The sequence below is a fragment of the Larimichthys crocea genome, unplaced genomic scaffold, assembly GCF_000972845.2.
Source record: "Larimichthys crocea isolate SSNF unplaced genomic scaffold, L_crocea_2.0 scaffold537, whole genome shotgun sequence".
Taxonomy (NCBI): Eukaryota; Metazoa; Chordata; class Actinopteri; family Sciaenidae; genus Larimichthys; species Larimichthys crocea.
Genome location: NW_020857021.1, coordinates 66,350 through 138,279, shown reverse-complemented (window position 1 = coordinate 138,279; position 71,930 = coordinate 66,350). Strand labels below are relative to the sequence as shown.

At 41.2% G+C, this 71,930-nt stretch overlaps 3 protein-coding genes across 4 annotated transcripts in view; 1 reads left to right on the top strand and 2 right to left on the bottom strand.

The window, feature by feature from the left end:
* Positions 1 to 5,301, top strand: part of pum3 (pumilio RNA-binding family member 3) — an 8,194-nt gene extending 2,893 nt beyond the window's left edge. The window contains exons 7-18 of the mRNA XM_010750768.3: positions 283 to 349; positions 548 to 722; positions 862 to 965; positions 1,198 to 1,276; positions 1,457 to 1,555; positions 1,951 to 2,004; positions 2,185 to 2,265; positions 2,779 to 2,921; positions 3,049 to 3,271; positions 3,375 to 3,462; positions 3,857 to 3,947; positions 4,228 to 5,301. Coding sequence (XP_010749070.3) covers positions 283 to 349; positions 548 to 722; positions 862 to 965; positions 1,198 to 1,276; positions 1,457 to 1,555; positions 1,951 to 2,004; positions 2,185 to 2,265; positions 2,779 to 2,921; positions 3,049 to 3,271; positions 3,375 to 3,462; positions 3,857 to 3,947; positions 4,228 to 4,357 — 1,334 coding nt within the window. The 3' untranslated portion in view covers positions 4,358 to 5,301. The remainder of the gene's footprint in view (positions 1 to 282; positions 350 to 547; positions 723 to 861; positions 966 to 1,197; positions 1,277 to 1,456; positions 1,556 to 1,950; positions 2,005 to 2,184; positions 2,266 to 2,778; positions 2,922 to 3,048; positions 3,272 to 3,374; positions 3,463 to 3,856; positions 3,948 to 4,227) is intronic.
* A 108-nt stretch (positions 5,302 to 5,409) lies between these two features.
* kcnv2a (potassium channel, subfamily V, member 2a) lies at positions 5,410 to 10,941 on the bottom strand. The gene is made up of 9 exons (XM_019256921.2): positions 10,860 to 10,941; positions 10,119 to 10,256; positions 9,668 to 9,846; positions 9,394 to 9,565; positions 8,639 to 8,830; positions 7,488 to 7,742; positions 7,288 to 7,404; positions 7,039 to 7,164; positions 5,410 to 6,119 (listed from the first exon to the last, which is right to left on the bottom strand). The coding sequence occupies exons 1-9, from the start codon at positions 10,863 to 10,865 to the stop codon at positions 5,841 to 5,843; spliced, it is 1,464 nt and encodes a 487-aa protein (XP_019112466.2). The 5' UTR covers positions 10,866 to 10,941; the 3' UTR covers positions 5,410 to 5,840.
* A 2,631-nt stretch (positions 10,942 to 13,572) lies between these two features.
* Positions 13,573 to 69,519, bottom strand: vldlr (very low density lipoprotein receptor). Of its 2 annotated transcripts, XM_027276735.1 has the most exons (20): positions 69,011 to 69,519; positions 57,458 to 57,577; positions 50,422 to 50,544; positions 43,099 to 43,221; positions 40,110 to 40,318; positions 36,638 to 36,800; positions 36,301 to 36,423; positions 35,276 to 35,398; positions 33,087 to 33,206; positions 31,808 to 31,933; positions 30,219 to 30,390; positions 29,848 to 30,072; positions 29,606 to 29,724; positions 28,277 to 28,416; positions 25,931 to 26,072; positions 25,078 to 25,227; positions 19,592 to 19,651; positions 16,176 to 16,253; positions 15,921 to 16,090; positions 13,573 to 14,859 (listed from the first exon to the last, which is right to left on the bottom strand). In XM_027276735.1, exons 1-20 carry the CDS (start codon positions 69,216 to 69,218, stop codon positions 14,824 to 14,826), a joined length of 2,730 nt encoding a protein of 909 aa, XP_027132536.1. In that variant the 5' UTR covers positions 69,219 to 69,519; the 3' UTR covers positions 13,573 to 14,823. The 2 variants fall into 2 exon arrangements, with proteins under 2 accessions (XP_027132536.1, XP_027132537.1); XM_027276736.1 differs by lacking the exon at positions 19,592 to 19,651 and having other exon boundaries at positions 69,011 to 69,517.
* Positions 69,520 to 71,930: the final 2,411 nt, after the last annotated feature.

Below are 71,930 nucleotides of genomic sequence, written 5' to 3'. Positions count from 1 at the left end.
TTGCTGTCTTACTTTCAGCTGATCTAGAAGTGAAAGGACAGGATGAGTCTGAAAAGTAAACCTTAGAGCTGCAATGATTAGCCAATGAATCCGTCAGTGGACGGCTATTAAATTAAATGAATCAGTTGTTTGTGAACAGGAAGCTCGTCAGTGAGGTGAACCGTTCACATCCAGGTCACGTCATCGGCTGACTCTGTAGTCCACTTCCTGTTTTTTTGTTTTTTTTTTGTACAGAAGCTAATTACCAAACATAAACTGTCTGCGCTTTGTTGTCTCTCACAGATGACGTGATTGGTTTATGTAAGTCGCAGTACGGCAGACACGTGGTGAAAAAGCTGCTGATGTACGGGTGAGTCCGCTCTGATTGGTTTCTTCTTCTCCTCTCTTTTAGCAGATGTCCAATCAGCAACTCACAATCTGCATGTTCAGCTCTCTTTATTTTTATTAGGTATGTTTTATTAGATTAGATCAGGCTCTCAGGACTTGTTGATCTTTAGTTTGGTCCAGTCGTTTCAACAGTGTGTGTGTGGACATATTTCCTCCACAGGAACAAGGAGCTGGTGGCGGCTGTGATGCAAACATTTAAAGGTCACGTGAAGTCGATGCTTCGCCACGCCGCCGCCTCGTCCATCATCGAGTACGCCTACAACGACAAAGCCGTGCTCGCACAGAGGCTCATGCTCACTGAGGAGCTGTACGGGAACACCTTCACCATCTGCAAGGTACACACACACACACACACACACACACCCCCCTACATGCATCGAACACTTCTTAACATTATTAGACCATGATATTTGTCCATGTCATGGTGCGACTCTCTCCTAATGTTAAATATGATGTGTGTGTGTGTGTGTTCAGTCATCAGTGTGTAACACCATTGAGAAAGTTGCAGAGGGGAACCCGGACAAGCTGAACAACATCCTCGACGAGATGAAGCAGATTCTCACACCCATGGCCCAGAAGTAAGACGAGAAGACAAAAAAACTTGATTATTCTTATCTCATACTGTTCTACTATTTTTTGATAGTAATAACTTAACAAACATAACTTATGAATAAATGTAAGAAGCTTTATTTTATCTACTTTTTTCCCCTTCATCTTCCAGTTTCCCTTCTAACTAAATATTTGAATGAATATTAATTTTTCCATTCACATTTAACCCATGCTGTTGCTGCTGCTGCTGTTGTGTTTCAGAGAACAAGTGATCAAACACTCTTTGGTCCACAAAGTCTTTCTGGACTTCTTCCAGTTTGCGCCCGACAAACAGAGAACGGTGAGCAGCTCTTTGACCTCACACAATGCTCTGTAACTACAACATATTTTTATCACAGCACATTTCACCAGTGATGATCTTAAAGTTCAATGTGCTGTGAAATGAAACAAAAGAAAGCAAAAACCTCAGCAGAAATATCGGAGTTTTTGACTGTAACACGCTCCCTCTCTTTGTGAGCAGGAGATGATCGAGTCCATCAGAGAGTCGGTCGTCTACATGGCTCACACACACGACGGAGCACGAGTGGCAATGCACTGTCTGTGGCACGGGTCAGCCAAGGTGTGGATGCAGACACACACACCACAGCACAGACACAGGACACCGCTGTAGCCAGACACACAGTCTACCAATCATCTACCAACAATCTATTGTCAGGCACATTCAAGCAATATGAAACATACAAACATACAATTATTTGGAATATAGAATGATCCAAAGGTACAAGTCAAGGATAGACACACTGTACTAACATGGAAAGTGTAAAATGAAGACACACTCTAGGTACTACAGAGCCAAAGTGGTATGGCAGGTATGAAGTGTGGATAGTGCTGTCAGCAGTTTATTCGAGCCAGAAAGTTCTTGAATATACATGTCTCTGTATTACCTCAAAACATTTCGCCTTTCAAAAGCATGAAATGAAATAAATGTCTGGTGTCTTTGTTTTCGTGTTTCAGGACAGAAAAGTCATCATCAAAACTATGAAGACGTACATGGTGAAGTTTGCCACGGTGAGTTCTCAGTGCTGCTCCATCATTCAGTCATAGAACCAGGCTGTGTGGATGTTTTTGGGTTTGTGTTAGTGTTCAGATCAGAGGAAATGTGTGTAGAAATATCTGAGCTCCAGACTTCATTAGTTGACTTGTTTTCAGACCATTTGAACTTGTGTGACTGACTGAATGTGTCCACAGGGGGAGTTCGGTTACCTGGTTCTTCTGGCCATGTTCGACTGTGTGGACGACACCAAGCTGGTCAAACAGGCCGTGCTCTCAGTAAGTCTGACGTCATGTCGTCTGAAGATGCTTTTGATTGATTTGATTAAAGTGTTTATTTCGAATTTGCAAACCAAAATGAAAAAAAAAGAAAAGTAAGGCAAAACATTTAAACATAAGTCATAGAAATACATATTCTATATTCATATAAACTCCCACCCCAAGCCTCCTTGCATCTTGTTTGGATATACCTGATACTTTATAGATAAATAAAATATATTCCTGACTTTGTGTTACAAAAAATCTACAAATACACACACATGCATGAAGAGAAACAATTAAAAAAAACAAAACTAAAAAAAACAAAACAAAGAGACAATAACCTCATAACACTTAGTGTTACCCAACTCCTCAATGCTCAATGAGACTCAGTGAAAATCCTGAGTATTTAAACAGTAACTGCAGTTTTCCCAAAAATCAAACATGAGGATGATGAGTGGGTTATGATCATCAATTTGATGGTGTGAGAAAAGTGTCTAAGACTCTTGTCTATCCTGCGTCTCACCTGTTCAGGAGATCCTGACATCTCTGGAGGAAGTCATCGGCAATAAATACGGTAAAAAGGTTTTGTTGTACCTGCTAAGCCCCAGAGACCCTGCTCACCTGCTGCCGGAGATCATCAAGGTGCTGGAGCAAGGAGACGGAAACGCACACAGGTAACAGCTGTCTGTGTGTGCATGTGTTTGTCTTGATCTTCCGCAAAAATCCTGTTGTAGCTAAAAAGAATGAACGAGGCTCAGAATGAACCGCGGTGACGTCGCTCCTGTTTCTCCCTCTCATCAGTAAAAAGGACATGGCGCTTCGGAGGAAGGAGCTGCTAGAAGTCGTCTCCCCACCACTGCTGGAGTATCTCCGTGACAACGCCGCCACCATGGTGACAGACAAGGCGACCAGCGTCACAGTCAGTGACATCTTGGCATCAGCGTGCGGGGACCTGCAGCCCGCCATGACGGCTGTGGCTCAGCTGGCCAATCAGGAGTTGTTACCAGGAGGGATCAGTGGACAGGTACGGCGTGAAAGTGAACAAGATTATGAATGTGATTTGAGGTCAGTTTCTTCTGAAGTGGTTGACTGTTGGGCGTCTCGTTTGAACTTTTTTTCTGCTGCAGCTTCACATGGCCGAGCATCCAGCAGGACACCTGGTGCTGAAATGGCTCATAGAGCAGGACATGACACTAGCAGAGGCTGGCAAAGAAGGTAAACAAACACACAGGACTTAGTGTGTTTTACGCTACAATGTGCTAGCTGATGTTGTGGTGATTTTGTGTTCACTGAGGTGTTTTACATGTTTGAGCTCATTTATTTCAGATGACAACAACTTTAAATTACTGCTGTCCCTTTTCTAAAATCATTCCATCAGTTTTCCGGAGAGATGCGTGACCGTGTAAAATGATTCAATGACCACACAAGGGCGCCGACTGCTGTGTTGATGTGGCCCAACTTCCATCAAATTGCATTGAAACCATTGAAGTTTTTAAGACAAAGACAACAAAGTTTAAAAAATCTGAATAACTTCAGTTTTTTCTTTGTCCTCCTCTCTCTCCCTCTTTGTCCTTCTCCCCGTTCATGTCGGCTTCACTTGCCCCCTCAGAGCGGTTCGGCAGGATACTGGTGGACACAGTGGGAACAGACAACCTGAAGAGCTGGATCAAAGTCAACAGAGGAGCCATGGTGCTCTGCAGGTCAGTGTACACACACACACACACACACACACAATATTAAAACATAGAGCTCCAGTCAGGCTTTGAGGTAGAGGTTACCTTTTTTCAATAATTCAACACCAACATTACTGTCACACAGTAAACAATAACAGATGGAACAGAAACTTGCTGTCATCATCACCAGATCAGTGTAGGCTGCTGACTATGAGCTGATATAAATTAATTAATTTAACCTGCCAGGCTCAAAAAATCCAAATAAATATTTAGTTCTCTGTACAAATCTGTCTGTTGTTGTGTGCAGCCTCCTGAACAGCTGTGACAAGTCTGTGGCTGCTGAGGTGAAGACAGCGCTGGAGTCCATCAAGTCAGAGCTCAGCAGCATGAGCAACAACAAAGGAGCTGAAATCCTGCTGGAGAATCTGAACAAGTAGAGACGTTTTTTTTTTTGTTTTTTTTATTTCAAACAAACCGGTGATGTCAAACGCATCACTTACTGTGCAGCAGTCCAGCCTTTCTCCACAAAACGCCTACAAGACTGCGAGTATGTGAAGCTGCAGATGGGAACATTTTCAGGAAGTGGATACAGCCTGTAACCTTCAGTCCCTGATGGAAAAATGGATGCAAGTTTGTGTGGAAGTGTTGACAGTTCTATGTGTTAAAAATAAAATTAGTGTTTGGAGGACAAAGTGATGCTACGTGAAAACAAGGTTAAAGCACACAGACGCTTCTGGTGGGCTTTTACAAAACATGAATCCTTAAATTAATAACTTCAATAAACCATCAATAAATGCTCAGCTGGTAAAATAAGAACTGCGCTCTTTGAGCTGCTGAAAGCGAAACATCTGCAGGAAGTGTGAGACCACGGCTTCATGCAGAATAAAAACTGCTGAATAAAATTTAACAGGATGATTGTCAGAGAAGAAAACTGATTAAGTTATTAAGACAACACGTAAACATGCAAATGTTGAGCTTTTTGCATCTACTGCAAATGAAAATAGAGCAGATCATAAACGAGAGACTTCTTACTAACATATAACACAAGAACATTTGAGAACAAAGGCCTGCAGTTGAGGTAAATGAGGAAAAAACTGTTTGAGGATTTATGGGATACAAACAAAGGCGCTTTACAGGGTCTGCTTGCCCAAATCACAGAACACATCGCCGTCCTCTTTATGATTTCAATCCATGCAGATGGTTTTCAGATTTCTGTGTGAGTCCCTGTTGGTCAAAACAGAGACAGAAATCTTCAAATCAGTGACTTGTTCCAGTCAGTCCTGAGTAACTGTTCCATCCTGCTTCAGATTTTTTTTGTAATATTTTGTACCTTGTGAGAGAGAATTGTATCAGCTAAGAAGAATAAAGATTATTATGAGGACTTTATTGTAACTCGTACTTTTTAAATGGCTTCAGCAGTTTCTCAGTAATCTGTTCACTGAGAACTAACAACATACTGTGTTTGACAGTGAGGGCTCTGATGACTGGAAAATAAGAGCTGCACAGCTTTATGATGACGTGATAAAGAGACATAGGTTTATTATTAGAGAGAGAGCGATGCGTGGGGCAGATAAACATCATCCAGATGTCGACTCTTTAACTTATGATTTCCATCGGGCCTGGATTACTTGTGAGCTTTAGAGACTAATGGATCAAGTGTGGATGGAGGTACAGACCACTTTAGCAGAGATGTATGTAGATTCACATACCTTTGTCCCAATGCATGCTGGGATAGGTTTAACAGGAATAAACATGTATAGAGGATGGACAGACAGATGTCCCTTAAGGAAGAATACGTTTTTGACCTTGGATCGGAAGTCCAGGCAGTTTGACCAGCGTGACTCCTATCCTATCTATCCTCATCCCAGCATCTAATGGGCTGTCACAGAGTGTGTCAGGTTTGAAAATCTACAACATGGCTCACATCAGGCGGGCAGTCCTCAGCTGAACGACGTCCTCGCAGCATTCGGCCAACCTCTTTGCGGCCCTCTTGGCGAAGTGCACCTTCCCACGGGCCTTGGCGACGGCGGTGTACTCGTGGGACTTGAGCGTGGTGTAATAGTCAGAGAACTTGTTGTAGAGGATGGAGATGGGCATGCCGTTGAGGATGACGCCAAAGGAGATGCAGGCAAAGGCGAAGAGACGGCCCAGGTTGGTCTCAGGGAACATGTCGCCATAACCCACTGTGGAAATGCTCACCTGAAGGACAAAAACCAGAAAATAGCAAATATGAAGAATTAACAATCAGACATAGACTCGTGGTACTCAAACATGGACGTAGGGAAGGAATTTACTTTGGGAGTTTTTTTCCTCAGTGCTTTTCAAACAAATTTAAAAACAGAAAGTTATAATATATCACATTTTATGTCATTTCTGGCTGACATTTTTTCAGCAAAATTCATTCAGTGTATTTATAATCTGTAATTAACTCTCTGTATTGTACTATTCTTCGCTGGTGGTGGAGTCCACCATTCTTCTGCTGGATTCAAATTTCCTATATATGTAAGAGAGATTCACAGGAGACACAGCTGTAATAGAGAAACATAGGGTGAAGCAGTCACAGGAAACACAATGTAATCTGTATTTTTAACAGTGTAGGTGTTTAAGGAGGGTTTTCCACGCTCAGAATTCTGGGATCTGTATCATCGACATGTTAACATGTCCAGAGATGGTTTCTGTTCTTGTTTTTGAGGTTTCTGATGTATGTTGAAGTGTTCATTTTTCCTGATAAGTTAACGAGTCATTTGGTGTTGACAGACCTTATTCACAGCAGCCATTTTGACATGAAATTGGGTGTTACCAGTGATACTAATTAAAGTTTTCATTCCATTCAGGTCAGACAGAGTCAGGGTACTGCTGTGGCGCACGGAACCTTAAATAGTATCATTGGAAACACCTGACCTACTATTTCATGTCGGAATGGCCGCTGTGAGTCAGCAGGTGTGTAGGCTGAACTTAAATACCACTGCACCAACCCCACACATCACTGTTGTGTACATTTTTCACCGGCACCAGATGGCGGTGGCCTAATTTTGCCTTAATGTTTGCACAGTATGAGATAGAAAGGAAGCTGACTGGCGGCTTGTTTGAGTACACATTTATGCATTTGTCCACTCACAGCGGCCCACCACCACGCCTGCGGCATGGAGGTGAAGTTGGTGTTGTACGCGTCATGCTCCACAGTGTACACCATGGCTGAAAACATGAAGATTCCCATGCCGATGAAGAGGAGTAAACAGCCCACCTGCACACACACACACATTCATGAGTCTAATATGTATCTGTACATATAGGCCATGCTGAAAATCTAAAAAAGTTAGTCCTCTGTTTTTTCAATCCTATAACTGGCTTATTAGAAGTTGTAGACCTGCTGGTAGCACTGTCTCAGTGTGAAGCCGAAGGCTCTGAGGCCTGTTGAGTGACGAGCCAGCTTCAAGATCCTGAAGATTCGCATCAGACGCATGATCCTCAGAACCTGACCCACCTACAGAGGAAAACAAGAATAAATCTAAGAGAGACACATCTAATAATCTCTTCATCATATTTCCCATTAGCCCCTTCTTTTACCTTTCCGACGCGTCCGACAGTCTCGATGTCCCCCGAGTGCAGGTGCATGTCCTCGTCCTCGAAGCACTCCAGGATCATCTGCAGGTAGTGCGGCAGGATGGCGATCAAGTCAACGGTGTTCAGCATGCTGCGTCCAAAGCACTTGAGGTCGGGGGTGGACACCAGGCGCAGCAGGTACTCCAGGGTGAAGAAGGCGATGCATAATGTCTCCACGTACTCGCCGTAGAATCTGCCGCTGAGCTGGCCCGACGCCGTCTAGAAAAGAAAATAATCTAAAATAGTTCTGTTTGCTTGAGATCTTACTCCTGTATTCAAATATATTGAATCAGAATGCTCTTTCCCAATGACATTAAAGGACCATTGAGTGTTTGTGCATGATTCTGCCTATTAGTAGTTTGTTAAGAGTACTTGATACTGCCAAAACAGCCCTGACCCGTTGAGGCACTGACTGCACTAGACTTCTGAAGGTGTTGCACCAAGACGTTAGCAGCAGTTCCTTTAAAGTTATGGAAGTTGCGAGATGTGGCCTCCACTGATCGAACTTGTTTGTCCAACACATCGCACAAATGTGTGATTTGATTTAGATCTGGAGAATCTGGAGTCCAAGTCAACACCTTGACCTTGTTCCTCAAACCATTCCTGAACCATAATGTGCCATGGCACATTATGCTACCGTTTCCATGAAGGGTGTACATGGTCTGCAACAATGCTTAGATACAGTAGGTGGTACATGTTAGGGTAACATCTTTATGAAGGCAGGACCCAAGGTTCCACAGCATCACACTGCCTCCATCAGCTTCTTCCCATAGTGCATCATGGTGCTATAAGTGATGCACACACTGGCAGCCAGCCATGTGTGTTATCAAACCAGGTCACCCTCTTCCATTGCTCTGTGGTCCTGTTTTGATGCCCATTGCTGGCGCCATCAGCATGGGCACACTGACTGGTTTGTGGCTATGCAGCTCCACATGTTACTAAGTGTAACGGATCGAGTGTTCTGACACATTTCTGTCAGAACCAACTATCTTTCACTCCTCACCTGGCCCTCTTGCTGGTTCACTGCTTTCCTTCCATCTATCAGATCAACTTTGAAGACAAAATGTTCTTGTGCCGCCTAATATATCCCGCCCACTGACAGGTGGTACACACACCTTGTACTGCATCTCCTCTACAGTGTTGAGCGTCATGGCAACCAGCGAGACCAGCACAAAGATGGATGAGGCGACCCCCATCAGCTTGGCAGTGACCGAGGAGAACGGCTTCTCCATCAGGTTCCAGATCTTTCTTCGGGTTGGCCCGAAGGCCATGCCATGGAACAACGCCTCGTTCTCCTCCATCTCCACCTGGACAGATGTAATACGTAACTTTTATAACAGAACACCCATTAAGTGTGACGCAAAACAGTAATTCATAAAAAGTAAATATATATGTCCGAATATATAAATGTAAAACAAAACTAACTAAATGTCAAGAATACACAACAGGGAAGAAACTGGCACGACAAACCGCTTCGGCGTGGGATCTCTGTGATGGAAACATCTGTCCAAATCTGTGCCAAGAAAAAGCTTATTTTCCACCCTCCATCTGTCAAGATGGTGGAGCGGAGCTGGGTTTATAATGTAGGTCAGACAGACTGCCAGCAGATTACAAACAAATTCCCACAGGTGAAGATAAAAAAAAAACAAACACATAAAGCGCTTCACTGGTTCAACCAATGAACCAATGAGGTGATGAAGTTCTTGACATTTTCATTTTAAACATGTGAAGCCTGGAGGGAAGAAAAGTAATAATCAGTGCCACAAAATACTAATTCATTATAAAGTTCACAAAGATTAGGGCCTCCAGTGTGTCCTGCAGATTATCCAGAGTTAACAGGAACTGACTGATTCAGAGATGTGTAACCCACCTCTGCTATCAGCTGTCTTTGTATTTTCAGCTGCTCGTTCAGCTCGTCCTGCCTCTCTTCGAAGGAGATGCGGCAGCAGCGTCGACTGTTTTTGATCCTGACGCCCCAGTAGTTTATCTCCTCCAGGAAGTTGCGAGGACACAGCTCGTCTTTAATGCACAGCACTCCAGTTCTGGTGGAGAGGACAGAGACAGGAGAACAGGGTCCAGATTGTCTCTCAATTGTCTCACTCTACTTTCTTGTATGACTATTTGTATACATATTTGTATTTCACCTGTAAAAGTTGAAGATGTTGTGGAAGATTTTAGGGTCCCGGTCAAAGAAGAACTCGTTGCTCTGGACGATGTAGTCATCACACAGGTCCAACTTCCTGCTGTGGTCGCTGTAAATGGCCAACCGTCCGATCCTTGTCTTTGGATACCTGACAGCTAACCTGTAGGGCAAGTGGTACACCTGCAGAAGAGAGTACAGTGACATATATTATAGTGGAAAAAGAATTTAAATGAACACTAGAAAGTTTGCCTTTTGATTAAAATGCTGATGTCATCAACCAGCTCAAACTACAGAATTATATTCAGACTTATCTCCAGTTAATAAAAATCTAATTATGTTTTGATATTCTTATTGATTAAAGAATATAAAGTTTATCCAGCTGCTGTTACTTTGCTTTGGTCTGGTTTTCTTTGTCAAGCAGGATGTTTGTGGTAGACGTTGAGTAGAGTTACCGTTCCTCCAACGTTGATGTTGAGAACATAGTGTTTGGTTGGAGAGAGCAGCAGACGGGAGGGAGACACCGGCAACCGATCCTCCTCCTCTTCATTTTCATACTCGGCATAAATATCATAGATGTCTCTGCCCAGATCCTTCACAAACAACACAGAAACCTCATGTTGGTAAATTCAGAAGTTTAAAATAATAGTTCCATGCACCATCTTTTAAAATCTTTAGACAAACAGGAAGCTTGATCCAAACTGCTGGTTTTCAGTGTTAAACAGAGGACAGTGCAGTTGGAGGTTTTACGGTTAGTGCCAAAAAAGATTTTTAACAAAGCACACAGTTAAACAGACTTTTTTAATGTATGTTGACCCCGTCAGTGCATAGCTCTGCTTGTGTTCTGGATCCCTGACTGCTTCTCCAGCCTGGAGGTGAGCTGACCACCTAACACACGGACTATACTGAGTACATCATACAACTCCACTTCAAGAAACCTGCATTCAATATTAATCAGACAACATAAAGAAGTGATCAAACTAAGCCGAGCAGCTGAGATTAACTGGGAATATGTGAACTGAGTATGAAATAGAAACATCCTGAGAAATATGATGAAGAAAAGGAGAGAAAATTTAAATCTGGAGAGTTGAAATGTGTTCAAATCTGTGATATTTACTCTCAGAACAAAACAAAATCCTGCAAGAGCAGTTGACTGCAACAGCAACAAAAACTGTGAATAGATAAAAAGTCCTGACCTGCATGGAGCTCCATGGCTTAACAAAGGTGTTGCTGAAGTCCAAGTAGTCATCCGGTTCTTTCACTTCCTTAGTCCGGTTGCCGGGCTTGTAGCTGGGGAACAAACTCCGGCTACGGACTCTGAGTCTGGTCAACATGTTCACCGCTGAACAAAAACTAAAAATAATGACCCTGCAGGGAGAAACATCCCAGCAACAAACACCATCTACCACTCACTCACCACACACACAGCTGGCATCTTGTGAACACACACACACATACATGACGAGAGCATGAATGAGTAAACATACATGCAAGGTCGGAAAATGTTTTCACACAAATTCAGATCAGGTCAACGTACACACAGCTGACACACACACACACACACACACACACACACACACACACACACACACACACACACACACACACACACAGAGTAATGAGGTGGGAAGTGACTGTCATCATCTAATGCAGCTGGCTGAGATGATCTGGGTGCTTAAAGTTTTAAATACTATTATCCTCTTATGCATGTCTTGATCTCTCTCTCCTCCCACTGATTCCAACATCTCATAACTTTACAAAACTGACATCATAAATTAAGTCAGAGGACTGTGAGGCTGCTTCCAGCTAAATTGTGCCAATATAGACAATGTTATATGTTATAAGTAATTTAAACTATGGCACCCTCTATTCAACATTTTAGCTGAGCAAGTAAGATTCACACTACACACACAGTACAGTTTGATGGGAATGTATTGGCAAGGGGACTACATACCCAACTTAGATACAATAAACAAGAAAAGGTCATAAACGGAAGCATCAGCTGAAACTGTAACACATTATCCTTTTGTTAGTTTAATGTCAATTTCAGTCCAGGATGAGGTGCACTGGACTGACTGCTAGAACCAAACTTTACAGCTATAAAGTTTAGCAGCTGGAAGGTGTCAATGGGAACATTTTTACAGAACTCCTATTAAAGTATTCCATCAGTCGTAAATTTCAGTTTATACATATTAAAGAAGAGGTTTGTTTGATTATCAAGTTATGTTTAATTCCTTTAAACGTCTTGGTTGAGTGCACAGGTTTGTGCTTTTTCAAACATAAATAATGTAATCATTTGTAAATTCAAAATTTACAGAGATCGTGTTGAAAGCATTGACATTTTCCCCATGATGAACAGACTATCTGCATATCGTTTATATAAAACAATACTGTAAAACCTGTATTTCACCTGATGTGAAATATATTTAGGTATAATTTGTTTAATTTAATTTAATGCTTTCAGTGTAAAAACATGAATATTTTAAATATGCAGCCAGACTGCCAGAGTCTTTGTATTTTAGACCTTCACATCTGACATCTGCCTTAATCCAAGTGTGTGTTTGTCCAGTTTGTCCCACTGATAACTGAAGCAGTCCGATAGGTGGAGATTAATCTTTGCTGGATAATGAATAGACAGAGCCGGACTGGTTCCAAATAAAAACGACTTAGCGGCCTTCCTAACCTCGCAACCCACTTTCTTAACTTGGCAAACACCTGTTCCTCCCTCAGCTTACGGGATCCAGCCGTGACGAGTCAGGAGCAGTGATTTGTTTTTAAGTTGTTGCACAGATTAAACTGCGTGCTGAATCCACAGAGGATGTAAAGGTTTCATGTTTTATTTCTCCCTCCATCTGCTACTTGGAATAGACAGACTTGTTTAAAACTGCCTTCTGACCTTTGAGTCGTCCTTTTCTGATCCCCTTTTCTAGATTAAACAGTTTGTCAAAATTCATTACTGACCTTGAAGAAGCAGTTTGACAAAACATTCCTAAAATCAACCACACTTCTTATTTCTGAAGTTTCTGGGTCATTCCAAGTCAACAGGCTCAAGTCCAAGTGAAATCGCTGGAGCCATAATTGTGTTTTGTCAAGTTGAGTTACAAGATTTCCTTGAAGAGAAGCACTAACAAAATGTCACCACACTGAAGATCTAAAGCAGCAAAACAAATGACACTATAGGGACAAAATGTGGACACCTGAACACTCATTTTCTTTGTTGTCACCAGGCTGCAGGAGGTTCCAGAACCAAGAGCATCAGTGAGTTCCAACGCTGATCAGGTCTGGCCTTCCAGTTCATCCCAGAGGTGCTGGACACAAGTCAAGCTCTTCAACACCAAACTGAGAAAACATTTCTTTGTGGACCTGGCTTTGTGTATGGGTGAAAAGTACATTTATTCAAGTACTCTACAACTATAAGGTACTTTTATTGATCCTGAGTTTGGAGAAAATTCTGTACTTTTAACTCCATTACATTTATCTGGTAGCTGTAGTCACTAGCTAACGACAGCTGTCGTTACTTGACAGATTTTACATAAATAAGCTAAGCAAACACATTTTTAAATATTAAAGTTAGTTATTAAACATGTTTAGTCATGTTTCAGAGGTCATCCACACAGACCTCAGGTTTATAATGTGACAACCTGTAGGTTGGGAACCACTGATGAAACTACCTGCTGATAGATAACAGTACAACAAACTAACTTCACCACTGAAATACTATTTCCATATCCATGCAGTCTAATAATGTCATATATAATAATACTAACCACAAGGGCTCCATCAGGCACAAAGATATTTTAGATTGTTTTAGTACTTACTTAGTAAAAAGGTTCTCAGTACTTGTTTTACTACTGGAATGCAGCCCCTGACCCCCCAAACACATACACAATAGAAAGACAGTAGGCTGTATTTTGAACAACGTGGTGGATTAGGTTTTAATTCTCGAGTGATTTGCAAATCAGTTTCTTCACAGATACAGAGCTTGTAAGTCTTAAGTGTTCCCCTCACTGTACAAGGCTAGAAAAAGTTCACAGCAACAGCACACAAACATACAAAATAGTTTTACCAAATTCAATTTGTTTTTGTGTTTTTTTTTTCCTTTTTTCTGATTTTTCTTTCTTGTTAAATACATCTGAGCTCTAACCCTGGTACGATGCCCAACCATTAGCAAAAAATTGATTTCAAGTCAAATGTATACAATCTTATTTACACAAGGAGCATTTGATCAAAGTGCATTGAAGAGAGTCCTGATTGACCGTCATGTCTTTGAGGGATGATGGGTAAATATATACAATGTTTACAAACGCTGTAACCGTGGTGATCCTTAACAGTTTTATGATGATGCTAATAATAATTAATAATAATAATATAATATAATAATAATAATAATCCTCATAATAATAATAATTATAACAACAACAACACTGAGTGAAATAACAGCTTGTAAGAATGCACTCCCGGAGGTACTGTTGGGAAGAAATCAGAAAAATAAAAAAAACAAACAAAAGAAAACTTACATCTTAGATATTACTGCCCAAACCAGGATGGTACATAAATATTCACACGTCTGAGCCTGTTGGATCAAAGGCGGAAAGAAAGAAAGTTTGGACCAAGTTCCCCCGTGAACGCCTCATTCTTCTATAACCCTCGACCCCTCGTCACTCTGGGTACGGTCAGGAAGGAGTCTTACTGTCAGACACTGACAGCTCAGATCCAGTTTAAATCCTGTCCAGCAGAGTCCATCTGTTTGGCAAGAGAAACACTGAACGTCTTCTTGTCAGCGCCCCGGTTCAGTTTGAACGCAGGAACCCCGTAAGAGATGATCAAATTATGAAAATTCACCACGTTTCTCTCATCTGTTGTGAAAAGATGGTGTCAGGAAGCCGTCTGATGCCCAAAAATAACAAGACCAAAAGAAAAAGAAATCCTTGAACACTTTGGACGCACTGAGTGAAAACAGTTATGACACAGAATTCATCGTAGTATTCACATAATAAATAACATTTCTTCCGGTCATCCTCTCCACAGATGATGACATAATGCACTTCAGAAGGCATGTGGTCGTACTGTAAGGGCTGCTGTTGCTACAGACAACCGGCATCGGCATGGGAATGAGGAGGCACCATGCAACGCTGCGGGTCGCCGTAAAAACCAAGACGATCATGATAAATCGTCTTCTGTGCTCACTATCGAAATCTGGGGGGAGGGAGGGAGAGAGAGAGAGAGAGAGAGAGAGAGAGAGAGAGAGAGAGAGAGAAATGATTTAATAAAATGTTTAATTTGTTCTGTCCTAGAGATGACTTACGACTAAAGCAGCAGGGGGTCAGAAAAAAACAGCTTTAAATGCCTTTAAAGTCAGTGTAAAGTAAGAATAAGTATTTGTTCTAAGTTTGTCAGACCAAAGAGGAAAGTGTTATTAACCACCCAGCCAAATTTGAATGATTGAAAATATCAAATTCTCAGCTCCAGGACTGTGGGGGCGTGTCCGCTGAACGTGCTCAAGTACATTCAGTCAAGTACACTTGTAGGAGCAGTCAAGCAGCCATTTTGAAGTGACTGAAACGTCAGATGAGTTCAGAAAATGACACGAATAACTTTGAAACACTGAGCGAGATGAATTAAAGTCTATCTCTCTTCTAGGGGTGCTCAGGGTGGCCTCAGTATGTCATCGAGCCACCCTTTAGGACTGTCCACAAACTTCTGGACTGAGAACTGTTTGAACCTCTAACTCTTTTCACATGTTTTCAGCAACTATTTTCCTTTTCCAACTTAGTTTTGAAAAAAATCTCAATTCAATCAAGGTGTAAAATGATGAATTTGTTCATCTTAGCGATGTGTGCTGCATCTAGTTTGCTCTTTTTGCCTTCTCCCCACCTGAATGGAGACGTCTGCTGCAGCTGGGAGGGTGACGGCAGAGGTTTGCGTCTATCTTGTGGCTCTTGCTGGGCTTACGTTAATCTGTTTAATCTGTGTACAGAGAGATGTGCTCTGTGGACGGCCAACAATGCACTAAGGATTACTAAAGGCCACGAGGGCCAAGGTGAGAGTAGAGGTCATGATGTCTCCATCCTCTGTCAGGATCAAATTATTCAAGCGGCACCGGATTACCCCCCCCCCTCTCTCTCATTGTTGCGCAGCAAGCTCCTATTATTAAAGAGAGCTTGTCAGGATTTCAGGGCTATAAAAGGTGCATGAGTGTGTGTCTGTTTGACCTTTCTTACCCAAGATGCCCTGTGCTCAGAAGGTTGCTTACTCACCGCAGGGTAGGTGTGTCCCACGTTGGCGCCGTGCCGGGTGATGTCAATGTTGAGGTCTTCTTCTGTGGTCTTCAGGTAGACAGGGTTGTCGAAGTTCATGCTCTTCTGGTTCTTCAGCTGCCAGTTTCTCCACATCAGGTAGCCACCAGCTGCCGCCATCGCCAGCAGTACTGAACCGAGAGACACGTGTTAGCAGGAAAAAAAAAATAGAGCCTACCATCTTTATGAGTCTTTAAGTGTAGGATTTCCACTCACAGACAGGCAGTATGGCCCAGGCAGCAGCAGACCCTCTGGCTGTGGAGTCCACCTGGATCGACGTGCTCACATTGGCTTCTGAAAGACCAAACAAAAAGTTTAGTCAGACGTTGTGACAGACACAGGCTGCATTGTAAAGATGATGGCTACTATGTGTATTGCTACTGAAGTGTTGATCTGAACCAGGGATGTCCAAAGTACGGCCCAGGGGCCAATCACGGCTCGTAGTCAGATTTTATGCAGCTCGGAGCTTCGTTTTTATAACATTATTTATGGCCTGCTAGGATTGTGAGATACTGAATGGCTGGAAGATTTAGATTCACTATGAATATCTTTAAAACCTAACAGATATCAAACAGACACAATCATAACATTAAGTTAATCTGTCACAAGCTAATTTCGGTGAGAACAAATGCTCACATGTTCATGACATTGCAAAAGTTGACCAGGTTAGCTGATCGATCCATTCAGGAAACGAACATTTCACAAGGTGTTGGCTTGTCATGTTACAAATCACCATCAGGGAGGAGTTACCAATTTAAAAAAACAAAAAGTAAAGCTGGCATCATTACACAGCATGCCAACTTTTCAGAAATTGGGTATTTCTGCATCTTTTTGACCAGTTTATTGCAGTAAAATCTGTTTTCAATTCTCACCTCTGTAACATTAATAATTAAGATCAGCATCAGTTACTCACACGAATAAACGCAAATGATGCTGCAGTCATAATGAAATCACTTGGCATTATTACTATTATGAGTTTGGACAGGTTGCCATACAGTTAGACACGCGTAATAAACCTGGCAATGTTCTCAAAAATTTGAACAGCATCATCACATCGAGGGTGTGAGGAGGTGAACTGTTATCAATTACACACAGCTCCTTTAAAACTTAAATGCAGGACAAAGAAAAAGTTTGTAATGCCTGCTGTACTAACTTTGTCTTTCATGCCTTTGTGCAATTGCACTGCATCAATGCAACAAATGTTTGGATAATAAAAAAAAAAAAGTGTAAAAATGTGAAAGATATTCTTTCTAAAAAAATGTTTTGGTATGTAAAACGGCCTTGGGTAATTGTTTCTAAAGATAGGTGTCAAACTTTGTTCCAGCACTGTGTAAAGAACTGTTTGATTCTTCACCCTGGTCAACATTATCCGGTCTCAGGGGGTTCGTGCAGCGGGCCGGAGTGTTTTGGTGTCAGCGACGGGTAAGTGACATGACTGGCAAACAGCTCGGCTGAAAGCAGTGACGGAGACTTCAGGACAAAGAGACAAAAAGCAGGGTCTGTTAACTCGACTTCTTCCTGCCAGTCGGTGTACTCTGCTGCCAAGTGACTCGGTGATGTCGTCAACATGCACAGAGCAGCTCAGTGGCCAAACCACTAAGAAAAAACTAAAGTATTACATCAATTCTACTTAGTCACATACTTCATGATAACTGATGATCACATTTTTAATAGGCTAAAACTAAATTTCTTACAGCAAAGGCAAACCACTTTAAAATCCTCCTGGATACAGTGCAGCGCGTTTTAAAATGGACTCAGTTTTTCTTATTGTCAAAAATGTCTCTAAATTTCTATTTTCCCTACTGTGTGTGTGTGTGTGTGTGTTGGTCTTAGCAGATTGTTTCCAACTGAAAATGTAAATCTTAAGAAAGAAAAGATTCATTTCCTCAAACTGCTGGCCACTGTATAGTTTTTAAATAAAAACCTCAAACAGGAGATACATACATTTTTTAGCTGCATTAATCCACATTTGGTGCTCTAGTGAGTATTTGGGACAGCAGGACAGTGTGTGTGAGAGAAAAACTACAGTGTGTGTTCATGGTAATAAGGGAACATGTCAGATAGTGACAGTGTGGCTCATTGGTGTGTTTATTTATGGCTCAGAGGCTTTGAATGTGTTGTATTGTGTCTGTGTGAATCATTGTTGGTTTTGGTCCTCTCATGGGATTTGTTGGCAATAAGAAACATACAGAATGTTATAAGACTTGTCCTTTAAAGTGTTAGCTACTTTTTCATACAGTCCATGGCAGACACTAATCCTGGGCTGCAATCTGGCTTCTTTTCTTGAAAATGTGTGAAGGATTTGAGTTGCATTCCTTGTGTGTGCAGTAATACACACTTTAACCATAAGTGGGACTTTAATAGCTTGATGGATTCAGTTATTTTGAGGCATGTCCTTGTTTCTGCCACTAGGTGGTGCTCCTGAGCTGTGCTGGTGTGGCATTTAATGCTGAACTGTGGTTTGATATCCTGCTAATGCTTCAGTAACAGAGGAGCAGAACATAGAAATGCTCAACACGCTGTGCCTGCATCACGTGTCCAGCAGGGGAAAGTGAGTGGTTCGCTTTTACCAACATTGTGGCTTAAACACAAACTCAAGGGTCAGACTAACTGAATAAAAGTCATGAGAACAAGTGCTGTAATTAGAAACAAACAGGAACTCATTAGCAAACTGTGTCGGTGGTCATGTCGTTGATTAGAGTCCCCGTTTGTGAAACTCATTCAGCAGCTGCATTTTTCAGAGGATTAGGACAAAGTTAGTGAACAAACATACAAGTTTACCATTTTAAACCTTGTGAGTTGGAAATGTTTCCAGGACTCAATGTGGCCAAATCCACATGCAGCTGAATTCAAGCCAGAAATCTGACCCAAGAAAGACAAAGCACATGCACAGGTTACAGCGAAACTTAAGGAAGAAGAATCAATATGACTGGTAGAAGACCTGCTGATTAGATTTGAGTCTCACATCACAGCAGGTGTAAAACACTGTGGTGGATTTACAACTCTAGACAAAGAATTTATCAGCTGACAGAAATTCTTCAGAGCGATGATCACAGCACAAAAAGCCTGTGTTCATCTCATCTATGTACAGATTAAATATGAATTGTGTTCAATGAAAAAGAAGAAAGCAGCCACAGGTTTCAAGAGTCAACAGCTGAACACATTATACACCCTCAACATTGATTTATTAATAGAAAAGAGTTAAAGATTAAAGTTGAGAGTGCAGACCAGGAGACAGCTGAGGTTTAATCACTTGACCATGTGACAGAAATTAATTATCTGAAATGCAGTCCAGATATCTGAATCTGCGTCATAACCCAATAAACACCAAAGCACAGAGAAGCCAGTGTTACAGATACAGCTGGACAGGAAAGAGACAATCATCCCAGAATGTTAAAAATGTCCATGCACCGGACACAAGAAGTGATTTCAGCATTTCAGATTGTCAAAAAGGCAACTGCAACAGGATGCAGACAAAGAGATTTTCCCAGTTTAACAATTAAAAAGGAAAAACTCCTGAATCCACAGTCAGGGAGGAGAACAGTCAGTGTTATTTCATTTTTGATCAAAGCCCAACATGCTTTAAAGCAAGTCACCGTTCCAGCAGAGCGGGCGACAACTGATGATTTTACCTGAGGTCGGCTGTACGAGAGCTTTCTCATCATCCTTTGAGGGACCTTTGGTAGAAGGTTCTGTCACAGAGAAAGTCAGGATTCATGCTTTTGGCAACAGAAACTAAAAAAAAAAAAAACAGATCAGGCCATAGAAGTTGTCCTATTTTATGCTGCATACATGTATGTAGGCCTTCTTTGAAAATAGATCAGATCTCAAGAGACTAAACTAGTAAATAAACACTCGACAGATGAAAGTGGGAGAGAGAGGACGAGCCGTCACCAGGCTGAGATACGAGACAACAGGCATCACGCCATCTACGATGTACAGAAACCACAGCAGCAGTTCGTCTTTACGTCAAGACAATTTCATGCTGTGACAACGGCAGTAAACATTCAAGCCAGATGCACACAAAAGCTGGATGCTCAGAAGCACTTAAAGCTACATTATGCACTGTAAACCGCATCGATCAGGAAGTCCCTATCAGCATCTGTACAAGCAGGACAGACAGCTGCAGCAACAATAAAATCCTTACAGGCTCATCAATACAACCTTGATTAGCTGCAGCAGCAGGGTGTTGCTGTGTTCACTGCAGAATCAAAGGGTGGTTAGGTCTGCTGTGTAGGAGTTGCAAATGAATGCATATCATGCTTACTGCCAAACAATACAACATTAATCACAGACAAACTCCGACCAAAGGAGTTTCCAAAGCCTTTATCTACAGCAGACTACACTCGCATTGATTGGTTGACAAAGAAAATTAAACATTAAAATAGTGTTCTGCTCTCTAACAATGTTAGACTCACAATGGACAGTTGTTTTTTTAAAGGATCCAAAACACACCAGAACAAGAGATTTTCACACATTCATCTTCCTTGTTGTAACCAAGCAGCAACCTCCATGTCTGTGAAGTGAAGCTGATGACGAAGTGCCAAAAACTGCAATTCCTCCAACAGCCACATGAGGCTGACTATAGGACCAGTCAGTCTCCCTAAGTCCCCTTGTTAAAATGTCAACGTCACAGCAGAAATAAACATGTTTACAGCCTGGTACAAAAAACTGTTTTTGTCTCTACAGCTGATTTCCCAGTTCCTGACAACTATACTGAGGGTGAATTTATATACAACTCACCTGTTCAAATGATATTAAGGCTTAAAGTTATGCAGAAGTGACAGCGTGGCTGCTTTGATTGACAGGTGGGCCATTACAGATGGCTTGTTTGAGCACCCAGGTGCTTGTTTTAGCCCACCTCACGTCCTGCAATTATCCATGTCTTTGTCCATTTTTAGATTAGCCAGGAAGCGGCAGAGGCATGACTACCAACATGGCGGGGGCTATAGTCAGAGATTTTGAGCTTCAAAACAGCAAAACATCAGTTTGATGAACGATGAGGTTATTCTGTTGTGTGTACGTGCTTATGTTCTAGCAGTGCCTGAAACTGCCTTCATAACAGCAGATTGTTTGAAAGCAGACATCTGTCCAGCTGTGTGGTTTAATTTTCTATTCTCTTTTCATTCTTCAGACAACCTTCTTCTGTCACTTCATGTGTACAACACCATCAAGGATATGCCTTCAAGGAGACTGTCCAAAAGTGTGCTCTGTTCGCAGGGTTTGTATGATGTATCAGAGAGACTATAAAGAGACTGAAGAGGCACAGACATCAGAGAGAAATGTCTTTCAAACTTTTGTAAAGGGTTAATAAGCCGAAAAGGGATTGAATATGATTTGTATTTGATAAGCATATTGGATTTAGAATTGAGCTAAAATATTGAGAAAGGTCAACTTGAACTGTAAATCATTCATATCCAAAACAGACTGTTTTACAGGTGGGTTGGACTAATGATGACTGATATCAAACTGTGGAACTAAGTGGAGTCCTAACAGTGTCAGAAAAACCCTGAAACATCCTCCATTTCAGCCTGAGATCGTTAAGCCTGAAGGAAAACACTCCCCTACTGCCTCTAAAGAGTGTTCTATGAATCCCTCAGTGGTAGTTTCAGGTTCAACTGTGAAGTGAAGAGCACTGCTTATTACTTTCTTTCACTAACAAGATTAGAGCCGGTCAAAGCTCGAACCACACAATGCACTACAGTCCTTATTCGTTTCGGTTGCAATGGCTGCAAAATGGGATAAATATGTTAGCTGGAGATTTAGTGAAGAGCAACGAGGTCTTTGGCTACAGCCCAACTGGGAGGAAGGTGGAGGAGCATTCAGCGAGTGACAGCCATCTCTCTTGAACCCCTCCCACACTATTGTCACCTTTAAATTGCACCACAAACACTGACGGGCGTGTAAACAGCTGTAGAAATGCACATATGCACAAGAACTTGCAGAAACTCTGTCACATACGCATCCTTGTAATCCAAAAAAACGCTTTCACGAATTTACATGCTCAGAAGCACAATGCACTCAAAGTGCACACACACGGCCGTCTGGGTGGTACATTCAGTCATTACAGCAGCTATAAAGAGCCTGGAAGCAGCCCCAGGTTCCCAAACAGCCTGTGAGATGGTGAGTCAGGCTGCAGACATTCACTATATGAAGGCCATTACACATTTCTGTAGACCGGGCACGCTATAAAGTCTGCTACAGCACATGTGAGAGGATTTTATGACTCAAATAGGTCTGGTGTGGTGAAATCAATTCAGTTACTAAAAAGGTGTCAGTATGCTTCAATCAAAGTGCTTGTCACACGGTCAAACGGCGTCTGAAACACCCTGCACCTTATCAAGGTATCACAATCTTTTGCTAATGTCAGCACTAAAGTTTCTCTGCATGTGAGTCTGAGACAGCTGAAAAATTCAACTAATTTCACCAGTATACAACATGAAACAAGCACACTTGAATAACAAATGAAGTAGTACTGCAGAAAGAAAAATCACAAAGGACAGGCTGCAAAAACTGTCAAAGTGCCGAGAACTGTCTCCAAGTTCTCACATGGAAATCGAGGAGAGTAAAGAGGAGAAGTCCTAAAGAAAACTCAATGGGCTAACTAGGCAGACTTTCATTTAGAGGGGCAGGAGAACGGTGCTACAGAGAGTTGTCAGGGAGATGTTCCAGCACTTTGTGTACGCCAGTGTCTCGCTCTACAGTTTGAGTCCAATTAGGAGCGTATGTGTGCTGAATTCAGCTGTCAGGTTCCTGTCCGACACCGCTTCGGTATGAAAAGGCTAATCTGTGGGAGTGAAGAAAGGAGTTGGGCGGCCTGAGACAAAAACAACTGGAGCAGAGTGGATTAGAGACGATGGCGTTTCCCGGCAACCTTCTTTTTCGGCAAAAGGAAAGAGACTGATGGAGGTCAGGGCTGCAGTACAAGTTTTAATAAAGCTTTAATTTGAAGGAAAACAATCAATATGATCACTTATGTTTTTTCCTTGCAGTCAACATACAGTTAGCAAAATATTTAGCTGTGCTAACTAGATTTAAATTTACATTTTACCAGCAGCAAGTAAATCTCACAGATGCACATGCAGAGATGTATAGTAACGAAGTGGAACTACTTAAGTACTGTACTTAAGTACTAAAATGCAGTATCTGTACTTTTTTGGAGTATTATTTTTTTCCCCAACTTCTACTTTTACTGCACTACATATTTTTGATGAATTTAATACTTTTACTCCGATACATTTTTCATGTGCTGAATCGTTACTCGTTACTATTGTAGCGTCCAGCCGGATGTGTGATGAATGACGAGGCGTTATTCAACAAACCTGCAATTATTGCTGAATGGTTTGGTAACAGGACTCGGTGACTGTCGGCCGTAATCACGCCAAAACAACAACAACAACAACAACAACAACAACAACAACAACAACAACAACATAACAGTCCCGGTCTCACATCAACCTCGCTCGTGCGCCGTACTTCATACACCTGACTCACCCAAGCGCGCGCTCTCACCTGCTCCCCCGCCCCCTCGCTCTCGCATTCATTCAGACGCATTCACAGACCATGGGAAATCACAGAACTCTACCATGAACATTGTAACACTGTAACATTAGAAGTTGTGCCTTAATAAATATTTGAAATAATATAAACAACAGTACTTGTACTTGTACTTTTACTTTTACTTTTACTTTCAGTACTTGAGTAGCAATTTTTTACATACTTCTACTTGCAATACTTAAGTACAAAACATTTTAAATACTTTAGTACTTTTACTTAAGTATGGTGTTTAAAGAACACTTCAACTTCTACTCAAGTCAGTTTTTTGATATAGCACTTGTACTTCTACTCCACTCCTTTACTCCAGTACTTTATACATCTCTGTGCACATGTCAAAAGTGGACAAAAACCAACACAAATTTGCTCTGGGTGAGACAAAGACATTTGTGTGTTTTAATGTTAAATATATAATCTGCATTTTGTTCTAGAGCCGTTTTGTTCTGTAAGCTACAGCACGTGAGATTATATGCTTCCAACCTTGTGTTAAAGTTTCGGGAAGAACCTATTTCAATGTGACAATGCAACTGTACACAAAGCCCAGCACATAAAGAAATGGTTTACAGTTGGAATGGCCTGCATAGAACCCTGATATCAACCCCATCCAACAGCTTTGGGATGAACTGGATCGCAGACTGTGAGCCGGGCCAGCTACAGAAAGCGAAACCCTGCAGCCAGGTTACAAAGCCTTGTGGAAAGCCTTCTAAGAAGAGTTGAAGCTGTTACAGAAACAGAGTATTCCCCATGATTTTGGAAGGATATGTTTTAAAAATGATATGAGGGTGTTTTGCCTTATAGATTCAGCTGTCACAGCACTAAGAGTCCCACTCATTACCCCAAAGATTTGAAGGCAGCTCAGACCCAGACTATAGGCAACAGGCAAAACATGAACCAGAGGACTGTCCAAGAACAACTGGGAGAAGAATCCACCTCTGGAACTCGCACCTTTCAGCCGCCAGGACGAGCTAACAAAGACACTCTCAAACAGAAAGAGGGAGGAGGCAGAGCTGCAGCTGAGATGTGAAGAAGGATGGTGTTGAGACTTGCCAAAGAGACGCTGAAAAACTGGATCACAACACCAACTGACTCCACTACTGTTCAGCTGTCAGACTACTAACACAAACAGACAGCTGGGTTTGTTGCTGGCATGGATACAGTCAGACAGAGGACTCAACTTGCAGGGGAACACACTGAAGGGAGGCAGTGACGAAACTCTTTTCGCATCAAAGCCAGTCTAACCCAAAGAATTAGGAATTAATTCAATTTCTTACAACTGATTCTGTGTTTTGGAGGGATCCATGGTGAAAGTCTAGCTGCATTTAGCCCTTTTCTTTTTGATCAGTTCTTCATGAGGGTTAGAGACAAGCAGCACAGTAAAAGAAGAAACTGGAATGCACAGGATTGCCTTTGTATGTACAGTAATCAAAATGCACATTAGAACAATGAACAGCCACAGGTCTACCATCCTTTTGGTGGTTTAACCCACCCAGTGTGGTATGTACTCCTCTAGCCATACATCTACCAATGTTTTCCCATAATGCCAAGCACACTGGCTTTGACTCACCTGGTCTGCAGCGCAGGCCATCAGCAGCCAGTTCCTGTCCTTCTGGGCACACGCAGGTGTACTTGGGGGAGTGTTTGTTTATTTGCGGTGCAGGCAGACACATGTAGCTACAGCCTCCATTTACACCTTTCTCTGTGCACCAGTTCGTACCTGCACACAGAGTCAACAGGTCTGATTACTTTGACAAACATATGGAACACATGCACAATAAAAACATCATCAAGTAATGTGCCTCTTATTAATACTGAACAAATCAAAACATAATGTGAAACTGTTGCTTGAACTGCTGAGAATCCAAGTTGAGGTAGACGAGGACCAGAAATCACTCGTCACATATGATTAAGCCAGTGTGGGAAGGGGCAGATATCAAGCATGAAACATCTTCACCAGCCTCTTCTGTTCTTGATTTATGTTCAGATTTATTTGACCCCAAAAAGTGAAATTCAGTTTGAAATCTGATCTGTCATGCTCTAACTGTCTAAATGTAGAGCAAACTTATGCTGATTACTGTGTGGCAGCAGGTTAGTGGAAGTTTTAGTATGTTACCATCACTTATTCATTCCTTCAATGAATCTCAACTAAGTAATATCAGTGGTTAGTAGACCTTTGTCAGTTATGACAGCATGGTTACAGCTAAAATGATAATTATCATTAGTACTCCCTTCACCTGAATTGCATCTAATTACAGTAATTTCTGATAAACTTCCTTTTCATTAACTCACAGCAGCATCTACTGTAAAAAACTGATGTCACTGAGCCAGCAGTACGCTCAGCTCAAACAACATTAACGTCCTGTATGTTCCTCCTGCCATCTCATTTCCCCTTCCTCTGGCCCCTCCCAGAAGGTTCTCACCCGACAGCTGGATCAGCTCGTGGTACACTATGATGTCCTGGGGGTCATTCAGGTTGCTGGCCAGCGTCACCACGTCAGAGCCGGTGAACTTGTTTGCACCGTAGATTGCTTTACTTTCACCATCTGTCCAGAAAACTCGATCCTAGAGAGAGGACGAGAAAACACAGGTCAGTTTACTATATAAGTTATAATAACTGCTAAATGACAGACAAGTTGTTATTTTCTTCTATACCACTGTATCAGTATACCTCAGAACAGAATGGACAAACTAAACCCTGGCTCTACATATTTCCATTTTCTGCACATTTTTTGGCCACCATAGTTTTTCCTTCATGTCATCAACCCTGTTACCTCATCCTATTGAGGTGTCTGCACATAGAAGGCCTAGTTACATACTAACATTAGTACTACTATATACAAATGGTATACATTGAGATACTTCGTTTACATTAAGATACTTGTCTGTTGTTAGCTGTTACTTTGGGGTCCAGGTGGAATTTGAGATTGTTTGGATAGGGGTACCGGAGAGCCGCCATCCTGACGTCACTGTCTGGTGTGTTTACGGCACATTATCAAGTTTGTTAATGTATGTATTAAGTGTGTTAATCCATGTAATACAATTTATGTTAAGAGTCATGTGGAATGTAACCAGGGAGAGTGTGCTTAGTCAAGTGTATTAATCATCCTGGGAGAGGGGCCTCTGTTTTTCTCTGTCCCTTTCTTTACACAAGAGTTTTTCCTCAACCATCTTCAACTCCATTGCCACTGAATATACGACACTATCCTATGAAGGATAGGATAGTTTGACCTTGAATCATCAGTTATATACAGTTGACAGTTAATAATGTAAAATACAGTTATCCTGCATGACTCAGCAAGCCTGGTCACTGCTACCTAAAGTAGTGATTTCCACAAGCAATACCACCGCTACATTTAGCTGTATTGTTTGTACCCTTTTTATTTACACAACACACTTAGTGAAAATGTAAGAGATCTGATTCTTCAGTTCACTGACATGCATATAACAGTGCAAAATGGTGTTGGAGAGATTATACATCACAAAGTCATCCATCTGTGTTCTAAGACCATCTGTGTGGTGTTCCTGCACTGCACTTTGCAGAGACCACCTGTCAAAATTTACATCTCTCCCTCTCTCTCCGGGTTTTTCTGGTGCCTCTAACTGCTCAGGTTAACATATTAATTGTGTTCTCTTCCTGTCAGGAGAGAATGTTTCCTCATAAAGAAGGTATGACAAACTGCAAGTGATGAGAGCTCTGAACAGAAAATGTTTCATTGACTGACTGCATGTTGCATCACACTTCTATCAGCTGGAAAACAGAAGCAGCAAAATATAAACTTATACCAACAGTTAGTGTTACTATAAGAAGGGTTACAGCGTGCTGTTTAGTTGAATTCTCTTGTTAGAATTGTGCACCGCAGTGTTCAGACATGAGCTGTGCCTTAAGCGCAGCGCCTGCATATGAATAAATGTGTCATCTGTCTGAGAGGGAGCCAGTTAGCAGTGATGAGTGGGTGTAGGTGAGACAGACAGTGAGGGATCCACATGTCCATGATTCTATGACTGTGAAAACACTGATATATGAAGAGTGCACTTTTAAACAGCAGATTTAATTGGTAGTAATTGATATTAAGACAGTACACACAGTTTTTGTGAGCCATCTTCTTTCTGTGAGTTGAGCTAAACATGCTAGCCGTGGTCCGACTGTCGTTTTACAGATGATGCAATGCCGTCACATTTCTTTTCCTTGTGCCCTAAATTACACTTGAACCACTGAAGGGCTGCACCGTGGTAACGTGTCTCCTTAAGCTAGGATCACAAAACACACTCCAAGAAAGGAGCGCACACTGGACAGCTGAGTCAACACAACACAACAAATGACATGCAGACCATTAGCTGAGTCGGATTTGCTAGGTGACCACCAAAAGCCTGAGAGAACACAAATTCTTGTGTGACTGTACCAACACAAACAATCATTGGAAACGTTTGCCTTGCTAACCTGTCTGTGCAGAGAAGCCAAATAAACAGACACTTTAGATTTTAAAGGAGACGTGGACAACAAGAACTGTAAACTTGAGTGAGGTGAACTTTAGGTGACCTGTGACTGCACAAAACACTGATGAACTAGACGACAGAATACTAGTCACAGCATCTGCTGGACTGAAAGATCAGACTGAGACTAGATATGTGGTACAATGGTCCTGAAAGTCTGGCTGACTGTTGACACCAACTGACCCGCAATGGAACGGATTCTGCTCAACATGATCGATTTGTGTCAAACGGGATGAAAAGTGTGTGAGAAAGAGAGAACCTAACAGCAGCAGTACCTCAAAAACCGTGAGGGCGAAGGGGTGAGCCAGGTAGTCTGGAGACTGCAGTACTTTCTTCCTGTTGTCGCCGTTCAGGTCGACGCTACAGAGCATGTGTAGCTTCGAGTCGACCCAGTACAACCTGCCTTTGATCAGATCTGGGAGGAAGATGAAGTGTATGAAGAAACAGGAGACAAGAGGTGAGAAGTAAGGGAGGGAGATGGAAGAAATAACAGAAGAACGGATAAACAAGGGAAAAGGTGAACAGAGGGCAGAAAAAGACGAGGGGGGAAGAATAATTACACAGAATGAGCAAGGATACATAAGAGAAGCCCAGATGAACAGTGAATGAAAGTGTGTTGACAGAGGAATTGAGATCAGGGAGTTGAAGGAAAAATAGAGGAACGAAAGAATAGAAGTACAAAAAGAAGATGAGGCATGGCGGGTAGAGAAAAGGGAAGAAAGAGAAAATCAATACAACATTTCATTAACAAGGACAAATCAATGACTTTCCACAGCGGTGGAGGCAAGTACAGAAAGAAAGAGACAGAACAATGGAGAACATTTGATTATATGATCTGCTCAGGTGTTAGAGTATGGATTAAAAAACAACAACGCTGCTATTAGACGTCAGCAAAGTTCAATGTACTCCTTATTTTAATAAAGGTTTGACTGATTCACAATAATTAGGTTCTGGCCGCACTGCTCATTCTTTTCAAGTTTTAAATGTAAATTCATGAAGTGACAAAAAGGCAGACTGAAAAGTTACAAGATGCAATTAAAAGCTAGAAATGGAAACATTTCAGAGGAGATGGTTCAGATGTGGGTTGAAAAAACTGCAGAACAGAAGTAATGAAAGACGTTAAAGCACTGACACAAATTAATGCGCTGGACAAGAGATTAAATGTAAGCGGCGAAAGGAGCTGAACAGTCTGCTCGAGGGTTAGGGCTAACATTTAGGTCGGTCCGTCTGTCCCGTCTGTCTGTGATCCTTGCTCCAGGCAAGCTGCTGACCAGGAGCTCTCTGCACTGCTCACCACGCCCCTCCTCTTCCTATTTTATAGGCTATTTTAACTCTGTCAAATGAAAAACAAGTGAGACTGAGGTGCAGCTTAAACTCTACAAGGTGCGGACTGTGATGAGAAGCTACCGGAAAATACTGACGTAGCTTTACGCTGGGAGAGGAGACCTCCTCGTTAAGATGAGCACTCACTACGTGACGAGGACTTCATTGAACAGTAGTGCTGTGATCAGAAGCGGCACAAAGTTACCATGTTCTCTGCCACCGAGTCTCATGGTCCGCGATTTCATTTTTAAATGACGGAGTGTGCGTGTGTGTGTTCGTACCCAGTGTGATTCCATTAGGCCACTGGATGTCAGATGCCACAAGAACCTGTCGGTCCACTCCGTTCATACCAGATTTCTCAATCTTGGCTGGCTCGCCCCAGTCTGACCAGTACAGAAACCTGCACACACACACACACACACACACACACACACACACACACACACACACACACACAAAACAGATCTGTAGATGTAAATGTGAACTGGAAGACAAAAGATCAAAAAACAAGCTCTCCACACACCCAGACAGTGGATCCACGGCGATGGATGCCGGCTCTTTGAGGCCTCTGTTGAATAGAACTTTCTGCTTGGTTCCGTTGAAGTTGGAAACAGAAATGGTTTTGGTGCTGAGGTCAGACCAGTACAAGTTCTTATAGATCCAGTCCACGGCGATTCCCACAGGAGTCTGGACGTTGTCTGTCACTTTGTTGTGTGTGCCCACTTCCCCTCGTTTGTCCAGCACAGTACTGCGAGGGAAAAAAGAAAGACGATGTCACAAGACTCTGAGGAGTCAAATCATCTACCAAAAGTAAAACTGATCTGACAGCTGTGTATGTTTCAGTGATGGATTTGTTACATGCTCCTGTGTGTATGCATGGGGTGTGTAAACTACCTATAAATGGCCTTCTGACCCAGGTCAGCCCAAAAGATCAACTGTTGGTTGAAGTCTGCATCCAGAGCCACCGTGTTCCTCTGCTGCTCCACAATCTGAGTGTACTCCTTCCTCTCCAGACCCAGACGACGGATGTCACGGCGGTTGGTGAAGATCAGGCAGGGCTCCTTGCCTGAGGGCAGGAAAGAGTCAGCTTAATGAGACAAAAGAAGGTCAATCTGACAGCTCGCAGCTTCAAATTGTACCTCAGGGCGCCCAGGTCCACTCATGCTGGAGACTTTCACTCCTGATCAATGTGCCTCATTAAATGTTTAAAACATGCTGCGTGGGTTCTCTTATCTGTCTGGAGTGTATGACCAGAAACAGAAATGACTCTGTTGAAGTAAAAATCTAAATCAGGGACATTTTTCATGATTCAGATAGAAGAGGAATTCCATTATAAATAAAGGTTGAAAGGATCTCATGACAAAAAAACAGACTGAAGGACACAGTGATGGTCTTTGTCAACAAGCAACACAATAAAGTCTTTTCACTGCAGAGACACTCATGTGATCACCAGACTAGAGGATGACATCATCTCTTGCTGTGTGACAATTTCAGAGCCTGACATTTAATGAAAAGCACTTGAACATATTTGACTGCCACTGACCACCTATAGTCACTGAAGTGTTCTGTTCACTTTACTCATTAACCTTCCCTCAGGACGATTTCCAAAGATGGTTTTAAGATTTTAACTGTTAATCATTAGGTTGAACATGGATTTCAGTATGTATGACACCAATGTTGCCAGCTTAAAAAATAGCACACAAATGTATGAAATTATTCTAATTCTTTTGCCCACACAGGTCCAACAGTGAGACAATGAGGTGAGTGGGTTATCCCAGAAAACTGGCTCAACACACCCTCCACTGAAATCTGAATTTTGGCATCAGGGTGAATTTTAAGAAGCTGAATATATGATCCACCCAAACTTTTGTTGTTTGGGTGGATCATATACATTGTTTATGATTATTTAACCTCACAGACAGAAATAGACTTTGGGAGCTGGCCATCTCTTTGGCAATGTAGGCAAGACAGTAAATTAACGCACATTGAAAACTATTTGATCACAATTTATGATTTTCCAGGACATTTTGGTTTATTTGGTCATTTTCCAGGACTTGTTCAAGACTAGTAAACTTCATTATGCACTCAGCTGCCCGTTTATAAAACTTAAATCTATTTAAAACTAAAGCGGTCTGCGTTGAATTATACCTTCATGAAGGTCTTTATTGCATTTCTGGTGAAAAAAAAGTTTTATCTTTTCATAAATGAATGGACAAAATATTGAAACAGAACACAATGCAACAGCAGCAAAATCTAGAGCCTCCAAAATCAGTTACATTTTCACCTCCTCAGTCCCACGGTCTGGTGTGTTGCAGCTCACTGCAGTGCTTCTAAATGAAGAAATATATTTGTTCTGTAGGATTGTCTATTTTGAGAACAGTGAAAAACTGGTGTCATACTTCAGCACAGTTCAACTTTAAGGTTGAGAGTTGCCGTTGCATTGCAGGGAGTTGCACTGTATTCCCACCCAGCTGTTGACTCACCGACAGCCTTGCAGACTCCGGTGGTCGGATCCATCTGGTAGCCGTTGTGGCATTCGCACTTGTATCCTCCCTTCAGGTTGATGCAGATCTGACTGCAGATGCCAGGGTTCAGACACTCATTGATGTCTGCGCACAGAGAGAGGAGGAGGGGGGCAGGGTGAGGAAGAGAAAACAGGGGGCATACAGCTGGTATCTGTCATGTTTAATTAATTAAGTCTGCTGAATGCTTCAACTGGTGTAATCAGACCTTTGCACATGGCTCTGCTAGAAAAACTGTTCCACTCCTGTCTAGAATAAAGGTCTTAATGAAATTATATCTACCCATTACTTTTCTGAAACACTCCCATGATTCCAGTTGCCTGAGATTCTACCCTGATGTGAGCTTATACGATACACTAAATGAAAATTAAACTAACTATAATTACTGTTGATGTCTTTTTGCTCTCACCAAAATTAAATATACGGATGTTTTCAGGAGTTTAGTGCTTATTTTACACTCAGGAGTAGATTAAGCGCCTCTGTGCAATCAGTGGAGTTCATTCCAGATGGGATTATACACGCAGTGTTTGAGGCCAACATTGGCTCAGTAACAAAACTGTGTCGGATCAGTGCCTCCTGAACATAAACAAAAAAAATTACAACGCAGCCAATCACATTACATGCTGAGCCCTTCAGAGGCACAATGAGAACACGTCTCAGCCGTAAGAAATATCGGCGTACAGTAGGCCTGACCTCGCCTGTTGGAGTAGAGCTTTCTAAGAAAGACAGGAATAGTAACACGTCTACAGTGTGAGTTTCTACACACTTTCCAAACCATGCGGAAAAACATCCTGCTCAAGGACGTCCTGATTTTGGACTGCTTCTGATCAGTTCTGTCTGATCTACTTTTCAAAGCAACGTTTATTGCTGAAGAAAGACCTGAATTACAACACCCAATTATATTCAGCAGTCATTGGATCAGGTCCTGTTCTGTTGCACAGTGAATCTACCATCCAAATAGACCATCAGAACATTTTCTTTGATGCAAATGTGAACTGAAGCCAGTGATCTCTGCTCTGTTTGTATGGACCATGGCCATGCATTCCATCAAAATTAATGCACATCACTGTTGTTTCATGTCAGTGCCTAACTTAAGGATCTAAAACTGAAAAATATCTTCATCCATTGGTGAGCTAAGTGATCAAGTAACATTAACCCATATTTATTTATGAGTGATGCTACCTTTAACAACAATGCCAAGTAGTGCACAACGATGCTCTCTAATGTAAAGGTCACCTACCTCCGCAGGTCTTGTGGTCTATGAGCTGAAGTCCAGGTGTGCAGCCACACTCGAAGCCAATCACCATGTCTTTGCAGATGTGAGAGCAGCCGCCGTTGTTCAGGAGACACTCGTTCAGATCTGAAGCACATGAAACAGATTTATTGTAGCTATGATGTCTTAAAGGACTGTTATCATGTAGATATCATGTCAGATAGCAATTCTGTTGTACTAAAAAAAAAAAAAAAAAAAAAAAAAAAAGCAGCTCAAAAATCTGAGGTTTCATCTGGACATTGACAGTTTGGACAGGACACAACAGAAGAGAATGATGACACCAAGATCACAGTCTGGATTCAAACAGATGCTGTTGAGGATGGCGTGTTTTGGTCCACTTCAACCCTGAAAGTTCTATTTTCTGATGCCATTTTGTGATCTTAACAGTGGCCGTGGCACAGAAATGCTGACTGGCAGGCAGTAATCTTGATCAGCTGCATTTTAAAGCTAAAGGCAAAGATTAAAGAACATTAACTGTAGCATTTGTGTCGTTAAGACAGGACAGGCAAACATGTTAGTTTAATCCATTTCGCGTCAAAGTGTAGCGCACTGCCGGCTGGTCTGAGCTCCTCATCCTGTCGCAGACAGACAAACTCAGATTAAGCCGCTATGAGTAGTTATCTCACTTTGTGTCACACAAAGTTAATGACCATAGGCGAGGATTGAAAAGTAATCTAAACACCACACATTTCCATTTTTTGTTATCTAAATCTGCCCCAGTTATGAATGCAAAACATGTTCATTCATTGGGGGGCAGCAAATACTGTAGCTGAGACAGCAACTCAGTCCTCAAAAATAAGTGCAGACAGAAGTTGACTAGGTAGCAACAAGTTCTTCTTTTTCTTGGAAAATTTATAAGACTTTCACTTTGTACTACATGCTACTCACCATGTTCTTTGATAAAAACTGAAAATTCAATTAACCAAAGCGGGCAGTGCACCAATACAAGAAACAGATTTATTCAGCTCATCACTAACTGAACAACACTACATATAAATATAAAGAATAGTGCTCAGATTTTTAATCATAAAATTAGATGCAAATCTTTTCTTGTAATGTTCTTTTAATACTGTGATTCTTTGATCCATCAAACAGAATTATTTAAAAAGCACTTTGTTCTGTCACACTGAACTGCACGAGGTGCGATTTATTGAAAAATCCCTGTATTATCAGCTCATATCAATGCTCTGCAGAGAGAATGTCATGGACACTCCTGCCCGTAGTAAAACATCTGAACTTACTGAAAAGCTGCTAATCTCCAGAACAGTGACCAAGCGACCCGTCGAGAGAAACCTCAATGTTGGAGGTTCATTTCTTCGCTTTGGTTTTTACTTGGTGTAAAGCAAAATGAAAACTTTAAAGTTCAAATATTTATCGTTCAAACAGTTTCACAGCGCTGACATTCAGAGCTGCCAGCTGGGGTAACATCTACAAGATGTTACAAGTGACATTTGCAGATTGCAGTAGGCAAACACACTGTGGGTTGATCACAGCTCAAACTACGTCATTCATATTTGCACACACACTACAGTGCAGGCATTCACACAGCATATGAAAATAGAAAAATTAAAACGTTTAATCCTTGTGCGTTCTGCCAGTTGGGAGGACTGTGACAATATTTAAATAATCCTCTTAAGTGTCACCTACACGTGTTTGTGTTAAAACAAAGCTTCCCTCTGCAGTAATTCTCATATTTATGTTAGCTCCAGTAAAGTATATTCATTAACTGCGCTCTGAATATCACAACCACAATGTGGCCCTCGGGCACAAAGCCTGGTGACCGCACTGTGACTCCAAGAAGATGCACACACTCACTGCCTCAGCACCCTGTTGTGCCAAAAAATAGTTACAGCATGGACAGTATATCATCTGAATGTCTATTATAATATAATATTATATTATGAGCACAAAATGGCCTCAGAGTGGGAAGTCTTTCCCAGGAGGACTATGTGGACGAGATGGCTCTGTTGCTGTGACTGAGCTGCTGCTCAGTGATGTTTGGGGGGATGAACCATCAGCACATTTCCCCCACATAGACTACATCAAACATTCTATAACATCTAGAAGAGCTGAAAATAACTTCCTTTAGTCATTCATTCAGACTAATGAGGAAATCATTAAGTACAGAGAAGATCTTTTTTCCTTCTTTTACTCACTGCATTCTTTGATGGGTTCGTCACTCCAGTCAGGACAGTCTCGGGCCTTGTTGCACACTTTGCTCATCTCGATACACTCCCCGCTGCGACACTTGAACTTCTCCGGCCCGTTACACTGAGTCACTGTGGAGATACAGAGAGTTTCACAACACCTTCCATGAACTCACACAAAAATCTACCAATGCATCATTGTATATCAGGATATAATCAGCTTTTACAGGTACAATTACCAGGCTAAATGTTCCATCCTGTGTCCAGTCTTTATGCTAAGCTAGTGCTAATCAGCTTCTAGATCTTTCTCTGTACTGAATGTAAAGAAATACGCAGCATCGATCTTATTTCACTCCTAAGGAACTATTTGCTTCCTTGTCACAACTATTCTTTTGAGACTGAGATTCAAAGCTCCACATAAACTTCAGCAGGTGAGACAGCAGACTGTCAGTCTTAGAGCAATGTGTCTTCAGTTTTGGAGAAGTTTTATAATAATCTAAAACTCTCAGTCTTAAGAATAATCTAATCCTTCAGTTTGAGTGAAGTTGCTAAAACAGGCTGTAACAATCTCAGCAGTGTGACTCTGCTAAACTTGCTGTCCTTTAAAGTCAGTATTCAAAGCAATGTTTTATGCGACTGCATCAAAAAAAGAGCTGTTTTTTTTGGTTCGCTTTGGTACGTTTATGTTCTAGATGAGCACAAAAAGAAAAGGATGCATTAGGACAGCCTGAAGTGTATTGCGAGCATGTTAGAATGAAAAGAAGAGCCTCTAAACTCATCATGTTCAGTGAATAAACTGTCTGCTGAGCACCACCTGCGGTGGATTCTGATGATTCTCTTTGTAAAAACACACCTGGAAAATGTGTAAAGACCATTAAAAAACACACACACACACACACTGAGGACCTGAAACTCACATAAAATACAGAAAAATGCTGCTTCTTCATCTGACAGTGCCTAAGGATAATTAAAGAGTAATCTGTAAAGCTGCACACACATGCGCGCCCACACAAACACACACGGAGTGCACGTACTGTTTTTGCAGTTGACTTCGTCTGAGCCGTCGGTGCAGTCTCTGAGGCCGTTACACTGTCTGCTGCCCAGGATACAGTTTCCATCCTCACATTTGAACTGATCCGGTCCACAGGTGCGTACAGCTGCCGACAACACATTAAAAGTTTTTTCAGTTCTAAGATAAAAACAGGCTGCTGCTTTTCTCGGTTTTATGTTGTAAACTGTAAAATGGTAAAATTAACACCATACACAAGACGATCATGAAAAGGAACATTTCAATCAGTGTGCTGTGCCAATGAGAAACGTGGGTATGATGCTAACATGCATGATTTTTAATGACAGCTGGTCTGTACGTACGACAGTTGGCTTCATCGCTGCCGTCCTTGCAGTCAGGGTCTCCGTCACACCGCCACTTCTTGTGAATACACTCTCCTGAGCGGCACTGCATCTCACTGGACGAACACTTGGCCGGAGGCGTTGGGTGACGGCCACAACGAGTCGGAGACTCATCTGACTGGTCCTGCAGGGCGCCGAGAACAGATGTGTCAGACAGAAAAAAGAAATAAATTGTGCCTCGTCTGAAAAATTACAATTCAGAATTATGGCTTATTTGATGAACAAACAGATGCTGCTTGTAACTGTAAAGATAATGTGACAGCCTCTCTATCTGCTGTTCACTCACTACACTCAGCAACACTTGCCCTTTTTAAAGCCATTCTCTGGCAGTGAGCCTCTAATTTAACCATTAAACTCAAAAAGTGTGTGATGTTCTTATCTGGTATGGCTGAAGAGAAATTTGTGGGAGAGAACATAAACACAGATAACGTAAATATACAAAGGGCAGGGCTCATTATTTTCAGTTTTTTGTGACTAACACACTGTATCATTTGTTTCAGTCTTACAGGGGGTGTGTTAATCAGTGAGCTGGGAGGTGCTTTCAGGTAGATTTTGTTACCTGGCAAGCTGTTTCCAGGCTTTATCCTCAGCTATACTAACCGGCTGCTGCCCGTAACTACATATTCACCCTACAATGGTATCAAATATATCATCTAACTGTCAGAAAGCAAATAACCACATTTCCAGTAAAAAAAAAAAAAAAAAAAAAAACTATTTCTTTGAGGGCTATTAGTCAAAGTGGTCATTTTCAGAATTTGTCCATTTACTCTGTCTTTACTTTTTACACATTTGGAAACTGCAAGAATGACTTCAGTGATTGCATCCTCCTGCATCTAGCTCAGCATTTTTTAAATTAGGAAATTTGCAGCCACATACCACTTACTAGCATTTGCTACTTCTCTAGCACCCACAAGCTAGGAAACTGGCATGCACGCAACAAGACAAACAGGTAAGTTAGCCAACTAGGTCGCCAGAAAGTGGATCTACTGTGCTGTGTAGTTTGGTAATACAGCAAGAAGTTACCACAGGGACTATTTTCTGTGTTTACTTTTCAAGTGCTTCAGGTCATTTCTGTCTTATTTTTCAAAGCTGTGCCAGATTTGCTCTCCTCGCCCTGATCAAAGTCATTCTTGGCAGTCTGTTTCCCAAAATGTCTATAAGGAAGTGTTGAGTTAAAAGGTTATGACCAGTAGTCATAATGGACAAAAGGATGAAAACATCAAGTTGACAAATAAAGAAATTTCAAGAGTTTTCCAGGTTTTGCTCAGACAGCCACTGAAGAAAAGAGCCAACATTACCAACAGGGATCAAACCACAGTCCACCCACACAGTTTGACTGACAGCTGATCTCGGGGGCGTGCAGGGCAGATATGATGCCATCAACATCACGGCAGAGCTTTTAGGACTCTGATATCACAGATGATTACCACTTTAATTAGAGTTTAAACTGAGCAATCACACAGAATTGGATCAAGAGGAGCAGCAGGAAGTGTTTCTCACACTTTCATCATCTCAGAAAGTCACTGACTCATGTGGGAGCAGATTAATGGAGTGTGTGAATGTGTGTGCGTCTGAAGCTCCACAACTGTTAAAACACCGATGCAGGACTGGCAGGGTGTGGGAGAGGGAATAACAATGACCTTCCGGCTGAACGCGGAGGTATAAATATTTGAGGGCGTGAGCGTTTGCAGTTTTTTTTCCCCCTCTACATTTTCCTGCGAGGCCATCACAGTGATAACCACACAGCCAATTAGCAGGTAATGCAGCAAAGCGCCGACTCAGTGGAACTTGTTCTGCCGTGTGTGAAAAACGTGTTAGGAGTGTCAAAGTCACTGCGTGTGTGTGTGTGCAAGTCAGATCATGTGTATGTGTATAAGGCAGGTCAATAACCACAGGGCATTGTGAAATTGAACTTGCGGAACCTGTGTGTGTGTGTGTGTGTGTGTGTGTGTGTGTGTGCGTGTGCGTGTGCGTGTGTGTGTTAATACTGGGCAGTTCATTATAGTGAGGCAAAATGTACTTAGAAATGAGAGTGTGCTGTCAATGTATGTGAACATCCAAGTTTCAATTATTCAACTATTCAAGGACTTCGTGCATATCTTGGAAAACTCTTGAAATATATGATCACATTACAGGAAAGGAAAGAACAACCATCACCAACACAGGATCCAAAACCACAGATATTAGCTTTGAAGAACAGAGTCAGTTTATAGTTTTTCTAACTGGAGAGAGTTTTATATTTTAGAGACGTTTAAGGGGACAACAGTAGCCGGTGCGTGTGGCTGTCGCACATAAAACAGTCTGGATGATGCACCACACTGAATTTAGTGTGGCCGGTAAAACAGAGGCCACCAGAGGTCAAACTTACTTTACCGGATCCATGCACTGTGTCAGTGGGTGAAATTACTATACTTGTCACCTCAGGTTTAAATTCAGCTGAACATTTATCAACTTTAAATTATTTTTGTTTGTTTGTCCTACAACTTGAGCCTTAAGCTTAAATGGAACCTTCAGCAAAACTATCCGTGACGACTGTGTCCAGACTGAAGACTAGAGACATTTTTCCTGTCAATACTCAGAAGCTCAAAATCCTGCCTGAAGAAATCATCATGAACCTTTAAACATTCTACAAATCTCCTCTCTTATTACAGCTCGTACATCTAAAAACATAATACATCCATAAGCATACAACCACAAAAATGTCATACAACACAAATGTGTGGACCCACACGCACACAAACTTCAGCAGCAGATCACAGATCAGTCTTTTGGGAAAAAACAAAAAAAACAATTGGCCTCTGTGAGAAATTGATTATTTTTAACTGCAGTCATCTTTTAGACATACTGAATGGATGTGATTCTTTGCTATCTGGTTTAATGACTGTACTGACAGTGTCACAAAGCAAGCAGAATTATGTTGACAGACAGGACTGAATCTGTTTAAATACTTTCTCCGACGTTGTAATGAGAATTTAATTTCAATAATTCCAGGCTATGTTTGGGCAAATTTAAAAACTGTCCACATTCAGTACAGGCTCAGTGACACCCACGATTCATACAGACCATATCCAGGCCAAGTAAAAATAGCTTGCCAAATTGCCGCTTCTGTCAATGTCCTGATGGTGCAAGAATGCAATCTCTTGTTTAAAATGTATTTTTATAACACCTTACATGAAAACATGCAGCTCAAAGCAAAATAAAAACAGAACGGACAACAATGAAGAAGAAAATTAGGCCATAAATTGATAAATTAAATAAAAGCTAATGAAATAAACATGCGATAAAAATATTTGAAAGCAGTGCATGAAAGGCAACGACCATTTCGATAACACCTTCTGCATGAAATCAATAAGAAAAGGTTTTGTTCACAACTTAATGTGCTTTCCATTTATTTCACTTATTCTGTGACAGCGTAGTAGTGTGTGTGTTTCACCTGGCAGTCAACGTCGTCGTCGCACACCCAGCTGGCCGGGATACACGATGAGTTTCCACACTGGAACTCACTGGGGCCGCAGGAGGACGGAGCACACTCCACCTCATCGGAGCCGTCACCACAGTCATCCTCGCCGTTGCACACGAAGTTTCGGGAGATGCAGCGGCCGCTGGCGCACGTGAACTCGTTGGGAGCACAGGTGATGTTACCTGGAGGCGGTAGAAGAAGAAAGTGAGAGTGCCTTAAGGACAAACAGCTCGGTCTCTAAAATACATAGAACAAACCTCATTTGAATACAATTTACTATCTGCCTCATCCTAGAACGTTAACTCTGTGGACAGGTTACAATTTAAACAAGGCCTGAATTCATCCACTGTCACTTTGCAAAGAGCAGATCAGACTTTTTTTAACGTGTCCTAGATAGAGCCAAACTGATCTGGGATTTGCGACACCGTGCTCTACTATGTGCTGACAGTGTGTATTGTAGCAACAGGGATGGCCCACATTTCCCATCATGCCCTGCCTCCAGCCGAATAGACTGTTGTTTGCTTGTTTGCTTGTTTTATGTTTCAAAATGGCAATGTTACTTTTTGTTGGTGCTTGTAATGTGTGTGTGTTTAGACACAAAATGGTGCTTTATTGCCATAGTTGTAAACATTAATGAGGTGGTTGTATTTTTACCTATATAAATAAAAAGTATTTGTTTTTGCTGCTGCCCTATACACCAGAAATATATTTTCATATCAGTGGATATCGGAAGTGCTGACAGTTATATCTACAATAAGCCAGTATTGGCTGTTTATCAGCTGGCCGATAAATGGGTCTAACAGTACCACTATAAAAAAAAGTTTTATTGCTGGATTAAACAGGGAACAAAAGCATATGAGACACTGACACACGGCAAAGGAAGCGTCCATGTTAAACCAGGTTGCAGTAGGAGGGACTCAGCCTTTCCTACATGGGGAGCCCACTCTACCAGCTAAGCCATCAGGATGCCCATATTTATTTATTTATTTATTTATTTAGTATTTTATTATCCACCTTGCATACTGTGAGCCACTATAACGAGTTAATTTCCCCAGTGTGGGATCAATAAAACTTTTCTTCTAATTAGTGGCTTTAACTGACTCCACCTCCTCACCATCAATACTCCTGTCATAGGACGCCATATTTCAAATAAGTCCATTCATCATACTGCCTGATTAAATTTGTAGTAAGAGTATAAGAGCTGTTAGAGTGAAGTGGAAGCGTCAGCAGCTCAGCCGTGAAGCTGGTGGGCTGCACATATGTAAAAATCACTAGTCTCTGTTTTAACACTAACTCAAAAGGTCCAAACGGCCTGAGGAGCAAACAAGAAGCGTTTATCAGAAGCTTCATGCATGATTTCAAGCTTTGGATGAGGAATGTACAGCACACTTCAGGCTGGATGGTCAAACAGTGTGAACATAGCCTTCTGGCTACAATGCACATTGAGACCGTGATTGCAGCTTATTTGCACTTCCCTGCTTTTCTGCACGCATGTCAGGAAGGATGCGACAGAGGGATGAGAGAATACATGAGGCTGTGGCAGCTCACTTGAAGGGGTAGCAGGGGTTGAAAACATGTAGCACATTACACTGCGGTAAACAAATTTAATTTGAACTAAATTAACATCTCCCCCTTAAGCAGCTAATTCCTCTGATTAGCATCTACAAACTACAGCGATCTGCTGTTGCTGCAGAGGTTAAACTATACAAAGTGACAGCTGATACAGCTCCTAGTCCCAACTCTAACTCACTGTTATAGATTTTTGTAAATTCAACTTGAATCACAAAATGGATGGATGGATAAAATTCACCATCATGCTAATAGGCTGCTTCAGCGTTTTCCGTCAGATCCAATTATTTTTGTTTATAGTTTGTCCAGGCACAGCTTCATGCGCCGCACAAAGGGCTGTTAGAGTGTTTACGCTGCACATTATTCACTGGAGATAAACAGCTGGAGGATGAGAAGTAACTGATACATGCAGCCATTAAACAGCTTCAATGCAAGACCTCAGCTGTTACACTTAAGTAGTACTGGATCACTTCAGCAAAATCGTATCATTGCACTTCTTCAAACCATAACAGTGCAAAAATTGTCACAACTGCACAATGTAAATCAGACAGGGAGGTGAGCTGGAGGAAGCTGTGGCTGGAGTCCAGGATAATTTGATCTGAGGTTCATTCAGTGAATCAGGTGCTACGGGGAAGTTAGGTTGCTGCAACAACTGTTTCTTTTCTGAGGCAGCATCCTCTGAAGTCTGCGTTTTAGGAACAAACATGCCATCACAGGGAAAAGTGCAACAAAGAAATTTTGCAGATCTCAGTATCCCATAATCCACGGTGCTCATAGGCAGTATTATTGTTTAAAGGAGCACTCAGGTTGTGTACTCAAGGTCAGAAAGTATCTTGTGAGGACATCTAAGGTCTTAAGTGCTCATTAATCAGTGGCAAATGCATGCATGCATACATGCCATGCTCTGGACAAATAAAAAAGCAACAGCAGGATGTGAATAATGGGAAGCAGGTAGAAACTCCACTGGTTGTTCTTGACAGGAGCTCTGACATGTTAATCACAGGGTTGGACATAAGCCTTACTGTAAACATGGCTAATTATGAGCTTTCCTACTGCATTCACCATTTCATCATTAACAGCAACTGTCTGGTAATAAACAGGGACGTGTGACTTTACAGTGACCAGAACCTGAAAGAGTTCCCTCCAAGAGGTCCTCCACATAAAGATGGACTGTTAGGGGAGAAGGCAAGATTTCGGCCTGAAAGACACACTTGGGTGCAACACATGGACAACTGCTGCCTGCAGCACAGCATTCATTTCAAAGATCTCTCAGATTTCCTACTTAGCTACAAAATGATATACATAAACATAAGTTCATGTTTAAATCCAGGCATCTAACTGAAGAGTGTGTGTGTGTGTGTGTGTGTGTGTGTGTGTGTGTGTGTCCGCCTACCACAGTTGACTTCGTCCTCTCCGTTATCACAGTCCTTCTCTCCGTCACATTTCCAGAAGTTGGGGATACACTGAGTGGAGCCCGCTCCGCAGCTGAACTCGTTCACGCGACACGTCCTCATGTCTGCATGAACAAAAACAGACACACCGTCAACAATGCATGGTTTCATTTGTGTCCCTTTAATGTGATTTATATTGACGTCTCATCTAGCTTTGTATTTAGAGAAAACTAACCTGTATTTCAATGTGGTTATAACCACAGGTCTAAATCAGGTTTATTTCCCTTTAGTTTTTAAACCTTTTGGGGAGGTGGGTAGATCTAGACACCTTTCATAATGTGCCAACAAGGACCAAAGACATGGATTTGTATAAAGAAATGGCTTCTGACCCTGCTAGACCCAGGACAATACACACATGCACAGAAAGGAACCAAGCAAACTTGAAGTTATGAATCAACAGCGCATTCATACTGCACTTCTACTCGTCCGATTTGATTTTCATCTGCATATTTCAGCCTTATTCAAGCCTTTAGGCCTAAGGGGTTAAATGTGTAATTCTTGTATAAGCAGCGACATGTTCCAAGTGTTGTCTCATGTGGTGTCATCACACAGCTGCAGTGGGCCTACTTGTTGCCTTTTGAAGGCAGTCCCCTTGTGACAGCAGGCCACAATGAGAGGACAGAACAGGGTCACAGTATAACAGACATTTGTGTTGGAAATGGTGAACGGCTTTTGGCAGATTAATGGTGGCATTGGGCTACAAGCTACCTGTCAAGAGAAGGTGTTTTATTGAGGTCTGATGGTGAACACACAGTCCTCTTCGGTTAACGCAATGCCCAGACAACCAGAAAACCGCAAGCTGTCACATAACCCAGTTTGCTGGAACATCAACAGCCGAGCTCTGGAAAGTCGTTTTTCTATAATAATTTTCTGTCAAGTAATCGTACCGCTGAGCACTGCTAGTTTAAAGATTTTCTTGTTTGTTTGAGTTTGTAGCCATCTGACTTGAGTTTAATTTCTGCAGCATAATTTGAACCATTTCGTCTTTGCTGTGTAAAGATCAGTTTTCATATTCACCCTGCAGTATGTGTTTCCAAAAAATCTGCGCTTCAAATGTCTGCTTTGCCTCTTATCCCTTCAATCCTCCCCTGTGGAAGGCGATACCAAGCAGTGTTGCATATAAAAATGGACTGAGCCGAGATAAGAGCTGCTCAGTGGAGGAGTAGATGAAGGTGAATTGAAAAATGGCTCCTTCAGAGGTGTGAAGTATTGACTATGAGTACAGTATGTAGTTTTGCAGTCCAGTTCAGTGTGTTAAGAGCCTCAATGACAGAGTTACAACAGCTTAGTGCCAGCACTTCTTTCTGTGCATAAGACTTGTCCTGTCTCCCACTTTATCATGCTCCTTCAAGAGTTTAGGTCACGTCATAGTAGTTTGGCAACTCAGTGATTTATTGGCAGAGCATATACTGCCAACGTGATACAGACACAACCAACCCCTGAAAGTATGTCAGGTAATCTTTTTTTAATGAGTATTACATATCGTTTGTGTGCAGCACAGTTCAGTGACCGCAGAGAAAGTGTTTAAGTCTAAAGGTCAGCTAATATGGACTGAAGCTGAATATTTCATTAAAGAAATTATTAGAAACTATTAGGTTAGAAATACATGTTTTCAAACTTAGAAGCTAAATCTGTTCATGGAAAAAATATTTTTTCAGCAGGTGGTCTATTCAGTTCATTCAGGGAAACGTTGCAATATCTAGAAATCTTTGACGTTAGTTGGCTGGGACTAGACCTCGTCTCTGTTGCTAGGTCATTACTAAAGCTTGGACTTCTTGCTGGAGTAGTAAACTGGGTCCTTTACAACGTCCTGACTGCATCACTGATAAATAATAAAACACAACCTCTCATGTAATGTTGCTCAACTCAACAGTCGGTAATGGCAAAGCACCAAAACAAACAATGCAGGAAGATGATGCTAGACAATGTGAAATTGGATGTGAACGATGCAGGTTCCAAAATATTAACAAAAATCTCATTTGAAAATGTTTTAGATGCATACGACACATCTGTCAGCCTTTAAAGATACTCCTGTCTTATGAAACCTTCCAACATCTATTTGAATAATTACACAACGATCTATTTGAAACAACATCCTGTTATCAGGCCCCATAAAAGTTGGCACTGAAGACGAAGATTTTCACACGGCGGTAACAGTGTAAACAAAACACAGATGGCCAACTCAAACCCAGGTTGTAACCTGAGTATTAATGAAGGGCTGACATCCTGGTTGTCCTTTCAGTCAATGACTAAGTGACCAGAAACTGCAGCTCACTTCCTTAACGCAACGCTAATGCAAGAACACAACCCGTAAACCTTCACACAGAAACTGTCAGGAGACACACACACACACACTAGATTCCTTTTCCTGGTGCCAAGTCATGTGCAACAGCTGGTCAAACAGTACAGTGATATAACACCTATAGTAGCTGAGTTGACCTGCACGTACACCATTGCAGCTATGAATGGAACTTAACACAGGCTTTTAAAACACATGCGCACACAGAACACTGTTAGGGACCTTCAGTTGACCGACACACTTTTTCAGGATCAAGTGGAAACATGCACACACACGTTTTAGCATTTAATCAAGGCAAGAACAGGCGGGTGTCAGAGAGCCTAAAGAGGGAAAGCTCAAATGGCACAGCAGGACTTTTAGTCACTCAAGTTCAACTTCTCTAATGCAGAATGTAAAGAATGTGCTTCAACACAGTATGGAGAACTTTAATCAGAAACAAATGTAAAGGGGAAGGAAACTAAGATAGTGCTCAGAAAAAAGTTAGCAACAAGGTCCATAATTAACTGAAAAGGGCTTAAATTGTCTGTCAGTGTCTTTGATATTCTCACTACCTCAGGCAAAATCAGAAATATCCTCACATCTTAGAGTGGCTGCAATCACTTCATCCCACTGAAAGTATAGAATTAGTTGACAGAGCTTCCAACTTCGCCAAGTGTAGCCAAAGCACGAGTGTATTAAAACTACATTCTTTCTAATGACCAGTAGGGGGCAGCACCACAGACTGTATAAAAATAGTCAGACTGTATTGAGTCTAATGGGAAAATGAAACACCACCCTCCATTGATTTATTCCATCAGTAAATGGATTCTTCATGGAGTTTATGGTCTCAACCTCTAATTTCAAGTCTTATTTTAGACACATGATGTTAATTTAGTAAATTATGGTCCCATTTAGAGTGAAATAGACGATAAGGGCAGGGTATGATTTAGCCATGGCTACCTTGTGATTGACAAGTCATTTCCAGCGAGTGCATCCAGTTCAACACAACCGGCTCACAGAAAAAGATTTAACGTTAAACAAGGCAGTGCTGATCAAATACGATAAAATCATCTGTTGCTGTGTGAGCAGGTAGGACACCAATTTTACTACTAGAAAACAGTCTGAATACAGCCCAACTTTCAGTGCATCGCCCATTAGCTCAAAGCTCTCACCCAAATATGGTCACTTTTATTCAATTCAACTCTTTCCATGTTAGTTACAGTAAAAATTGTGACGAATGTTAAACTGTGTGCTGTGTGTGTCTGTAAACCTGTCAAACAAGTGATTTATCCAAATGTGTCAATTAGCAAAACAAGACAAACCTGACTTGTCCTTCCTCTTCCTTCAGCAAACAACATTCATCAAGCATTAGACTGAACAGAACAAAAGGATTCACTGATGGTGAAATAAAATGACTAGATCTTGCCTGCTACAGCATATTCTAATAACGTATGGTTTGTCAAAAAGTTTTTTAGACTGTAACATTTAAAAAGCATTTTGATGATTGTTCAACATGTAACGTGTTCAGGACCCTCATGGCCATTGTCTATATTAGTCCAACATTAGAATAGCATTGTCTAAAGCTTATTGAACAGCTGCTTTTTGAGGGCACCACACCCATTTATTTTGTCTTTTTAACACTGCAGGAGCTTGAGAAGGTCTTGGCAACACCACACAGCTAGCGGCTTTGAATAACTGGTGCTTTAACGGCTCTCCAAACAGCAGCGCTCTCATTTTGGCAGCACAGCACCACAGATCCCCATTCAACAGTGCAGGAGGGATTTGCCCCGACTAAGACGTAGTGCTGTTTTCTTTCCTGCCACGGGTAATGAATTTATTTTTGTATTGTTTTCAGGTTTGTGCACTCAGCCTGCTGTGTTGACACAATGCAGCGAAAAACAGGGAGAACTGTTCTATGAAAAGTCAGAGTTTGAGTATAACCCTGCCGCGCACACCAGAAACCCTCTGCTGCCTCGGCAAATATCACTTCACAAACATCGAGATGAAGCCTCGATCAGTCATAGATTCAATTTTATATTCAGTGTCTGGTTGTATTATTTTTGCATTTGTTCTCTGAGAAGTCGTGTTAGATTTTACACTGCTAGAGTCTTCCCAAAAAATACTCCAAGGTCTAGAGAGAAGCAGTTCTTATTAATAGTGCATCAGGTATCTCTGTTAGTGGGTGCAGTCTGAAGTCAAACTTTGAGCTGAAGGCTTCTTGGTAACATGCCATTTTGTCACGGTTAATAAGTGACATCCAAAAGCCAAACGTCACGACACACAATTACACGTCATGCTCCAAATAAATCCATTGTGTAACAGTCTCTACTGCTTCATTCAATGATTCAGGTCTCAGAGGCAGGGCCTTTGCTTATCATTTGTCAGAGGAATTCTGGAGTCCACAGCAATTTCTTTTTTATTTTGTTAAGACTTCTATTGTGCCGCTGATCCATTTTGAATATCATTTATCATATCATACAGTCCAATAGTTTGTTATAATAGTATTGGTATGTCCCAGTGCACATCTTGACTGCTTTGGACATTAGATACTATTAAGTCAAGTCAATGACATTTAGTTAGAACGTGAAGTCGTTTAGTCAGAATGTGAAATTACTAATCATACATTAGTCTCTAATTTGTCCTTACTTTTTCCATGATGTGACCTTACTGTCACTTGTTAAAAGCCTGATAGAGGTGGTTGTATTGAAACTTTTTAATACATTTATTTTAAGTAAATGTATAAAACTCCTTTCCCTGTCTGTTCAATGTGCAAAGATTACTTTCTTTATCTTTTTAAAATGGTGAGTATTTACCAGTTTCTTTCAAACTGCACTCACTGCAGCTGTTTATCAAGTGTATTTCATTAAGTGTTTTTTTCTTATTCTGTGCTGAAGCTTTACTCAGTTTGTATTCTTTTGTACTGCTAATATGAAAGACAGATGTGAAATCTCTCATCAAGCTTCCAGCAGTCTCTCCTCTGTCTTTTACTGACACTGGTTACAGTTGGGTACAGACCTGAGGTTCAGTGTTTACTTATAAAAATGCTTTAAGCATGCTGGAAGATTTTAATGAATATCAAACCAACAAGTGCTTGATGACACGTCTTCATCTTCCCTCTGATGTACATCTCTGTACCTGAGGAGATGCCAAAGATCATTTGTCTTTACAACAGCGTGGTGAAGGCAGCGCTGATGAGAGCTTCTCATTAAAAGGCAATTCAGTATAAACACTTTCCATCATCGCTTATCTGCAACAAGCATCTCTGCAAAACCTTGCATCACAGTTAGACCATTTAAAGCTCAGCAGCTCTTCTTAGTTCAACTTAGAAAATGTATTTATTTGACGGGGCTGCACACAGGGGACTCCCCCTCACAGATTTTAAGTGCCTCGCTTCATTTCTGCCGTTAGACACAGCAGCAGGCTCTACTGTGCACTCAGATAGTCAGGTTAGTAAAACTCTGCAGCTGGTTGCTAAGCAAACTAAGAATAATCAGCCCTATGCCTGACATGCTTTATGGGCCACAAAGAAAGTTTCCACGTATTCAACATATTCTCAGTGGCAGAACAAGTATTCAGAAACCTTATTAAGTAAAAAGCAATACAAAAACAATCCATGACAAGTACTGCCATTACAAATTTACTGAATCAAATTAGTATTAATTAATCCTCATATTGGTTTATCATTACAGATTCCTCGCTGGTGGATGAGGAGCTAAAATAAACCATGTTACCGTTGGGTAATTCTTCATGTACACCAAAGACCGATGGCTTGTTTGAGGACCCAGGCCCCGCTTGAGGTTTGTCAGATGAATGTGGAAAAGTCAAAATTAAATAATCAGAAGCAGAATGCAAATATTCAAGTACCAAAACAAGTCAAGCTCAGTTGATGAATGACCTTATAACTGATCATATTTAGTGGTTTTTGAATTAAAATCTGTGTAATTTAATAATAGCAGTGGATCATGGTTGAGTTGTTCTTTGATTAGATATTTTATTGATCTCAATCATTTTGTTGCTGTGAAGCTGAAGTACAGAGTTGCATTGGTATCTTTACTTCAGTTTTTTTTTCTGTATCTCGATTAGATATGTATTTACATAATGCCTCCTGACAATAGTCAAAGTGTATTGACCTCTGTATAAAGGCTTTGTTATCCCATAAGAGCAGCTAGGAAACACCTTCTAATTGGAGCGTGCATACGTTGGATAAACTGTTTTTAGGTCAGTTTGTCCTTGCTGCTTATTACCTCAGCCTGAACCTGTCAGAGCCTGCAGTAATTAAAGCTGCTCACATTGTCTGACCTCCTGGGGGACGTGTGTGTACGAGAAGCCGTGGTTTCAAACTATAAACAACAACAAGGTAGAGCATGAAGAGCATTAACGTGCATTTATGTACCTTGCTGCTCTGCAAACCTCTGAATGAACCCATTAGTTCTACGTAATTCATAAATAAGAGGGAGTAGCTGGCCTGTCTACAGCATTGTTCTCTCATGTGGCAGATACCGCAGGAATAACATATCATCACGTATCATATTTACTAAACACTACATACACTTAACCCTTGAGCTCTGACTGTGTGCCTTCACATACATACCTATCCAATGTCAGTTTAAGAGGTTGAGTACTTGGAAAACAGTAACGTTTGCTTCATTTCCCAACCTAAAAGCATACCTTAGAATTTTGTGTTGTATGAGGTATCAGCAATCAACCTGAAGTAATAAACTTCAGGAAAAGAATCTTTTTTTTTTTTTTTTTTTTTTAAAAATAATAGTTTTTTAAATCAACCTCTTCCTAAGTGGTTCATTCAGGCTGCTGAAAAGCACTGCATTCACTGCAAGATTTTTTTTTTTTGGCCTTTGAGCTTTATTTCCAGACAGCTGAAGAGTGACAGGAATGCGGGGAGAGAGATGTGGAATGACACGCGAGCAATAAATTACATCTGGAAAAGTTTCTAACATCACTCAGTCCCAAGGTGAAAGCATCTACTCACGGCAGATTTCTACGCTCTCGTCGGACCCGTCCTCACAGTCCGGCTCCCCGTCACAGTGCCACCGCTTCGGAACACATTGGCCGTTGAGACACACAAAGTCCACCTCCGCACAAGTCTTTCTAACTGGAAAGGGAGAGAGAAGAGAGATGGTTTTGTTAAATGTGGAAGAAGAGACATGTTCAAACATCTCACAATAGATAGAAACGCAAGGATAAAGAGAAAAACCTGAAGGACCAAAGCCATACTCACCTCATTAATATGAATTTCAGTACAGCCAACCTAAACATTCAACCCCTTTTAAAAAAGGTCACAAGTTTACAATTTGCTGCTTTCTAAATAAACAAAGCCTGAACTCATTTGCATTGAGAATGCACTCAAAACTATTCTCTGGTGATTTGACTGCTTCAAGATAGAAAACACTAAGTCGAAATATTAAGAAACTGAAAAGGAAAAAACTCTTAAACAGGAACATTTTTTGCTTTTCAAATGATGGACATAGCAAGGACATGACAGGTAAGGATTAAGAAAAACACTGATCTCCACAAACCACTGGACATCTCAAAGTTGGGCTGACCAGTACTGAAACCTATGAAACTTGTTTACACAAACAGATAAAGTAACTGTTGCTAAATGTCATTTTTTAATGTAAACTATAGACAAATTGACAAATGTAGCAATTAAATTGATGATATACTTATTATTCTGTAACATTCAGATATACTGTATTCATGTTTTTTCATGTATTGAAAAGTGCTACGTTGTCGTCCACAGCCTTATTTCATAAACTGAGATGTCAACGAGCTAGGAGCAGTTTGATTTATTTGAATAATGTTTTAAGCCTTCAGGCTTCAGGTCTTAAGCCTTTTAAGCCTGAAGGCTTAAAACATTATTCCACCCCATCCATTAATTTACAGAAAAAGCATGAAAAGATTGGGGCAACTGGAGAGAGTCTGACAACTGTGTTCACCAGCTCTCAGGCATTTCAACTCAACACCAGCTTCGTGTCTGAAATAGACATGAGGTGATCTCTTAGATTGTTGGCAGATTATTGGGAGAGGAGTGACTCGTCACCGACAAAACCATCTACAGCCCAATGTCGGCAATAAGTTCAACTCTGTCCCAACCTGTGGCTTACTCATTTTTCCCTTAAGGGACCATTTTCCATCACTGAGTAAACAGACGACCCCTGACTAAGTCTATGGATCTCATATTTTTAATGCAAAAGTAATGGATAAACCGTAGTATTAACACAAATGGTGAACTGACGAGAGATGAGTTTTCTGACTGATCTGCTCAGAAACTATTTCTTCAGTTCTATGTTATGTGTTTTACTTTTAGCAATCAATTCTCCCCGACACTTTCCATTCTTTGGTTGTATTAAACGTATGTTTCTAATACAGGACGAGACAAGAGTGAAGGCTCTGGTACTAGAGCTTGTGCTCAGGTGTTCATAGTGTCCTTATTCTGTCAGTTTATATCGTGAATAAACTTTGTTTTCTCACACCTTTAAAATTAAGAAGGCCTCACAACCCCGTGGGGTTGGTGACCACTAGTGTTGATAGGGACCCGTTGTTTGGACACTACTGGATCAGAGTGATGCTCTGTGGTCCAGCTCCTTGGCAAAACCAGGGTCAAGATTAGCTTTATTTTATTTCAGACAGACTGGCTCACTGTAGAAGACGCTGTGTGTGACTTGAAGTGACACACGTCTCAGGCTAGACTTGATCCAGTACCAACAGAAGCGTCACATGTGTACAGATGGGTGAAGAATGACCTTATTTGGACACAGTGAATCTCTGTAGTTCTAGTAAGGATAAATGCTTCCAGCCAGGAAGAAACCTTCTACATTGGGTTGGCACTGATACAGTGATTCACTTGTACTGCTGATCTCCAGTCTCTTTGATCAAGCTTCAGTAAACACTGCTGTGTAAGTCATCAAGGTCTTCTGAGAACTTCTGAAGACTACAAGTGAAGCTAGACAACAGACAAAACCATGTCTGACACAGCGCAACAACAGCATGCAAAGAAAATGTAGTGGACAGCAGCCGAGAGTTTCTTTGTTGTTGTTCAGCTAACTCGCCAAATTAACTACAGCTGAGAAAATGTGACTGCAACAGTGTACGGCTGAAAAATTAAAGTCTCCAACTAATCCTTTCATCTACTACAGTGTATTAAGACAGTTAATTATGAAAGCCCTGAATAAAATTGAGGCTCTTGCAATTTTAACTTGCAATCGTTGATTTGATATAAAATAATAATCATTCAGCCCCATCTCCAGGTTATGTAGGAAAGTATTCCTCATCAGGAAAGGAAAAGAGATGGAGTGTTTCAAGATGTTTGAGGGATTTCAAAACAAACTCCTCTACCCTGCACACAGGACGCCATGTCTCCTTGAGGCCTTCCCTCAGCCTCTCTGACCAGAATACAAATATGTACCCGAAAAAAACAACCAACTCCAATTTGAGCGACGACAGCAGCAAGTCACAATGGGCCCAATTATCAACCTCCATTTTTATGGATTTACGAACACTCTCAGGACAGACTAAGCCTCTTCTACTGGTGAGTAGAAATGCTCCTTTTTGGTTTTAAAACGGCGGCAAAGAAATTCCCCGGGTTGACGGATGTGTGGGTGTGTGAAGCAGGCGCATGTGTGCACCGATTGCTACAGTATGCCCTTGCATGACTGGTGGATCAACTATTGATGGCTATTTGCACCGATAACAATAGTTTGTACTGAGACAAAATGTCCGACTGTGTTCCTCTCTGGTTAAAGACATTCACCCACTGTAGAGTTTGATCACATGCTGAATCAGGAGGATCGTTTTTCTGTCGCTGATGATTAGTTTAAAATTCAACACCCAGATTGGGCATTCTTTTTGTCAGACCATCCTCACGTCAGTCAGGCCAGTTGTTGAAACTGGAATAAATGCTGCATTGAAGTTATATCCAATGTGTGGGAAATCCTAGCTTCTGACTGGGAAAGGTGGCCATGTTTACATGATGGATCTTGTCAACCTTGGTTTAGCAGACTATTATAAAGAGTAGGAGTATACTGGGGTGCAGATGTTTTAACTCTTATGGGGAGTGTGTGTGTTTATCTTTTGCATATCTCGTCCACTCCCCTTATCTGGCATGTGTTTACTGAGGCTGGCAGGGAGAGATAATTAAAAAAAAAAAATAAAAAATAGTTCAAGGAAAAGAGAGACAGGTTGAGGGAAGTGTCATTTTGGACAAGAAACTTAATGTTCATTACTAAGCGGAAAACCAAAAAAGGAAATTGTGAGTGGGGAGATGTCCGAGACAGTCCATTTTAAGAAAATTGTATAAGAATCAACTGACAGAGCTCCTCAGGGAGCCTTTTCTCTGTAAACCTTTTTGTGTGTTGCACTGTTAAATGCTCCTTCTTGCACAAGGTTACTTAAACTTTGAATCCAGTCCTTCTTATTCAAGGGTTCTTCTTTAAAATTCTCGAACATAGACACTGGTGGCAGTTTAATTATTTAACCTTAAAATACCGTATTTTGCGCACTATATGGCGCACCTAAAAGCCTTCAATTTTCTGAAGCGCCGTATAATCCGATGCGCCTTATATATGGATCAATATTGGTTAATCATGGCTACCGTAGTCAGGGGGCGTCGCCGAAGTAACCATAGACATATATAGTAGACGCCGCATTGAGTGCTGAATCGTACGTCGACGCCATTTTGGATGTGGCAAAGTAGAGCACAACCATTTTCCTTTTATTAGTTTACAGGCAGATCTGCCACATCCAATATGGCAGACGCGTTAACGTATCGCAGCAACGGACCAACCTGCTCAATGAGGCGTCTATGTATATATATATATATATGTCTATGAAAGTAACAGCAGTAAGAATGGTAAAGAGGAATTCGAGTCCAACACCATTCGTGTCGCGAAAATACTACGTCACTGACATTACCTCGGGAAAAATAATAAAACAGCTGTTTTTTCATTTTGGGAGTGAACAGAGTTGTCAGAATGCTGGTTTGTATTCTATTAATAAAGTTTGACTGACTTATCTGACTGTTTTGTTGACATTCCCTTTAGCGCAGCTGCATCTAGTGGATGCATAACGCAACCCCAGCCACTACTGTAGCTTCTATTCTATGCGCCTTATAATGTGGTGCGCCCTATATATGAAAAAAGTTTTAAAATAGGCCATTCATTGTTCAATACGGTACTGTTATCATTAGCAAAGTCACTGCTCTGATTGGCTGTTGATGGAAGCTCACAGTCCTCCAGGTTTACCTGTCTGAACACCTGGTCATGTCGTACTATTCATTATTTTGTTGTACGCAAGTTTCTATAACTTTGATGAAAGGTGATCAATGATCAGTGAAACAAAACCTCCTGCAGTTGTTCTGCATTTAAAGTCTTCCAACAGCTTGAAGAGCATAATCCTTCCCACTGGTGATAGGCTTTTATTTTGATACATCTGCAGGTAGTTTTATTTCATTTCAGTGACTGTACATTTGTACAGAGTGAATTCTCTTTGTGAGCCATTCAAGTAAAGTAATTGATGTTTTACCACCTCTACCAATTCATTTCCTGCAGGGAAACCTGTACATTTCTATCTGAAGGGGGTCTTCTGCTTCTCAGGATTCAGTATGATCTCTTCTCCTCCTCCATCCCTTGCTTTCTCACTCATTCCCTTCACTTGTTCTTTCCTCCCTCCCTTCCTCCCAGCCGCATATGACCCACATAGACTGAGGGACAAAAGAAAATGGAGAAAGATCCGAATGTATTGGAGACACACACGCACACACACCTCTGCTGTATCCAGATTTAGCTCTGCTCTAGCTGTTACCTCCCCATCACCGGGTCATGGTGCCCTAAGGGATGCTGGGAAGGCTCCTGGTTGAGCCGAGCTAACACCATGGCTTCTGAATGCCATGTAACATCCATCTGTGTAAATTTGACGTGAGAACATGTGCCATCTGTTCTATACTGTCTGTGGGGACTTTAAACAGAATTCATTTAGAAAAGAAACTTAGTCCAACACTACATCTGCTAGTCTGTATTACAACTGAATGAGAATGTGTGAGAATGAGGAAGGTTCTTTAAGTTTTCAGAAGGTTTGTCAGTGATGTAATACACTATGGGCCATACTGAAATCCTCAAGATCATATTCAGCACTGCTGGAACGTAGCAAAGCTAGACAGTAGATCCAGGCTGTTCAACTGGTAGCCTGGAGACCACATCAGGGATCATTAAGTGTCTTAAATTGCATATTACCATTTGCAGTAGTAAGTAAACTCAGTGTGCTTGACATTAAAATGCATGTGCATGACCATAAACTGAATATTTTTGGGTTCTGGACTGTTGGTCAGCCAAGATTAAATCTGTTTAATCAGCTGTATGCTGATGTGAATGACAATTTATAAACAAAATGAATCAGGAAAAGAAATCAATAGATTAGTTACCAAATAAAATGTTGCAGTCTTACAACGATACAGGTACAGAGCAAGTCACTGCCAACTGCAGCAAGTCTAAGTCTTGTATGTATCAACACTGATGTCACGTAGACCATCTCATGAAAATATACTTGAATTTTTCATTACAATTCTTTGCTGCTTCAGATATTTGCATCTATTTTGGCTAAAGGAAATGTATTTATGGTGAGGAAAGGAGGCTCTGACATAAATAATTCTTTCCATTAAATGTTTGAGTGTAACCAAATGTAGTGTCAGAGTTAGTAAGGGGTGAGAAAAACAAACAACTGGCACGAGTCCAACCGATGCAGAAGTTAATCTGGCACCCTGTGAGGTGACCTTTCAAGATACGACTCAGGCTCCATTTCCAACTTCATTTCCATATTGTTCACTTTGGCAGGAAAACATGTTTAATTGTATCCAAGATGGATTGCCGTCCCACGCTCCATCAAAGTCCACATTAACAGGGTAAACACATTTCCAGCCCACACCAGCACAGGAGCAATGGAAATGGCAACTGATCCTCCTGAACAGATCAGCCATCAGAATAGCACAGACAGTACGACCCTAACAAACATGGACTGTCACAACTTTTGTGAGGAGGGAGAAAAGGGATTGAGCATGTGCGGTAGAGGAGGCTGGTGTTGGATTTCTCTTATAGACTTCCCTGTCTGTGGCTCTCTGTCGGGTTTGTGTGATGTATATCTGATATATGAATAGCATGTCCGATGGTCGCAACTGAGGGTTGCATTACTTTAGTCAGCCATAAAGTGCAGATAAAACTGTCTTCTTGTAACCTTCATAGCCAAGTTGACACAAGTTAACAGCTAGTTAGCAGCTACAAGTCTATTCAAATCAGAGCTCTCCAAAATACTTTCACAGCTGAGCTTTTTTCTGTTGTGGATGAATACATGTTTGCTTTTCTATCAAATATATAAAGAAGTAGGACAGTATGACTGAGTCAAAACAAACTACAGTGTGTTTTCATGTTACACAGTGTAGCTCATTAGCATCATGTGGGTTTGGGCAACAATGGAGCTCTATGGTACAGAGGAAGACAACACTGTATATCAGGATTTAGCTACAGACAGTACTTGTTAGAATGAATCCATTGTTGGTTCTTTTCAAAAGACTTTTTCATAACATTAAGAATACATTAAATTAAAATTATTCATATATGAACATTATTGCCAGAGTTATCCTTAAAAGGAGAGAAATAAAACAGAAGTGATGTGTGTGACCGTCTGGTGAGGGGAAAGAAATTTCAGTGGAGACTAATTACAGTCTTACAGTGAGCTACGTTTGGAGACAATCCACCTCTAATTATCCACTCACTGACATTGGCTAACTTAACAAACATACTTGCTTGAAGTGATTAGCTGTTCTGTTTATATATGTGCATGTCCAGTGGTCTATACTGGCATTCATGAAGCCTTAATCCGATTTAACCTCTGGGGGTAGAGACCAATTACTTTTGAACAAACAGAAGGCCACCAAAGTCTTCTTTCCTTTGGATTATCGCATTCATAAGCAGATGCTGAATGCAGTATGTCAGTGATGCAGTTTGAGTTTAGCGTCTCACCACAGGAGTTCTCGTCGCTGCCATCGGTGCAGTCCTCGTCTCCGTCACACTGCCAGACCGACGGGATGCAGCGACCGTTTCCACACTGAAACTGGCTGGCCTCACATTCTGTCTTCGTACCTATAGAGGAAGAGACACAGAGAGGGAGTGTGAGCAAAACTGAAGCAATTATGGCCCCAAATGTTTTCAGAATTATCATTTACTGTATTTTTTCGGTGTAATTTGATTTTCAGTGTGGTCGTAGCACAGCTCCCCTGTGGTGCTGTAATTTCAAAACAAATTGTTTTCAACAGATCTAGCTGGCGAACCGAGCAGATCTCAACCACCACTGAGCCACTGCGGCTGGCTCAGAAAAGCCGATTTCTCTTCAGCTCTTGATCAACTTGTCACATTTTCCCAACTGTACCTCTGCCAACACTGCAGCCACGACCCTTATTTAGGGTATGAGCAGCAACTAGTCACCTAGTCGCTGAAACGGTAATCTATACACCTCTAAAAATACAGAGAGAAACACCTTCCTCAAATGATACGGTGTTGGAGCTCTTAGAAACACACAGAGCTGATCTCACATGCCTTGTTTGCAAGATTTTAGTAAAGAACTAAACCTCAGTGTCCTGAAAACGTCTACAGGGTGCCATCTGTTCAGCTGTCGTCTGAAGGACATCACATGTACAACAAGTGCCATGAAGAGAAGAAACTTTCCACAGAAACTTTCCACTATTATCAAAAACGACAAAGAAGCAGATTTCTGAATATTGATTGGACGAGATGATTAGGCTGATAGCCTGCTGACTTTGGAACGTTACTGAAAAAAACAAAAAAATAAACTGATGGATTTATTCTGCATTGTAGATGAACCATATGTAGGTCACGGAGGGAAGGGAAAAAAAGTGCTTCCACTGAGAAAAGACATTCATCTACAAAGAGACTAAAGCACGAGTCCAAATGAGGAAATTTCCCATTTTTCTGTGGTTGGTTCAAATACTTGGAAGCTGAATCTCTCTTGGTTTTTTGGATCCTGGAACGAGTCGGCAACTTCCAGGTGAGACCTGAGTCACACAGCTTCCACTCCACCGTGGAGACCTGGAAAGACTACACAAACATAAGAGGCAGAGCTCAGCACACCTTTCACACAGGAGAAGGCCAACAAGCACAGGCTGGTGGTTCAGCACAGAGGAGCAAGTGAAATGAGGACAAGGGGGCAAGCCAGGGGAAACATAGGCACACAGAAGTATGAGGAATAGATACAGGGAGACACACTGATCAGCCACTAGGATAATTGTGATTGGTGACGGCCCTAATGTAATCAAGGAATAAGCATTGAACTGAAAGTTAAGCTGAACGATGAGTTTTAAGTTTGGACTAAAGGTCTCAGTCAGGGAGGTTATTCCAGAGGAGGGGAGCATGAGGAGAAGACCCAGCTGCCTGCTGACTTCGTTTTTAACCTCTTTGATCATCTTGTTTTGGTAGAGAGATGTAACTGAAGCCAGTAAACTAGAAATGGCGGTGTTCAATTTTCTAGGCCTAGAAGGTTAGCAACAGAAAACACAAAACACAAGATCCTTTGGAAAAAACTGAAACAGAAAATGGAGGATAGAGAAAGGAGACAGTTGTTGATGTAAAAAAAAAATGTTTTTAAAAACTGTGCGTCACAGGAAGTGACAAACCAGCACTGCCGTGTCGAAATATCTTCTCAATTCAATTCTCAGTTTTCACAGAAATGAAACTAGAATAGGAAAAAAACTGACCTAAGATTTATTTCCTCTTCGGCACAAGACAAACTGGATTTCCAGACTGTGTAGCAGGTAGTTGTCATTGCAGTGCAGTGTGCACTCTGGAGGTAGTGACGACTCCAGGCCTTAAAATAACACCATCTGACCTTGACACTCACTTTAGTCTGGACTGCGAGTCTGTCCAGGTGGGTAAATGGAGCACACGGTGGTAACACAGTGGAACATCCAGCTGAATGGCTGTGCCGCTGAGAGGTCAACTACTTTTTATAAAAAAGGTCAAGTCTCCCAGTCCAAACTTTTCAGGCATTTGCCAAAATTAAATATCGATTTTAACAACATTTGGGGGCTAAACGGATTTCAGGCATTCACACCAGACTCTAAAGTCTCTAAAACTGCTTTTAGTCACTGAGACACCATTCTAAAGGAACTGTTTTAAGTGGGTCAGAGGCTCCTTTAGGGAGACAAACACTACCCTGCTGATTTGATCTGAACCTGAAGAGCTGCAGGCCTTTAACCGAAGCAGCGACACATGACTGAAGACCTGCATGAATGGAACTGTGCCAAAATTTATGGCTCGACAGACTTCGTCTGTAGCTGTGGCCCGTGAGGGATCTCTACCACAAGGGTAATATGACTGACTGATCTGATGCTCAATCTGAGGCTAATGAGTTTTATATTGTATAATTGATATTAAATTATCTTACTATAATGTTTTATATTTGGTAGTTGATTAGCAATGTAACATTTAATAATCTGATCAAGACAAAAAGCCAAACAGTGTCCAGTTTCTTAAATGTGAGGATTTGATGCTTTTCTGAATAAGCCAGCCTCTGCTTCATCCTGAGTTGATCAAAAATCACCATGTGAACACGTATGGTACCCCCCAGGAGACTATTAAATGTGGTAGGCCACCCTGATATGTATCTTGTTTTGTATCTTATCTTGTTTTTCATTAAAATGGCATTTGCTGCATGGAATAGCATTCTGCCTTTTTACCCTGAGAAATATTTTATTTTTTAAAAATGAATTAAATTTGTGTTTTAATGCAGCATTGCTTCAGGCGAGGTGGCCCACTTCTATTATAAAAAAAACATTTCATGAAGCCCAGCAGATTTTTTAAACTACTGTAAGTGCTGCAGCATTTATATAAGAAATCAATTTATGTTCAACCACATTTGCTCTTGTAACCACAAGGATCAGCTGTAGAGACAAGGCTAGCTGTTAAATGATAATCGATTACTTCCTCACTCACTTTCTGGTGCTAGCTCCTCAAATGTCAGGATCAGCTGCCTTTATTGTCTGCCACTGTAAATGTGTTTGGGTCTTGGACCTTAGGTTGTGGTCAATATTTTGAAAATATTTTTCTGACATTTTCTCACAGGCTCAAACTGATCACAATGAAGATCAGTTTGAGCTTGAATGTGTATTCTTTGCTTACATCTCACTGGAAAAGTGATGACGATCCCAGTAAACCACCTGCCAGATAACTTAATACAAATGAATGCTGCCATATTGCTCCTCACATATCATTGGCCTAAAGGGAACTCTTATTGGATCTGGAGGTTGGGTGTTTAGTCAGTATTAGAGTTGTACGATACCCACGGTGCCAAATCGTAATGGTTCCTACTATACTAGAAATTCTATACGACGGTACTACCGTGGATTACTATACTACCGGTGCCAGTTTCCACAACATAGCGGCCGCCTCCACTCTCCTTCCGGCTTCTCACTGCATGCTACTCCCTTGTAAACAAACCAACATGCCAACTACTGCAAACGAACTACAAACTACTGTTTGTGTGTTTCTACCAGCAAGAATGAACTCCATAAAGACAGCTCCGCTTCGATAGAAATTTGCTTAAAAAACAAACAAGTTAAAGTTCTGTCTCGCCCAGATGCGCGTACAGCTTACAGTCAAACACGAGACAACACACTCAACATAGCAGAAGCACCAGGCCCGAGTGGCGAGTCTGCTGCGTAGTTGTCAGTGGCAACACTAGCTTTGCTAAAAAAAAAACGAACTCGTTGTTTCAAACTTGTTTCAGTCTAATTCTTACTTCACCAGTACCATGCAACAACATTATAAGTAATTAAGTATTTATAACTTGTACAAATATATTGCCGTTCATAATAATAAAAAAAGGCAGCGGTATTGCAATAATCTCGTGATACTTTGTCTGGTATAGTATCGCAGTTACTGATTTTGGTATCGTGACTCACATTGTGGGAAAAGTACAGTATACAATGACTGTCTTTGTAAAGAAAATGAGCAGTTAGTCTTTTTTCTCAGTACATTTACAATATTAAAAAACTGCAAGCACCTCAAAAGCTGTCCTTCAAAGTATCTTCATTTATTTTGGCTATGCCTGACACAAGTCCACAGACTTCACAGCACAGGAGGAGGTGAACACGCAGCCGACAGCGCCAACAGCCTGCAGACTTGCATTCAGCCAAGACTCAGGCAGTTGTACCTCCACCGCAGTCAGGTTACACAATGGAGAGTATGCTGACCTTTCATCCACATTACCATTTCAATCAGCACAATCAAAGCATAATGGATCACAGCGTACGCACCTGCATTTTAAAATCAGAACAAACGGAGCACATCAACCCATCTAACAAATAACCCTTCACAGATAATAAAAGGAGAGGGACACAAACATTTCTTCAAGTGCGTTCACAGTTCAGGAAAACCTCCCACCTCAACAAGGCTCATACTGCTCGGTTTGTATCATTAACTAAGATCTGCAGCAATGACTGCCTTGAATAAAGCTAATACGAATGCTGCTTTTTATTCCTCCATTTTTCTATTAATTGAACACGGTGCCATCTTGCAATTGCTCATTTCCTGAATTAAAGTCAAATTAGTTTTTATTTTGACAGGAGTGAGAAAGAAAAAAAGCAACTTAAAGAAGGTATTGTCATCTTGATCCATTACAGGAACAATTATTTCAACAATCTTGTCACCTTAAAAGTGAATTGAACTACTTAATTTCAAATAGGCCAAGCATTTCAGTGGAGCCATTGCAACGATGGGGTTTGGAAATAACCAACTACAGTATAAGAGACCGTTTTCCAGTAAAACATAGTCGGTCATTACCAAAGACCAGAACGTTGGTGCAAGGAGAATGCTCAGGGAATTACAGGGACAAACAATTCAAATATAGAGTCAAAGAGGCCATCAAAGGTCTCATTTCTGCAAGTATAATGGGAATGTTCAAGTTCTGTACAACTGGTTTAGTTTCTTTGAAATCTGAGCAAAACTAAGAGAGCCTCTTGTCCACATAGCCTACTTTACTGGACTCCATGGTAACATATAGACAGACACCAACCAGGAGCTTTGACTTCAATGTGAGAAACTGGCTTATTTTAATACACATTTCAGAGACAGAAGCATAAAGCAACTTCACGTCAGTTTGTGTTATACAGTAAGTGTTGGCCATATTCTCCTGATAAGATGATACCTGTTTATTAAATAAATCAGACTCCTTTAACTACAGGATCTCAATCTAAAGTTCATTTATGTCAAGATGTTTCTTTGGAAGAGTGGAAGAAAACAATGACCAAAACATTTCCTGGAAAAAGGGGAAACACACAAATGAGTCATGGAATGGCATGAACTTCCTTTTTCCATAGATTTTTTGTAAGATACCTCCGAACACCAGAAAAAGAAAAAAGAAAAAAAAGAGCAAAGTAATGAAATAAAGTGCTTTGAGAGGCTCTCTGCCGTCATGCAGTGGGTAGAGCTCAGTTGCACTGTGGGAATTCAGTGAAATGTTGAAAAATCATTGCCAGACAAGAATGTTGAATTAATTGAAGTACAGTTTTGTAAGCTTTTGATCAGAGTGTCCCACTGATGATGGAAGCTGGGCCTCGTCCAGTACCTTGCTGTGTTGTATAGTAATCTAGATTTTCCACACACACTGGACCAATTTATGTCCAAATTTTAATCTTGTTTGACATCCAAGTTTGTCCATGGTGCCAGAAAGACTGGGAGCCAGCCCAGTGATCTACAGAAGAAATCTACATTTTACTTTTTAGCCACAATTCATCCTAGAAAACCTGCAGAACAAAAAATAAAGCCTTTATCCGACAATATCCGAGAAAACTTAAGACGAAACACTGTAATTCAAAACCGTTGCTTTCAGGTTGTCTACCACCCTTTATCTGGAGGGTCTTACATTTGAGGAAACTACAGCAAATTCTCAATCATTTGTACTTTCTTGTTAATTCAGCTTTAACTGCAGTGCATCAAGATGTTTTTTAACAAAGTACTGTGTTGGTTTGTCTTGGCATCATTGCACTGTTGGTTACTCTATGTCTGAAGTTTAGCAGGTAGGTCTTTTTTTTTATTTCATGGCATTTTTTTTTTTTTTTTTTTTTACTAAAGACAACAAATACAGGAAACTATCATAACTAGGCTACTTGCTAGCATGTTTGCTCGCAGATAAATGACACTGAACAGTATACAATGACTGTCTTTGTAAAGAAAATGAGCAGTTAGTCTTTTTTCTCAGTACATTTACAATATTAAAAAACTGCAAGCACCTCAAAAGCTGTCCTTCAAAGTATCTTCATTTATTTTGGCTATGCCTGACACAAGTCCACAGACTTCACAGCACAGGAGGAGGTGAACACGCAGCCGACAGCGCCAACAGCCTGCAGACTTGCATTCAGCCAAGACTCAGGCAGTTGTACCTCCACCGCAGTCAGGTTACACAATGGAGAGTATGCTGACCTTTCATCCACATTACCATTTCAATCAGCACAATCAAAGCATAATGGATTTACCCATTTAAATGTACAAGACCAAGGACACACCAAACACAGACAGTACTTTCAGCAGGTCAGAAATGTGTTAAGTTGGTACAGTTGACCTGGCATTCATGCAATGAAAGTTTCTTTTTGAATGTGAATCTGAGACACCGACATGTATAGAAGAGGAAATCTAAGTTGTTAGATAACTTTCGAGTTGTGGGAGGAGCCTAACAGTTGAGATTTGTCAAGTTAATAAAGTCCAGACGAGGGATATGCTCGATTGGTCAACTAGTCGATTAAACGTAGCTACCCTTTCTAGTCAACACCTTGAAATACTAGTCAGTTCAACTAAAAAAAAAAAAAAGATTAATTATACAACAGCGGCTCACTGTTGTGCAAGACGTTAGCAGCCACCTGCTTAGTAACTGTATTGCTATGTTCTGACTGTTTTAGCATCTTTTAGACTAGTCTAAATCTAAAAATCACCGTTTAAAATCAACAGCGAAATCAGTTAACAGGAACACTACTAGTCCAGACTCCAGTACAACAAGAAAGATGAAAAGAACTTGTATGGCCTTCCATTGTACAGGTGTACTGAATGTCTGTGTCTAAATGTAAGAAAGCTGCTGTTCAATTACTACATCATGTTGCCTGTAAACCCACCCACTTTCCTTGAAAACATATTGGACATTTTGAAAACAAGCATGTAAAGCTCAGTTGCCTTTTTGGCCCCAGTGCTTATGTTTATATCCTGTGGAGAATCAAATTTCCTACTCTTTACATGTTTAATCCAAATCCAAACACACAGACACACACACACACGCCAGTCATCATCATGAGTTGTTACATGAAGGAAACAGTTCAAATAAACAGTAAAAGTTCTGACTCATCACATCAGCCTGACCTACTGCTCACTGCTGACGTGCATTAAATGCTGACAGAGCCAAAGAGAGAGGGGTAGAGATCAGAGTCAGTGGCGCCCACTGACTGCTTAGTAATGTGTTCATCAAAAACAAATCACCATGTGAACCAGACAAGTATCAGAAAGGTGCAGCAGGGTGAAAGAGGAAACAAATATCAGTCAGTGTTTATAGCTGTTCAACATTCACACATTTGTTTTTTTAAATTTAAGAAGAGAGCAGTGCTGATGAGATAACCAATACCAAAAAAACACATGAACACATAAGAAATGTTTTTTCATAACTCTTAACTAAAGTTTTGATATTATAAGTGTGATCAAAGAATAAGTCAATAAAAAAATCTGACCAGACGTTTAACGTCAGTAATTTACAGTTTGCTACTTACCCAAATGTGTAGTATAGTACGGGCCCTAGAATGACAGATAATTTATCATCTTGACTGTCAGTTTAATAATTTATGAAAATGGCAAACATGGTAAGCTTTTGTCCTCCAATTACAAACTGCTGGTGTCATCGCTATAAATTCCATTAGACAAGAGCAGGATTTTAGTGGACAGTCAGGGATCCTGAAACATTCAATATTAGTCAGAATGACAACATAACACTTGAACCAAGACTTCCTGTAGTTCAGATACACACTCGGTTTTTAGAAAATGGACAGATTTACTGGAAAGGTATGTTTAATTACTGACATTTCTATTAAAAGGCAAGCATGTTTGCAAGATTAAACTTGTCAAGCACAAATCATGTTTGCTTCACACTGCTGAACAGTGACATGCTGTAGAGTCGCAGGATTTGATTCATTTTGCAGACATATAGAGGCTGTCACTAGTTTCCATATTATAAAAAAATCATTGAGAAGGCTCTTAAAAAGTGATTATGGAAGCATTTTCATTTAGTGACTTTATTGTGGGGTGATAATGCAGATTAAGTACAAACTGATTTGGTCTGTTCAGCATTATCTAATAATGCTAATGTAACATTGGCACTTTGAGAACACTTAACACCTCCACTCAGTTTCCTGGGGGACATCGGATACTGAATTGAATAAAACAGTAGATGTAGAAATGTAAATGTAAAGTAGATGTGAGATGTAGCCACTGTAACTAAAAACAGAAGCTTCCGGGACTAATATATTCTGGAGTTTTTTCTTTAAGGGTGTATTCTCTTGGGTTACGGCGCCAATATCGACACAAACCTCACTGACTTGCTGTCTGGAAAAGTGTGCACACTGCACTTTGATCCAATCAGCACAATAACCGGCTTCAATAGTGACCTGGAGTATACAAACCTGTGCAGGAATACTCCCTGCAGTGTCAGTTTTCAGGTGACATTTAAAGTCTGAATTCTCCAAACACGGCTGTCACATAATTTGAACTGAGGAAGCGTTCACCACTTTGTCTTGTCAAAGTTATGAGAGATGTCACTGCCTCTACTCCCTTCAGAACCTTTTGTACCGCTTTTTGTCGTCATTTTGCACACATTATCTGGAGGCAGCAACAATTCTACCGTGACTGCAGCGCACCACGAGGAAAAACCTCAAAAATGTGGATTAAATATTTTTGAACCCAGTGCCACAAAGAAAACAGGTTTTTATACTCGATAAAGGTTTACTGTCAAAATAGTTCAACATTCTAGTAGTAATATTTTCTCAAAACTTTTTCTCAAAAGATTTCTGAAATCTCAGATTTTTCTTCCTGACAGTGGACGTTGTGCACCACCTTACATTTTTATGTCACTCACGCATCAGATGTGTCGATTAAAAAAGGTCTGCTTTAACTTAAAGAGCCAATTATCTGGACTCAGCTATTAACCCGACGTGTGATCTTCAAATTACAGATTTTTTTACGTGATAATCTTAAAACCGGAGAACTCCCTCTGGATCCAGATTCAACAGGCGTGGAGCGGCGATCAACTGTCTACGTCCCAAAATAGTAGATCATAGTGGGCTATATAAATGCTGTCATGCTGGAGGTCATGGTAATGTAATTTTCCCCAGTAACAGAAATGGTTGCTGCGTACTCCTCCTCCTCCCTCTGTCCACCACCCCGCCCACTTCAAGAGCCAAGCGCACCCTCACACAGCCCCCCCTCTCATGTAGCTGAGGATCTGGGTCTAGCGCATGGTATCACAGTATCCGCGGAGGGAAAAATACATCCATTTTAATCAGGCCAGCGTTGCTTCTGCTGTGCTTGTCGCCATCTAATTTGCGTGACGTCTTGCTCAAATAGGCTCACGCAATCTCAATCCGTGCGCTCGTACATGTGTTTGGGTTTGAAGCTGGAAATGAGAAGGAGGTGGTGGGTGTATGCTATAGGGAGTGTGTGTATAATAAAAGCACTAGTTTTGATTCACCATTCCCCGCCGCCAAAGGCCATTTTCCACGGTAGGAATTCAATAGAGTGAAAGCTTTGCAAGACACAAGCAGCCAAACGCAGCTCTCTGCCTCTCTCAACTGTTTTAGAATTTAGCCTACGTGCGAATAAGCACTCAAGTGATTAGTTACTGCATTAATAAAATTATGCCAAAATTATGTAAATATTTTGTGTAGCCAGGGCTCGAAAAGCAGATCCACTGTGTCAGCAATGAGCTCTGACCCAGGACCCGGACATATATTGTCATATACTTCCAGCACATCAGTGCAAGAACTTGGACATTTCAGTCACTGAACAGCCCATAAAATATAAGTAATAAACCCACTGGATTGTTGCCAATTTTAGCAACCAATATGGAGAAATAAAACTGTTAGGTGAGTGCAAAGTAACTAAAATCACAATCTAACCTGACCAAGGTGCCTCAAGTGTAAAACATGTCCTTTCCACTTCATGTGACAGTCGTGGATCAGGACTAGCTGACTACATGCTTGGCTGGTCTGTTTTTTCATATCGTGAATACAGTTTTGCATTGGTAGTCAATGCTGTTAAAAAGGACAAGGGGGTAAAATCAGTGCAGAAACGATTCATCTACAAAAAAAGAAAGAAAAAAGGAGTCAGTCTATTAAAAAGGTCAGTTTGTCAGAAAGGTGGTCTCTTCCACCAACAGTCCAAAACCCAAATAAAGAAATTATAGAAAACTGACACACAAAAAAGAAAAAGTTTTTAGATTAAATTTCAGTCATTAAACTAATTTATATTAAATATTTCTGCACTAATTTTATGCTGTTCAGCATTTAATGCCATAATCTGTCAAACATCAATGTGTTTTAGGTTGTTGGTTGGACTTAATATAGTAACAATAAGGAACTAATAGTAGCGAATGATGGAGATGATCTACAGTTGCAGCACAGTTTGTAATAAGAACTCAACCTTGACCTCTGCTCGTAATTAGGCTCTCATTGAAATCACCTGCGCTCGGTAATCAGCGGCGGTCACTCCTCCACCTGCGTGCCCTGAGCGGCTGCTGCCGTACCGGGACTGCCCTGCGGAGCCGCTTTACTACCCCCTTCTCCTCCTCCTGTTGCCAGTCTCATCACTCCGTATCAACCCACCGTAACCCTCTTTTCTTCTCCCCGCCATCCCTCTCTCTCTCTCTCTCCCCCTCTGCCGGCGTCCACTTGAGGAATAAATAAATACATTACCGACCTCGCTGGGGGCGGTGATGGCAGAGGAGAATCCCACAGTGGAAGTGAAGGAGAGAAATCAGGACATGAATAGTCGACAATACAGCGCATCAAGAGGGGGGGTTTATGCGTGTTTTCAGGGTGAAATTAATTGACCGCGGGGCTAATTGGCCATGAATGAAAAATGACTGGCAGTGTAGAAGCAGAAAAAAAACTAAACGGGCCTCTCCACCCCCCCTAAACCCAGGCTAAATCAGTGACTGACTGAAAGAGACGGACACGCTCCCTTATATATATAAATATAAAAGCACACACGGAGCAGTAAATGTGTCCTTTGGGTCCCCGAGAGACGTCATTTCAGGAGATTTCTTGTCTAAAAAAACAAAAAAAAAAAACAAAAAAACGCAAGGTTGACTAGCCCAAGGTGTAGCCCGAGCACGGTCGTCCCTTCAAGGAGCAGCCAAGACAGGTGTACAGCTCGGTAACGTTAGCTAACCCCAGCGTACACGGAGCGTGTTCCAACACACACACACGGGAAAAAAAAAAAACACAGACAGCAAATACACACTCACAGCGGACTTACCGTGGACGTTAATGCAATGCTGGAGATATATTAGCAGCGGCAGCAGAAGGATCCCCGGTGTGGACGTGACCATCTCTCGCAGTGTAACGTACGCTTTGCTAGCAGAGCGCTCGCGGGCTGCCTCTCTGCCTGCCTGCCTGCGTTTCTCGCTGGCTCGCGCTGGCCTGCTTGGTCTTTGATTTTGCCGGTTCACGCGCAAACCACACATATATACACGCAACAAACACGCGCGCTCATACACAGAGACACACACACACACACAGTAGATCAGCACAACACAACGGCCGCTCCTGCCGACGCCACCGACCGACCGACCGAGCAGCAGCACGCGCTGCAGAGAAGTGAGGATAAAACGGAGGCGGCCGCGCACACCACGCGCCTTTTGAACTCGTTCTACAGCCACGCGCCGTAGGGGCCGTTCGGGCTCCCGTTGTCTCCTCTCGAGCTGAAATCCATTTTCTAAAATTGACGCTAATGAGCGGCCCCGGTGAACGGTTTGTTAGTGCTGCACAGAGTCCGTCACAGCTGAGGAGGATTTTTTTTTTCTTCCTTCAAGCAGGTCTTTGGCACACTGTTAACCCTTTACTGTCCGCGTGGAATAATAAAAAATCATAAAGTGGGTTATATTTATTTACAGAGTGTCAAAGAAAATAGCACTCATTCTGTATAATTGCACTGTTTTTCCTTTCTGTCTTGGTTATTCATGTATGAACTTTTTCTGTCATGCACCCATTAGAAAACTGTAAAAACAAAATCACGACCACAACACATATCAGTCCATAACAATGACAGGGAGAGGATCAGAGATGATCTGTTGTACTCCTGTTCTACATGAATCATATTCATTTCACTAATTTTCTTATGCACGGGATGTGCAACCCACATCTTTGCCCCCAGCTTGAGAACCCCTGAAGACAGGCAGCTTTACCAGGCTGGAAAATAGTTAATCACTGATCAAAACTGCCATTGATCAACTTTATTAATTACTCATTATTAGTTGTAATGTCCACCAAAAACATAATTAACCTGTGTTGACCTAAAGAGACATTTTTCTTCACTTCATTAAAGCCCAATTCATCAAACAGCATCAATATAAAGTAACTGTATATTAAAGTTCCACTAGGATAACATCAGTTCTGTATACACGAAAATGTGGTTCTTGAGTTCACTGGAGAATCTTTTTATCCTGAAGAACTCCTTTTTTGAATGTGAAATAAATTTAAGTCACAATTACATATTTTTTTAATGCTTATTAGTCTGGCTGGCTGCTTTGTGCTGAATCTGCTAAGAACCAATGGGTAAAAGGTTCCTTGCAAAACTGAAAAATGTTCCCAATGGCATCACCATGAAGAACAATTTACTTGACTTGAACCTTGATTTGTGCACTCTACTTTTGAATGACTTTAGTTTACTTCAAATATCCTTTTTATTTATTACTGTCACACTTAAAAGTGAGCCCACAGTATGTTTTGGCTAAAACTGTGACCCCAAGTGGTGATTGCAGGATAATGGTACTTGCAGGTGGGAAACCAGTCTTTGTCTAATATTTGTTTAAAGAGGGGTTATGTATTATATCCGAATAGGAAATGTAACAGTTACCTGACCTAACACTCAATATGTCAGAATTAATCAAATGTGCGATCATTTTGGCAGCTAAAGATGAGAACTACCAGCCACTTCCAAAGCGCCATGTGTTTTTTGGGATTTTATGGCTGATCATTTTGTTAGAGCAGATGTCTGGCATTTCAAAGAGTGAATGTCAAATCTTGGAACCAAACTCAGATCTTACATTCTCTTCCTTCTTTCTGTCTGAAGCTATTTCTCTCTATTTTGATCACCAGGACTTTGGATTTTCCAGAAGGCTGAGCGCTGCCAGGTTTTATAGGCTCCCCGAGTTCTTATCAGAGGATTGAACCTCATCTTCAGTGATAGCTAATGGCTGCTGATACACCCTAAGGCTTATTCTGTCCTAGATTCACACATTCGCTGAAAAAAACACACACATACAAACCACTGTACAAGTCTGTATGAGGAAGTGTCTCTGTCTCTCCCTGAATGTCAGTATCTCTTTCTTGCAGTCCTCTCCAAACACTGATGGCAGATGTAATAGTTGGAAATCCAGTCTCTTAACTGTGAAAATCATTATTTGCAGCCACACCAACAGCTATAGTCAGATCTATAACTGGTGGAAAGAATTAGAGCTTTGAAGAACCAATAAGTCAAGTTTTTTTGCAGGTGTGATGTGGTAACAGAGAAAAAACATATAAAGAGTAGAAACATTAAACACAGAATGAAGTGAAATCAGCAAACCTTTTATTATTAATTGGGTGTTCAGAACAAATACAGTGCTTCTTTGGTGTGTTTGTGTGTGTGTGTGTGTGTTGCTGCAGGTAACTATGAGACAATGAAATTTAATCAAGGAAGTCCAGTTCCAATTATAAACACTGGCACCAAAACACTGTAAAATGCTTTATGGTACTGTGAGTGGTGATCATTTTATCCTCTGTTGTAAAACTAAATCAAACTGCTATAAAATAATCTAACAGGAATGTGTGTTTTCACATATCCGATTGGCCAACATGACTGCAGATTTGAGCTGCTGCACCCACAAAGTGCACGTTAATGTCAATGTGAACACATCATGGTGTTCAAATGCAAACCTAAAAGAATCTGGACATAGCTGGACTATCTGTGTGCCCCTCCTGCTAAAGCTAGAGCCAGCAGGTGATTATTTAGTGTACTCAAGAGTTCTAGAGAAATCATTCATTCTATTTTTCAATAAAAGGTACAGATATTCCTGATTTGTTCACCGGAGACTGTGCTGTCGTAACATAAATAGCAGGAATCCTGATCACGTGTTGGACCATGGATTGCACGTATTTATGTACAGAAGTGACTAAACACTGTCAGGTGCTGGATA

What these genes read in the sequence shown, in the direction of transcription:
- vldlr (XM_027276735.1), bottom strand. Translation starts at nt 69,218, where the DNA reads ATGTGTGGTTTGCGCGTGAACCGGCAAAATCAAAGACCAAGCAGGCCA. An exon ending in CGGAGTCTGCAAGGCTGTCG is followed by an intron (nt 30,391 to 31,807) that starts GTGAGTCAACAG and finishes TCCTGCCCTCAG; the next exon opens with GCAAGGAGCCCTGCCTGATC. An exon ending in TCTCGTACAGCCGACCTCAG is followed by an intron (nt 16,254 to 19,591) that starts GTAAAATCATCA and finishes TTGGTCTTTCAG; the next exon opens with AAGCCAATGTGAGCACGTCG.
- kcnv2a (XM_019256921.2), bottom strand. An exon ending in AAAGACAGCTGATAGCAGAG is followed by an intron (nt 8,831 to 9,393) that starts GTGGGTTACACA and finishes ACATCTGTCCAG; the next exon opens with GTGGAGATGGAGGAGAACGA. An exon ending in TAGAGGAGATGCAGTACAAG is followed by an intron (nt 7,743 to 8,638) that starts GTGTGTGTACCA and finishes TTTCTTTTCTAG; the next exon opens with ACGGCGTCGGGCCAGCTCAG.